A 72,089-nucleotide genomic window follows, 5' to 3' on the forward strand; every position below is an offset into this window, starting at 1 on the left:
AATCTTTCCTCATAGCTGAGCTCCTCCATGCCTTTTATCAGTTTGGTTGCCCTTCTCTGTACTTTCTCCACTTCCCCAATGTTCTTTTTGTGAATTGGTGCCCAAAACTGAACTGCATATTCCAGATGAGGTGTTACTAATGATTTGTACCGGGGTAATATGATATCTCTCTCTCTGGAGTCTATACCTCTTTTAATACAAGAGAGGATTTTGCTCGCTTTAGAAACCGCAGCTTGGCATTGCATGCCATTATTAAGCTTGTGATCTACCAGAACTCCCAGATCCTTCTCCACCATTGATTCCCCCAGTTGTACCCCCCCTAGTATGTATGATGCATGCATATTCTTAGCCCCCAAGTGCATAACCTTACATTTATCAACATTAAACCTCATTTGCTGCATAGTTGCCCAATTAAACAGTGCATTGAGGTTGGCTTGTAAGTTGAAGACATCCTGTAAGGACGTTATTCCACTGCACAGCTTGGTGTCATCTGCAAAGACTGAAATTATATTTTTACTCCCAGACCCTATATCATTTATAAACATATTAACCACTTCCATACTGGACACTTTTACCCCCTTCCTGCCCAGGCCAATTTTCAGGATTCAGCGTTCTCACACTTTGAATGACAATTGCGCGGTCATACAAAACTGTACCCAAACTAAAATTTTATCATTTTCTTCACACAACTAGAACTTTCTTTTGGTGGTATTTAATCACCACTGGTGTTTTTATTTTTTGCTAAATTTACAATAAAAGACTGAAACTTCTGAAAAAAAAACTTCCACGTTTTTCTTAGTTTGTGTAATAAATGTTTGCAAATAAATAATTGTTCTTCATAAATTTAGGCCAAGATGTATTCTGCTACATGTCTTTGGTGAAAATAACCCAAATTAGTATTTATTATTTAGTCTGTAGGAAAGTTATAGAGTTCCCAAACTATGGATATATCTGAAAATTGATCAATCCTGAAGTACTGACAGCCAATCTAACTTTTTGAGGTCCCAGAATGTCAGAACAGTACAGATATCCCCCAAATGACCCCTTTTTCCAATGTAGACAGTCCAACGTATTTCATGGCGAGTTTTTTGAAGTTGTAATTTTTTTGTCGTCATTTTTCAGAAAATGAAGGAATTAAAAAAATTATTTTCACTTTTTTTTTACATACTGTCACCAGTGCAGTACAGCATCATCATATCACTGGCATGGCGGTGATCAGGGACACTGACTGGTGACAATACAAAAAAAAAAATTGATAATTTTTTTTCTCTTTTTTTAAGATTTTTTTTCATATTTCACTATGACCAAAGTAGTATAATGTTACCATAGTTGTACCATTGTACTACTTTGGGGAAGTGATCAGTATTTTTTTTTTTTTACACAATTTGCTTATAGCAAAGAATTACTTAATTAATTAAATTAATTAATAATGCATTTACCTGAATGAAATCGATTCATTCAGGGTTTTTTTTTGTGATTAGCTGTGATTGGGCCATGGCTAATCACTTGACACAGCTGGGCTGTGATTGGCCCAGCTTGTGCATGTGATTGCAGCTAGAAGCACTTGTATACAATGGATGGTATGAAAGAAAGCCATCCATTGAATACAATTGTCATGTAACCTGCTGTGATTGGTCACAGCAGGTCACATTGTACTGGCAACGGGGCCGGTACACAGATCTGTCATCGGCCATGTCCGAGGTACACAGCCAGTGCCAGCGTGGCCCTGCGGGCATGTGCAATTCTGGAAAGGATGCCATATGGCGTCCACCTGGAGGGACGAGCTGTTCGCCAGTCGGCAACTGGTTTAAAAGTAAGGGTCCCAACACTGAACCTTGGGGTACACCACTAACAACCCTAGACCATTCAGAGTATGAATCATTAACCTCTACTCTCTGAATTTGGTCTTTCAGACAGTTTTCTATCCATTTACAAACTGATTTTTCCAAGCCTGTAGACTTTACCTTACACATTAGCTGTGTGTGGGGAACTGTGTCAAAGTTAGTACGAATCAATATGAAGTTTATATTTAGTTTGAACGTAGCTTGATCAAAGAAAACGCAAATAGCATTACCATATGCAACAAAATAATTACTCTTGTCAACTTTAAATAAAAGTAACAGCATCCACAGTAAGATACCAGTAACTGTTAGCAGGCCTGCTTTCAGAAATAATCCACTGAACCAATCTGAGGTGACTGTGGAATCCCCAGCGAGCGAGAACAACTATCAATAAACAGGTAAGCTCACTGTGGGTCCTTAGAACCTGATGGAAAGGATTAGATTTGAAAATAGAGGGAGCACTTATCTATAATCAACCAATGTCCTTTTAAAAACAATATGGAGTCTTCTGCATGCTAGTTGGGGTCCAACTAGTGTAAAGATGATCTAAGGTGTAGATGATAGATAATAGTTACTTCTCCTCATGGTGGTGAACTTGATGTAAGGTCCCCTTTAAGGCACTAAGCAAGGACAGATTTGAAGTGGTAAAGTGTACTAGTTGGCAAAAGTGTCTGTAAGCAAGAACAACTCTCTCTTGGTGACAATGGTCATAGGCAATAGTAGTAGAAATCCTGCTCAACTGGGAAGGGTAAATTGCTGTATTCTAGCCTTTGCTGCGGTCAGCTTGGATGATTATTATTATTATACAGTATTTATATAGCGCCAAAAGGTTTGCTCAGCGCTGTACATTGTAGTGGGGGACAGTACATGAGACAATACAGTAACAAAACAAGACACAAAGGGTTCGAGGGCCCTGCTCTTTCGAGCTTACAATCTAGGAGGGAGGGGATAGAAGTACAGGAGGAAGTGGCTGTGGGGGATGGAGTGGTAGGAGGAGTAGAGGAGATCGGCTGTTAGGTGAGGGTGGGGTAGGCTTCCCTGAAGAGATGGGTTTTCAGGGTGCGCCTGAAGGTGAAGAGGGAAGGTGACAGTCTGATGGATTGGGGTAGAGAGTTCCAGAGGATGGGGGAAGACCTGGAGAAGTCCTGCAGTCAGGCGTGGGAGGTGGAGACCAGGGAGCTAGAGAGTAGGAGGTCTTTTGAGGAGCGAAGAGTACGGGTTGGGTGGTATTTGGGTATCAGGTTGGTGAGGTAGTTTGGGGCAGCATTATGAATGGCTTTGTATGTCAATGTTAGTAGTTTGAATTTAATGCATTGGGCAATCGGAAGCCAGTGGAGGGAATGGCAGAGGGGGGTGGCAGAAGTGGAGCGGTTGGTAGGGTGGATGAGTCTGGCCGCTGAGTTCAGGATAGACTGAAGCAGGGATAGCCTGTGTTGGGGTAGGCCGGTGAGAAGGGAGTTGCAGTAGTCCAGACATGAGATAATAAGGGAGTGAACGAGTTGTTTAGTAGTGTCTGGGGTTAGGAACGTACGTATCTTGGAGATGTTGCGGAGGTGGAGCCTGCATGAAGTTGCCAGCGATTGGACATGAGGTTGGAACGATGGGTTTGAGTCCAGGGTGACACCTAGGACTTTGACTTGCGGGGTGGGATTGATGGTGGCGTTGTTGGTTGGGATGGAGAGGATGGGGGGGGCGCGGGCTGGGGGGAAAACTAGGAGTTCGGTTTTGTAAAGGTTCAATTTGAGGAAATGGAGCAACATCCAGTCTGATATGTCGTTCAGGAGGTGGGTGATATGGGAGGAGACTGAAGGGGTGAGGTGAGGGGTGGAGAGGTAAATTTGCGTGTCATCGGCGTAGAGGTGATAGTTGAAGCCATGGGAGTGTATCAGTTTGCCGAGGGAGGAGGTGTAGATGGAGAAAAGAAGGGGCCTGAGGACAGAGCCTTGGGGGACCTCAACAGAGAGGGGGAGAGAGGGGGAGCTGGTAGCGTTATAGGTAACGCTGAAAGAGCGTTGGGATAGATAGGAGGAAAGCCAGGAGAGAGCAGAGTCTCTGATGCCAAGGGAGTGTAGTTTATTAAGAAGGAGGGGGTGGTCAACTGTGTCAAAGGCTGTGGAGAGATCCAGGAGTAGGAGGACTGAGTAGTGGCCATTAGCTTTAGTGGTTAGCAGGTAGTTAGTGATTTTGAGTAGAGCGGTTTCGGTGGAGTGTAGGGGATGAAAGCCGAACTGTAGTGGATCAAGGAGGTTGTTTTCAGTGAGGTGGGAGCTTAGGCGGTTGTAGACTAAGCGCTCAAGGAGCTTGGATGTGAATGGCAGCAGGGAGATGGGTCTAATGTTGTTCAGGTCGGTGGGGTACAGGGAGGATTTTTTGAGTATGGGGGTGATGTGCGCATGCTTTAGGGGGGAGGGGAATGCACCAGTAGAGAGTGAGAGATTGAAGATGTGGGTGAGGGAGCATAGGATGGAGTAGGGGGGGGAACGGAGGAGTTGTGTGGGGACAGGGTAAAGGGGGCAAGTGGTGAGGTGGGCTTCTGAGAAGACCTTAGTGACCTCCTCAGTGGTAGTAGGGCTAAAGGAGCGGAGTGTTGGGGAGGTTATAGTGGGCGGGATGTTAGGTGTGGTGGGGTGCAGGGCGGTTGCAAGGTCAGAGGAGGGGAGAGTTGATGGGGTGATGGTGGGAGGGAGGCTAGGTGGGGAGGTAGATTGAGTATTGGCAATGTCCTTACGGATTGCGTCAATCTTGTTTTGGAAGTGATTGGCAATCTCATGGGTGGTGAGTGAAGTACTGGGTGGAGGTGGGGGGGAGAGAAAAGGGAGTTGAAAGTGGAGAAGAGCCGGTGAGGACAGATGGAGAGGGTGTTAATGAGGGTTACGAAGTAGGCTTGCTTGGCGGAGTGGAGGGAGGAGATGTAGGTGAGGAAGGTGGATTTGTAGAGGAAGAACGCTCGAGGGGATCTGGTTTTGCGCCATAATCGCTCCATGGATCCAATGGATGATGAGACTGTAATACAATGTGTTTCAATGGTGGTGGCTGGAAGAAATAGGCTGCAAACTAGGATAACTAATAGATATGTGCAAAACAAAAAAATGTGTTTTGTTTTTTTTAGTTTCTTTTCAAAATTCAACAAATTTTATGTAGTTGGTTTTGGTAAATTTGTTCGATTTGTTTTCGGGATTCGTTTCGGTAATTCATACTTGAATTCAATTCAAAAATATTTCGACCAAATTCGAAAAGTCGTTCATATTCAAAATTGGTTCAACCGAATTCGAAAAAAATTATTAAAATATTGGGGAATGGGGGATCAGTCCTTAAAGTGGAAACTCACCTTTTGGGTGGAGCTCCGCTTTAAATTTAAGCTTGGCGAGCTGCCATCTCTGCTTGAAGAGTTTTGCTTTGAGCTTCTGCTTCTGCTTGGTGAGCTGCCATCTCTGCTTGAAGGGTTTTGTTTTGAACTTCTGCCTCTGGCGAGCTCTGCTGTAAGTTTCTGCTTGGTGAGCTAAGCTTGGAGCTTCTGATTCTGCTTGGCGAGCTGCAATCTCTACTTGAAGAGTTTTGCTTTCAGCTTCTGCCTCTGCTTGACAAGCTTTGCTTTGAGCTTCTGCTTGGCAAACTGCCATCTCTGCTTGAAGAGTTTTGCTTTGGGCTTCTGCCTCTGATTTGTGAGCTTTGCTTTGAGCTTCTGCTTGGCAAGCTATGCTTTGAGCTTCTGCTTCTGCTTAGCGAGCTGACATCTCTGCTTGAAAAGTTTTGATTTTAGGTTCTACCTCTGCTTGGCGAGCTTTTCTTTGAGCTTCTGCTTGGCAAGCTATGCTTTGAGTATCTAATTCTGCTTGGTGAGTTGCCATCTCTGCTTGAAGAGCTTTGCTTTGAGCTTCTGCTTCTGCTTGGTGAGCTGCCATTTCTGCTTGAAGAATTTTGTTTTGAGCTTCTGCCTCTGTTTGGCAAGCTCTGCTGTAAGTTTCTGCTTGATGGGTTAAGCTTGGAGTTTCTGATTCTGCTTGGCGAGCTGCCATCTCTACTTGAAGAGTTTTGCTTTGAGCCTCTGCTTGACAAGCTTTGCTTTGAGCTTCTGCTTGGTAAGCTGCCATCTCTACTTGAAGAGTTTTGCTTTGGGTTTCTGCCTCTGATTTGTGAGCTTTGCTTTGAGCTTCTGCTTGGCAAGCTTTGCTTTGAGCTTCTGCTGCTTAGCAAGCTGACATCTCTGCTTGAAAAGTGTTGATTTTAGGTTCTGCCTCTGCTTGGTGAGCTTTTTTTTTGAGCTTCTGCTTGGCAAGCTATGTTTTGAGTATCTAATACTGCTTGGCGAACTGCCATCTCTACTTGAAGAGCTTTGCTTTGAGCTTCTGCTTCTGCTTGGTGAGCTGCCATTTCTGCTTGAAGAGTTTGTTTTGAGCTTCTGCCTCTGTTTGGCAAGCTTTGCTGTAAGTTTCTGCTTGGTGAGCTAAGCTTAGAGCTTCTGATTCTGCTTGGCGAGTTGCCATCTCTACTTGAAGAGTTTTGTTTTGAGCTTCTGCCTCTGCTTGGCGAGCTTTGCTTTGAGCTTTTGCTTGGTGAGCTGCCATCTCTCCTTGAAGAGCTTTGCTTTGAGTTTCTGCTTCTGCTTGGCAAGCTTTGCTTTGGGTTTCTGCTTCTACTTGGCAAGCTGACATCTCTGTTAGGCAAGCCTTGCTCTGAGCCTCTATCTCTGCTTCCTTTCTGGCAAGGGAGCTTCACACTTTACTTGCTTCCAGAGTTTCACGGGCCTCTATTAGCTTGTCACTTAATGTTGAGCTCCTGGAGCAAGATGATTTAGAACGTGCTGTGAGCTTAGTAAATGTGGATTTATGAGATCTGCTCTCCTGCAGTTGAGCAATGCAGAGTTCTGACTTATCTGTAGCATCTTGCAGTAGGAGATCTCTTTGTTGGTTTAGTGCTTCTCTCTTAGTCAGTTCTGCTAAAGAGCCCTCTACATTAAAGTCCTTTAAGAAAGATGTGTATTTTCCAGACGGGCCTGGTAGTGTTCATACGCTGCAGATAGGTAATCTATAGTCACGTAATGTATCTGGTTTATCATTAAAGCATGGCAAAACTAACATGCAGTACGTAGTTCTGTCCCATAGATCTGATAGATTGCTGGAGAACCCATCTGCAGTGGTTTCATAGTTTTCTCTAAGTTTCTGCGTTGGTATTATAGTGTGCGTGGGTCTTGCACTTTACTCTGTGATATCTTCAGAATCTGCTCCCTGTATATCTGTGTGTTCAGAGGTATGATGTATCTGTGTTAATTCTGCGATAATAGAATGCTCAGAACCTTGCCTAGACATTTTTTTAGGTTTTGTAAAAAATTGTTGCTCTCTCTAAGAAGACAACAGCAGCTTAGACAGGTGGGATAACACAGTCCAATGCCGAGAAACAGTTTTCAGCATTCATAGGTGAAGTGCAGTAAGCTTGTGCAACCATGTGCTTTCTCGAGATGGAGGAACTGAGCTTGATTGCAGATTAGACACATACATATAGTCAGCATGTTTTGACTATTCTGACTCCAACTGTTGTATTAGTGACTTATCCCTTGCTGAGACCTCTATGCCTGGCCTGTATAAGCAGATACAATCAATTTTTTCTCATCCATGGATCTTTATTACAATGCAGAAGGTACATTAGACAACAAGATATAGCAGATAAATGAAAAAACAGTATTTGCAGGTCAAAACATGGTAATGTGTTCCCAGATGCAAGCAGATTACATGAGGCCTAGAGACTAGCAGCCATATTCATCCCAAAAAAGATAGTGTATAAGAAGGAAAAAGGAAGTGCATCACAGGTGGGAGTGATGAGGATGACAGACAGAAAAGGAAGGTGTAATAACCAAAATGTACACAAGATAACAGTATATTAACATTAACCATAACTATGCAATGCATTATATTGTTACACAATAAGTGTAACAGTACAAGGGGCATGGTGCTAAAGGAGCAGCTGCAGTGGTAAGTTCTCCAAACAAGCTAGCTGCTGCTGCTTCATCCACTGACAGATCTCAAGGCTACTTGTGTTTACAGTTTTGGCTGCTGGGAGCATGGAACCGACCAGTACAGTTCTTTGCATGAATAGGAGTGCAACAGAGCTTCAATGTAATGGCAGCTGTGTGTCTGCAGCAGGGGCGTCCTTAGGGTTGGTGTCACCCGGTGCGATAACACTTGGTGACAACCCCTCCGACGATCCCCGCAGAATGGATCGGATCTGCGGACTGAGCATAATGGATCGGAGTCCGATCCATTATGCTCCCCAATCCGCAGATCCGATCCATCCTGTGGGGATCGTCAGCATGCAACTATACGAATGACACCAGACCCGCTCCATGAAAAGGTAAGTTGTAGAGAAAGCCGACGATCCCCGCAGGATGGATCGGATACATCCTGTGGGGATTGTCGGCTTGCTTTACAACCTTTTTGTGGAGCGAGTCCGGTGTCACCCCATGTGGTAGGTGTCACCCAGTGTGGAGCGCACCCCCCACACCTGCCTCGGGACGCCACTGGTCTGCAGGTCACCACTGATGTAGCATCCAAGATGCATTCTGAGTATGCTTTCTTAGGAATTATAGGAGATGCTTTCCAAATCATTTTGATGCCTATAACAAAGGTGATGTTTCTTATACATGCAGTGCTGGAGATAAAAATCAGAAGCCAGAGTCTCTTTGAAAAGAGACTATATCAGTATTAGAGTGTTATACCATGTTAGCCATTGATTTATGCAGAAAGTTTGAAGTTTAAGTGATAGACTTTTTTGGCTAACTTAAGTTATTAAATTGGACCTTCCCCCCTTTTACTAAATATCACATCAGCAGACGGTTCTGCATGCGTATAAGAGGTCATCTTGTAATACAGCCCCTGCATAGGTGGCACTGTTTTGGCAGCGGCAATACAGAGAGTAGGGAGGATAAAAAGAACTTCTTTGAGGCCTCTGTAAGTGTTATCTGGGAAGCAGACATCTGATTAGATACTGCTGCACTGGGTGATTTTGGCAGTCATCTTTAATGATGGCAGTGCTAATAAATAGCACTGTCCCACTGCATTTTCAGAGTGGCTAGGGTGAGACTGGAAGCCGCTGATGAGGGACAGTGTGTTTAGCCTACGGAAAGGTTCCAGTGGAGTAGGGACAGAGTATGAACTCTACATCCGGACATCCGCTAGTACCGCTTTCTGCCACTCGGGTGCCTTTTGCTGCCACACCGCCTTCCAGCCACCTCTTTTGCTGGATGCTGCTGGGTACCTTAAGCCTCCTACTAGTTTTCTATAGTACTGTGACTGTGTTATACAAGTCCTGCAGTTGGGTACTGCTGTACCAGTCATGAGTTACAGACCCTATTGCCACCTTGTTGGAACTTTGTGCTGCATACCTCGGCTTCCATGTGCATTGACTCTATTTTAGGTAGGCAGTATTAGAGTATCCTCCTGCGCTCAATATAGGCACAATCCCTATCTGAAACAGCTGCTGTCACTTAAAACTTAACCATTCAGTAACCAATAATATATATCTTAAACAGTGAAGCGCTATATCTATTTTAGGTACCAACCACTCTTACAATCTTATGAACCAAATGAAAAGCAGTACAGCTCACATGCTCCAGTCAGATGTACCAGTCAGTTCAAACTCTGCTGCTAGATACTGGGTCGCTGATAAGAGCACATCAAGCTTGACCATATAGCCCCAAATGTTTCCCAGGAACTCACACTAATATAATGAATCACAATACACATGATTATAAAATATCTTCAGCTGGCTCTCCACCCGTCAAGAAAGCCCCTCTAATCATAGAGGCCTTTGTGCAGGGGTGTATTTACCACAAGGCAAACAAGGCATTTGCCTAGGGCGGCATTTTTCGGGGGGGGGGGGGCAGCAGCCCCTCCCCGGAAGAAGGGATGGACGAAGGCACACACACGGCATGGGGACCAGGTGGGATCTGAGGGAGGCTGTGGGCTGCTTGACGGTGTATGCAGAGCCCGACTCTCATTCCCAGGGATGTCCGGAGCTGTGGAGGTGAATGTCTTCTCTCTCTCGATGGGGGGTGTGGTGGCCAGTGTATGCGGGGGGGCAGTGGTAGCGGAAAGCTCTCTTGGGTGGGGGGGCAGGGCTCAATTTGGTCAATCACAGGCTCTCTCTGCAGGGGGGGGGTGTTGATTGGTGTCAGGCTTCTTCTGCGGAAGGGGGGGGTGTTGGGGGGCCAATTTTGGTGTTGCCTAGGGCAGCACAAAACCTAAATACACCACTGCCTTTGTGGATTTATAAAATCATCTTACAATAATTAAACAAACATTTTTTGCTTTTACTTACAATTACCACTTTTCCACTTCCTGGTTTCTTTGAGGCACTGGTGATGTCACACTGGCCTTGCAGTTGCATCTTAGGAAGTTCCTGCCACATGTCCCAGGGGGCACAGCCAGAGTTCCAGGAAGTAAAGAGAGACAGATTGATTTGCCCTTAGTAAAAATGGTCATTGTGAGATTGATGGGAAAGAAAAGAAACATGACATGACAAGGGGGAAATCCCTTTTTAAAGATGGAAGCTTTTGGGAGAATGTACAGTAAATCTCTTTGTCTTTATATATCCCAGCCAGAAGAAGGAAGCTTTCCTGAAAACTTGCATCTTTTATCATTTAAGTTAGCCAATAAAGAATATCACTTTCTCCATGAAAAATGACCTAAAATGACCAAACGTAGATCTTGGTTCCTTCCAACTTTTTAAACCTGAGGGTCTGTTTGTTTAATTCACCACTCATGTGTTGGTTCATTGGTTTTCCAAATGTCTGTATTGAGATTGAGGACTAAATATAGGTATTTACCTAAGTCAGACTTTGATATTGTCCTAAGTGCAGCATTTACATCCCTCTAGTCCTTTGTTCTAGCCTTCCCCCTGTGCCGCCATCACTGAGCACCTCTGCCCTCCCCCTTGCTCCCCACTGAGCACCAATGTTTCCCTCTATCCCCACTGAGCACCAATGTTCCACCTTTACCTCCAAAGAACACCAATTCTTTTTTTTCCACAGTAGCAGTAATCACCAACACTAGGGAAATTTTTCCTCCCACTGACTACAGATGGTAGAGATTTTATTCCTCCCACTGACCACAGATGTCAGGCATTTTTCCTCCTCTGACCAGCAGTACACAGGACCACTGCACTCTATATATTGTGTTTTACAGTAAACTGTGCTGAATGCTCTACTTAGTCTTGACCAAGCTTGACCTGTTTGACTCAACAGTTGCTGGTTGTTAAGTGGTTTTTGAATATATTAATAAAGTTCTTTAAGGTATGCTCAGACAAAGTTTTAGCTCTGTGCCAAGATTCAATTTTTTTGTAAATTATTCTTTAGGTTTTTATGTGTCTGTCCAACTCTCAGTTGTGGAGCAATAATTTTGTGGATTCAAGGATTGTGTCTATTAGTTGAGTTAAGATATTCAGCTTTGCTAGATGTGATTCAGAATTCTCTGTGTAATGCCTCCTAACTAGTTTTATTACACAGGAGTTTTGCCACCTATTAAAGAACCTTCAAGACATCAGCAGCCACAACAGGTGTGGAAGAACGGCCAGCGTCAAACTACAGGGGTTAAACCAAAAAATTTAAACTACATTATTTGCAAGTGTGAAAGTGCTGACATGTTTCACAATGAAAGCGATGTAGCAAGTGGTGTAACATTCTTTTGCTTCCACTGTGTGATGAGACACCTAGCTAACAGGTGGGAAGCCTCAGTTTTGTCATTCACTGCGTGCGCTGCTAGTAATACGTAGTCATGTCAGAGCTTATTGTGCTTCGTGAGGGCAAATTGTTGGTGCCCACTTAGCTGGTGCCTCTGTAACTGAAGATGCTAATTTATTTTCTGTGTCGTGAGATACAGTATCAAAGGTTATGACAGCATATACAGTTTCTGGGAAAACTTAATCGGATAAGCATTAGCGTGGTCGACATGGTCAACTGACCGAAAGAGACAAAAGGACATTGCACAAGATTGTGAACCAGAATAAGAAAACAACTGCTGCAAAAGTGAATGCAGAGCTCAATCTCAGTTTTTACAGGACTGACAAAAGTGAGGCTTCCCACCTGTTAGCTAGGTGTCTCATCACACAGCGGAAGCAAAAGAATGTTACACCATCACCGTGACAAAATCCACCACCAGATAAAATTAATAAACTCACCTGAGCTATATGCTGATTAAATTATAAACCAGCATAAGCGCTTTTTGCTCTGGGGGCGATGTTGTGCAGGAAATTCGTCAGAATGTTTGATCCGTTTGGGAGCAATACTCTGCAGGAGGCCACTCAGCAAAAGATGGAATCCTCTGATTGGTCACCGCCTCTTCATATAATATAGCAATACTCAGGAATTTAAGAAAAGAGCTTCATGGCGCAATACGTTTAAAACATCTTTATTAAAATAAATATGCCATCACACTCACAAGTAAGGTGTCCCAGCAGACACCAGCAACAACAGCGTTCTTTAGAATGGGGGACAAACCCAGACTGTTACGGCTTGTGTACCAGCCGACAGCCTCGGGAACGTCCTGACGTCACATCCACAAGCCCCTCCCTATGCGTTTCATCACTAGACGTCCTCTCGTCCGCTTCATCTAGTGACGAAACGCGTAGGGCGGGGCACGAGCCGTAACAGGCTGGGTTCGTCCCCCATTCTAAAGAATGCTGTTGTTGCTGGTGTCAGCTTGGACACCTTTCTTGTGAGTGTGATGGCATATTTATTTTAATAAAGATGATGTTTTAAACGTATTGCACCATGAAGCTCTTTTCTTAAATTCCCAAGTACTGCTATATTATATGAAGAGGCGGTGACCAATCAGAGGATTCCATCTTTTGCTGAGTGGCCTCCTGCAGAGTATTGCTCCCAAACCAATCAAACATTCTGACGAATTTCCTGCACAACATCGCCCCCAGAGCAAAAAGCGCTTATGTTGGTTTATAATTTAATCAGCATATAGCTCAGGTGAGTTTATTAATTTTATCTGGTGGTGGATTTTGTCATGGTGGAATTATTTGAACACTGCAAATTGGGATTTGAATTTATTCATTAGTTCTTTTGGACTTTATTTGACACAGTTTTTTTGCACCTTTATATATATTTTTTATGAGATGGACATTTCTGATTTATTTAACACTATAGATGTTATGAGATCTATATAAGCGCATACCTATATTTTCTTGATTTATGCACCTTTTTTGGGTAGGTTGCAGCTGCACATATAGTTTTGCATATTGTATATTATTTTTATTGGCGCTATTCTTATTTGAAATACTGTATCCCTATAATTTCCACCTTTCAAAGCCCACCAGTGATGCCTGTCAGTGCCTATCAGTGCAGGCTATCATTGCCCATCAGTGTCACCTATCAGTGCCCATCAGTGTCCATCAGTGCCGCCTCATTAGTGTCACCTCATCAGTGTCCATCAGTGCCACCTATCAGTGCCCATCAGTGCCGCCTATCAGTGCCACCTATCAGTACTGCCTATTGGTGTTGCCTATCAGTGCCCATCAGTGCTGCCTATCAGTGCCCATCAGTGGTACCTCATCAGTGCCTCCTCATCAGTGTCCATCAGTGCAGCCTATCAGTGACCATCAGTGCCACCTCATCAGTGCCCATCAGTGCTGCCTATCAGTGTTTCCTATCAGTGCTGCCTCATCAGTGCCCATCAGTGCAGCCTATCAGCGACCATCAGTGCTGCCTATCAGTGCCGCCTATCAGTGCCCATTAGTGCCGCATATCAGTGCTTCCTCATCATTGCCCATCAGTGCAGGCTATCGGTGCCCATCAGTGTTTCCTATCAGTGCTGCCTCATCAATGCCCATCAGTGCAGCCTATCAGCAACCATCAGTGCCGCCTATTAGTGCCCATCAGTGCCGCCTATCAGTGCCCATTAGTGCCGCATATCAGTGCCTCCTCGTCATTGCCCATCAGTGCAGGCTATCGGTGCCCATCAGTGCAACCTATCAGTGCTGCCTCATCAGTGTCTATCAGTGCCTATCAGTGCAGCCTCATCAGCGCTTATCAGTGAAGAAACAAAATCACTTATTTACAAAACTTTATAACAGAAACAAAGAAAATATTTTTTCTTCAAAATCTTTGGGTTTTTTTTGTTTGTTTAGCAAAAAATTAAAAACCCCAGTGGTGATTAAATACCATTAAAAGAAAACTCCATTTGTGTGGAAAAAAAATATAAAATATTTAACATGGGTGCAGTGTTGCATGACCGCGCAATTGTCATTCAAAGTGTGACAGCACTGAAAACTGAACATTGGCCTGGGCAGGAGGGGGTGAAAGTGCCCTGTAGGCAAGTGGTTAATAGAATAATGAGAAAAATAATAATAATAAAATAATACTGAGAGGCTGTGTTGGTCTCCTTATTAGGATAAATCTTTGTGTACATACAGTATTTCAAAATGAAATCGTACAATAGGGTAGCAACATTTTATGAAATGTTGGAAACTATGGCCTCTCTCTTCACCGAAACCCATTTTGTGTCAAATGTATTTTTCCCTTCTGCTCGCCCCCCCCCCCCCCCCCCCCACATTCCGAATTCATCACTTTCACTGCTATCTGCATGACATTTCAAGGTGCAGGATCACAACTGCTCTTGGCCCATAACAGTAGCAACAAGTTGGCCTTTCCAGAATGGAAATGGTTAAGGTCACTGTGTTTCCTGCAGCACTACAAATTGGTTGAACACATATCCCTTAGTATCCTGTTGAGGCAGTGTATGTGACAAAACTTTTCAATTACATATGTAGAGGACATCTGCTGTGTGGCTACACAGACACTTTCACTGGCTCCCCTCCCAACTCTGCTCACTGTCCCCTTTTCTCCCCTCTTTTTCTACCCCCCACCCTTTATTTCCCCCCCTGCAGAGTTATTGTTCATTGCCAGAACTTCATGACTTGCTGAATAAGAGGTGGATCAAAGAGACACTGAAGAAAAGAGTAAGCCATGCTGAACTTGTATTAAACCAACACAACCAACCAAATATTAACCAAAAAGTAAAATGAATACAATAGTTCACCATGTATTTGTGTATATATATTTTACGTTGTAATTATGTGAACATTTACTAAAAATAGTAGAAAAGTAAATATATACAAGAATGCTGTAGGTCATTAAAAATCGATTTTCCTTTACAAGGATTTATATCTACAGGTGCCTCTGTACAAGTTTCATAGGACTAGCATGCACAAACACCAAATCCCATGTCAGTCTACACTATTTCATTCGATTTTCTAATCGTTAGTTAGGTCAAATTGACATTTGTTTGCATCCGCAATGATGGGAAAATTAAAAGGAGCAGGATGGAAATTATTCTTTTCGAACAATCAAATTTCTAACAGTATATGCGGTTTTCATTCAATAAATTCCACTCATTCCTTATTCAAATGTTCAAACCAAACAATATTTGCATGAGAATTTGTGAATGAATTTTCGTACAAATGTGCGTTAAAAAATTTACCTGTGTAGGGCCAACTTAAGGCTAATTCCTAAAAGGATCTAAGACTTTTCATTCAATAGGCTGAGATAATATTCACTTTGGTTATCCAATTGTGTGAAAATAAACCCTTGTTAATGTTAAATACCCAGTCATGTGAAGGTGAAATAAGTCATCAGGAATCTGCTTTTCACAGGTTTGGATAACTGAAGATTTCAATTTAGGGAGTGAAGATTTCCAACTCATTTAGTAAATCAGAAGTTGTAAATGTGCTGTACTGACAGCCTCAAATTATAGAATATGTCGACCCAACATTTTATATTCATGATATGTCCCTGCTGTACCATGTACTTGTATGCCAAAGTATCCTGTTCTCTTTGTATTGCTTCCTTTTGTGTGAAATCCGTGGGGTTCCTGCCAACCCCTCTGTTTTCTTATTAAAGACTGGCCACGCTAGGCTTGAGAGCACAGCATGGTTCATTTTCTAGCTGTGCTGGGAACTTATAGGTACTTCTATAGTGCCGTCAATTTACTCAGCACTTTACATATATATTATAAATTCACATCAGTCCCTAACCCTCAAGCAGCATACAATCTAAGGTACCTAACTTAAATTCATACATACACATACTAGAGCCAATTTACACAGGAGCCACTTAACCTACCAGCAAGTCTTCGGAGTGAGTGAGGAAACCTGAGTATCCGGAGGAAACTCATGCAGGCACAGGGAGAACATGCAAACTCCAGGCAGGAGCCAATTAGCCTACCAGCATGTCTTTGGAGTGTGTGAGGAAACCGGAGTATCCGGAGGAAACTCACGCAGGCACAGGGAGAACATGCAAACTCCAGGCAGGTGGTGCCTAGGTTGGGGTTTGAACCGAAGACCCTAGTACTGCAAGGCAGAAGTAGATATGTCCTGACATGCCCCTCCCCCCAGTCTAGCCATTAACTGGAAAGATCAGTGTAATGTTGTTTCTCCTCCTCTTGCAGATTCTTATGCAGCTGAGAGCAAAGTGATTACTTTTAAAAAAAAGAGGTAATTATAATGTTATTATATGTATACACAAATGTTTTTCCTTTTATTTCTATTTTTACCTGAATGGTCTGTTTTACAAGGTGACGGTGTACATATACTTTAAGACTGGTTTCACACTAATGCGGTGCAGGACACCACATGTAATTCGAACAGGTATCACACCGAATTCCTGCACGAATTACATGCGATGTCTGTGCGGTGCAATTTGAGCCATACATCGCATCCGCACCAAAAAGGTGCAAGGCCCTTTTTTTATCCACACCTGAATTGCATTGCATGGGTCTTCTCACCCATGTGATGCAATTTCTGGAAATCGCACTGCGCTTTCCAATCTGCTTCAGGATGTCATTAATTTAACATTGACACCTGCACCAGATCACATGAACGCCATGTGATTGCAATGTGGTGCAGGAAACGCACAGGGTCTGCAGCGTATTATTAAAAAAGGTTTCAATTACTTTAATGTATCCGAAGGCTTTATTTTTTAATTCTGACTGGAGTGTACATTTAAAAAAGTGGTATATAATGGAATCCTAATTGGAAAGGATGTGACAACAGACAAACATTATTTCATTGAACTGAACTTTTAGCTGAAAGAGAGTCCACACATACTGGAGGGCATTTATATATACAGTCACAAGTATGGCAGTGCTAATCAGGAGCAATGAGGCAGATTATGAGACAGATAATAATTCGGCTGCTTGATCCATAAATGCCCCTGCAGCTGCTCAAAGTATTACTGAGACAAAATAAAACCCACACCTGACCACTTCTTTACTATGCTTCTGCTTTTAGTGACATTTTGGGATTATTTAACAAAACTAGAGAGTGCAAAATCTGGTACGGCTCTGCACAGAAACCAATCAGCTTCCAGGCTTGATTGTCAAAGCTTAATTGAACAAGTTGAAGTTAGAAGCTGATTGGCTACCGTGCACAGCTGCACCAGATTTTGCACTCTCCAATTTTACTAAATCAACCCCTCCGCCTCATCCTCATGAAAATCTGTCCTATCTTCAGTGGTAATTCTGCATTTAGCTGTGCAGGACTGCAGGCCAAGCGGTTACATTAACCAAAAAGTTGCTAACCAAAAAGCATCCTGATTTGTTTAGTTTTGTCACTACTTTACTTGATAAGAAAGTTAGAACTGTTTCATTCTGCCAAGATCACTGCTATGTACGACATTAAAAACTCTATCACCAATTATGCCCATACCATGAAGTAATATTAGGGGCAAAACATCTTCCAAATAGATGCCTCACAAAGCTACATTCTTCAAACTATCTTCTCATCCTGAAAAGAAGGTGACACTGGGGGAGGGCTAGGCACTCACTTCACAGGGCAATCAGTCAATTTCATGGAATTCTTGCCTTATTTGTCACAATAAGTGGGAGTTGGAAAATGTAGGAGTGTCTGATTAGTAGCTGACCAACTGTGATGTGCCTGAGAGTTTGGGACAAGAGCTTCAGATAAAGGAAAGGGAGATTAAATATGCCTCAGGGGGAGCGAGGAAGACAAAGAAAGTTCCTGGTACTCTTGTAAGTGGTAGGGAAACATAGCAAAGACAGATAGATTAGGTAGATAGATAGATAGATAGATAGATAGATAGACAGATAGATCATGAGCAACAGAGGTTCTGATAAGTGTGACTTAAATGCCATCCGGCAGTGAGCGATAAGGTGGACAAAAGACAAAGAACCCAAGCCACTGTGAAGGAGCAGTCAGATATCAGGTTCTACACTTGTTCCTTGGAAGCGGTGTTTCCAGTGCTTGAAATGTCACGCAGGAAGCAAAGGAAACCTCAACAGCTTATCTCCGACTGTGACAACTCAACCTCTTCAGAGAATGGTAAGGACAATCCTTGGAGTTGGGGCAAAGCAAAGGCAATCATTGAGAGAGCATGTGTGTGTCTATGCTATGTGCTTTGCAGTCTGTATACCTCAAAGCCACTGTAATCTGTAGCTTCCCTGTTGGGGGAAGATGTTTGCATACAATTTATACAAGAAAAAGAAAAATCCTTCAACTACATGTACTCTAAATTGCTAAGAAAGTATCTTTCTTTTAAAAAAAACACCTTGCATTGTATCCATGTGTGAAGCCTAGTACAAAATGTGTATTATACATACTGAATGCATCACAATCCAAATTCATGATCTGCTAAATGACAATTATATGCATGTCACTGAACTCAGTAAATGTATTTTATATTTGTATACGTTTAGGATGCCTATGTCAAAAGTGTTCCAGGCATTTGTGTATGAGCCATTGTTACCTGTTGTGATATACAGACTAGTTTACCAAAGGAACTGGGAATGTTCACTCAAATTGTGTGAACATCCACTTCAATTATCCAATCATATGGAAAAAAAATCCTGTTTATTTATTCCAACTGCACGTGATTGGGTATTCAAAGCAAACAGAAATTTGCTTTTCATACAATCGGATAATTGAAGTGAATATTCACACAATTTGTTGGGTGAGCATTCTCAACTCTTTTAGTAAGTCAGCCTTATAGTTTCATTGTATTGACTTCAGAAACTCATTTCAAGACAGATAAGTATAAACTACAATACATCAATATATTACTTTCCAGTGACTATACAACATTCAACAATTCATTTTGCAATTGTCCATTATGGTCCATGTTTGGGTGATCACGCTGCCTGTCTCACAGGGCAGGAAGCCACATATATGTTCAGATTAATAATGGTGTTTATGCAAATGCTTCAATTTACTCAAGTTATGGCATCTATCTATCTATCTATCTATCTATCTATCTATTATTGGTACCTGTCTATACCTACTAAACATTGCACACATCCATGCTTCATTGTTTTATTATATTTTTTGGGCACACAAATGGAAAAGTTTTATAGATGCTGAGAACTCCAATATGCATGACTTTCTTTGGGGAGTTCTTTTTTAACAACCCAACAAGTATCCATTTAATATTTATAGTAAAGTTACTCCCAATTGCCTTCTGTGCTTTGAACAGTTTGTGATATCGGCTCATAAACAGTTAACATTTCAAGTTCTTATCCAGTTCAGCAATACAAACACATACACACATGAATACTGGCGTTTGTTGCCCATGGTAGATCATTCCAGCAGGTGCGTATATTTAACTTGAGATCTGTGCCCTGGTCATTCACATGTTTATCTTGTTTCCGCCATTTATCCCAAGATTGTCAAACCATGCATGCTGGCCCCATTTTTAAAGGATGAGCTTTCATTATACTTTTTTAGGAACAGAAACATTTCAGAACTATAGTTGCTTTTATTATTCAACATTTTTTTTCATGAAGCCCTTCATTTTTTAAATTTGGTCAGCTCCTAATTTAGCAAAGGCAGATTCATGCTCTAGGATTGCATTTTCCTGAAATGTATCCTTCCCCATACATATTTACATTTCTCTAAAACAATACATTTTAAGCATTTGCTATAAATACATGTAAATTAAATAATGGGTGAATTATTTGTACCAAGTACAAAATGTGTCTATCTACCAAGATGATAGGACTGGAAAGGGGACTCCATGTATTTATCATGCAAAGATATACATTGCCTCTGGTGTTATCCAATACTAGCAATGCAGTCTGCTTCAAGCTGTACAACTCGATAGGAAGAACTGTTGACTTTTGCCTTCAGATGTGTGTCAATATCGAGGATTATATTCCTAAAGAAGCACAAACCTAAAATGAGTTTTGTTAAAAACATTCACAACTACATGTATTAAAGTATAAAATGTTTGACATTCATGTAACTTTTTGGTACCACTGAATTGCATGGGTGCATGATTAGCGTCATGTGATATATAAGACACCAAATGGTAGTTTTCTGTTATGGAATTATTGGATAGGAAGTTATCTGTTTAATAGAAAATTTAACTGCCCTCCATACCACCTAAATTTTACATTCCTTATATTCTGACAATCTCAGTAAATTTTTCCAAATTAATCCCTGAATGCCTTGAAAAGAATTTAATTAGTGCAGGTTTTATTACATGTACACTTAGCTTAATAGTACACTGTTTCCCTACATACTATTGGTCTGCAGGGACACATGCGTTGATTACTTTTCAAGTTTCTCTTACAGAGAAACAAATAAAACCATTGTATAATTTATGATTTTGCTCTTTGTATCAGGTGGTATGTAAAACTGACTTATCAGCAGGAACCAAAAAATACAATAAGTGGACATGTTTGCCTGCAGATGCATCCCTTTAAGAAAACCTGTACAGATTTAAATACAGGGAACTGCCATTGCTGAACACAGCTGCCTGAGCTGTCTGTGACTTCATTATGAGTATGAAATGAATAAGTATGCAGCAAGGGAAGTCAAAGCGATACAGAATACCTGCATGCAATGTATATCAGATCTGCATGCATATTCCAGGGCAGTTACCCAGAAAGGATCGAATTAGTGTGACAGCCAGGTAACAAGCATTTTACAATCACAATCTACTGATATATCTCGCAGCAGAAGGTTTCCTGGTGGTTGCCTGACTTTCTTTGGCTTAAATACTTTCAGGCAGCAAGTGAAGTCATAGCGAAGTCGGAGACCCTTTAAAAAAAATAGGGGTTGATTTACTAAAACTGGAGAGTGCAAAATCTGGTGCAGCTCTGCACAGAAACCAATCAGCTTCCAGGTTTTATTGTCAAAGCTTAATTGAACAAGCTGAAGTTAGAAGATGATTGGCTACCATGTGCAGCTGCACCAGATTTCGCACTCTCCAGTTTTAGTAAATCAACCCCATTCGTGTTCCAAGTTTAAACAGGCAGCCTGCAGATCCATACATGTTCTTTAAATGTTTTATTGATATACAATTAAAAAAAAGTTGCGTTGAGGTTATCTCATATACACAAAGGCATTTTTTTTATTTTAAATAATAAACAACACAGTTTGACCCCACAAATAATCAAACCGTAAATTGTTTAAACACATATAAAAGTAATTGGGATTAGAGAGACAACACTAGTTGGCTACTACAACTATCAATAGACATGCATTACAAAAGAACAGCATAGGATTTTTTTGGTAGCATAAAAGATTTTATACTTTGAAAATAGAACAGTGTTAGAGTTTCTTAGGACTAAACTTCATGGGTGGTTTTAATTTCACTGTCCTATACAACTGAATCACTTGCTGCCAATAAATGTGTTTACAGCACATCAAAATGAATGTGCTGCAAATAAACTGATGGCCAAAAAGTGAAAATCTCTCACTAACATGAGATTAAAAATATAGTTTAACTGTCAGGTCTTTTAAAAATTAATATATAAAAATGCATACATTAGCATGAACTTGTTAGGAAAATCATAATAAATTAATTTCACTATAACATTTTTCTTGGATTTGCTCTTGTCTAAGTAGTATAGTTATTAGTTCTTTTGCTTCTAATTACAGACCACTGATCTCAGATTTCTCTCTCTATATGAACAGCGAAAGCAACAGTCACAACTGTATCTTACACACCAATCATAACAGCAATGAAGGGATACAAATTAAACCATCCATTACTGAGAGATAACATTGAAATTAAGTAAAAAGATGTTAAAGAACATTGAGCTATACAATATTTTGCAAACCTTCTAACCATTTTATCATTATGTAGTGCAATGCTTTACTTTCAATAACTACACCTTTGTTTGTGCTTTGAGCAGAGTCGTATCCCAGTTTATACCTTATATCACATATCACAATATTTTTTTTAAAGTTCTGCTTAAAAGAACATGTTAATTACACCCTTAACTATTTCTTTCAGTGGTACCTTGGAGACAGGCTTAAAAATGTGGCAATAGGGGATACCTTACAGTGACATTAAACTCTGGTTTAAAAAAAAATATATTCCAGTATGTATTCTGAACTCAAAAAAACACCTTCTATTGAGCTTAGTCTCCTCCAAATATTCAAATTCTTTTTTTGATCATCTGCTATGATCCAATTTCCTGTCAGTGGGTAACTACCTTTATTCTCCATGGTCCTACTGTTTAGAATGTAGCCACTCCCCTTTAACTGCTCATAGAGAAGTGCACATGACCACAACTAACATGCACTGCTTGTTCCTAACAAATGGAAGTGAGGGGGAAAAGGAAATGTTCAGCAGCTAATGGAAGACATCACAAGGAGGCTGAAGGACAGTAAGAAACAATTTCATGAAATATAGATTACAGGGCCACTTGGTAATGAATGTTTATAGATTATTTTTGGAGAATAAGGCTACCATCCAATGTCACTTTAATTTCACATTGCACATTCATACATTTTTAAAACAATGGCATATCTTAGATTGTATATGTGAAAAGGCCCATAAAACAATAACCTGTATAATGTGCCCAACACTGAAATTGTAAGTTGATACTGAATCATAGGCAATTAGGCCAACTTACTAAAAGCTTGAGAATCTTAACTGAAAAAAATGCTGTGAATATATTAATTTCACATTTCCAATCATGGTGTCCGTTTATGAACCAGCAGTAATAGATCGCTGCTCAGTTCTCCGGCATTCTCGGAGAACACAGTTCTCCTGTGAATGCCGTTTATGAAGCATATGTAGATCAGTTCTCCAAACGAAAGGAGAACGGTCTACAAACGCTGGAAAACGGCTGATTGTACTATAATCTCGTGAGATTACAGTAAAAGATCAGTTTACTAAGCAGAGGTAAATTATCTCTGCTTAGTTTGCGGTCCCTCCGATTCTCCAGCTCTGGGCTGGAGAATCTGGAGGGAGAACACAGATCTCCAGTGAAGGGCTGAACATGTTCTCCTGAGTGTTATAAACTGTGAATGACCAGAGAATAGCTGCGATCCTCTGAATCACAACTATTCTCTGTGTCATAAACGGACACCCATGTGTAAAGCATCTACATATAGCTGAGTATTCAAATTGATCAGAAATTTGCTTTCCATGTGACTGGTTAATTTCAATGGAAAAAATATGTGAATATTTTCTGCAGCCTCACAGCTTCTTTAGTAAATCAGCCTCTGTCGATTTGTCTTCTCTTATAATTCGTCTTCTCTTAAAATTCAACCCTTTGAAATACGGTGTATAGTACTTCATTCTCAGATTAGCATGAAAGCCGCATGCAATAACTAGAACTTGTTTTTCTCATCACAACTGCTGGTGGAGACAGAGAGACATGGCCAACAGGCTTTTGTATAGTGCAAAAATGGATATGTCTAGCTTGTAAAATATACCGCTTTATTAAATAAAAATTAAACATTAAATAACACAATTACCTGTTAAAAATATTAAATTATACAAAGTATAGCATTATAAAATAGAAAACACTAACAACAAAGTTTTTAAAAGAATAATACAAAATAAAGCCAAAACCTTAGTGTTAGATGAAGGAAAGGACACAAGAGGAACTAGAGCTGGTATATCTCTGTACTGGAACCTTCAGAACAAATAAAACCATGTTCATGTCACCCCTAATTCTACCATGCATTCATTTTTAGCATCTGCTGCATTTGTCTTTGAAAAGGGAATCTCAAATAAACCCTAATATCAATAAGATTTGTTTTTCTATGAGTTCACCAGATCGATTAATTCATCCAAAGACTTCAATGTTGTTCTGTCTGCTCAACTTCTGTTAGCACCACTGGCAGTGGACAGCATGCTGTCAGGTCAGACATTGAGGGAGGCACGTGCTATGAACAACGCTGTGCTAGTGGGAGTGAGCAGAGCATTGGCAGGCCCTGCTCAAGATTTTGGACCCATGAGGTGTTGTAAATGCTCGACCCCAGATAAGACTAGGATTTTGATTGTTAAAACTGATGATAAACAAAAGATATGTTTTTTTTAAATAGTCTTGAAAACTATGGATTCTCTCTATCTCATCCAATCAAGTAAACACCACCTATAAATTGCCTAATGGTGTCTTATTAGTGCCTTTAAAAGAGGATGATTATTGTCTTATGTTAACAATACATACAAGTTTCTTAATTAAAAAAGAATGATTTCTACTAGCACATGTTCTAGCACTGCTGGGCTCATAAATGTGAAATATTCAAGTATACAAAGAAGAGTTGGGGATTCCATTCTTAATCTCGTCTTGTATGGTACTGTGGAATATGCTGGCACCACACAAATACATAATATTAATGCAAGGCCACACACAGTGTGGATGAGATAAAGTCCCTCTGGCTTGTACAGTCAGCAGCAAGGCTTGGATGGGAATTCAGGGGGTTGGCTCCATTCTCAGCTCATTGGGTTGGGACACTTTCTTTGCATTGTCACTGTGATGAGAAGGGGTCTTTTGTGACTCACAACCTTAGTTCAGCCAGCTGCAAAATCTTTTTCCCAGGATCTGAATAGGAAAAACTGAGGGTAAAGGAGGGGGGAAAGAGCAGAGAGGGAGAGGAGGGGGGCTAAGTAAGAAAGTATCAAGAGATCTTCAACACACAGGCAATAGGACTCCCTTAGTTTATGAGCATCCTGTGAAAGGAGTAGGCCTCCTCACCTGTGTGTGGTTCTATGGAGGAATATTTAGAGTTCTGCTTTTTCTCAGGTATATATCAGGTATACTTTTGTGTTGTTTTTTTTGAATGCACACTGACATCTCTGTTTAAAGTGGTTCTAAAGGCTGAAGGTTTTTATACCTTCATGTATTCTTTGCATAAAGGTAAAAAACTTCAGTGTGCAGCTCTCCTTTCAGCCCCCCTAATACTTACCAGAGCCTGACCGCAATCAAGCACTGTGCACGAGAGCCTCGGCTCTCCCAGGTCTCCCTTTCCTCATTGGTTGAGACACAGCAGTGGGAGCCATTGGCTCCTGCTGCTGTCAAGCACAGCCAATGAGGCGGGGGGCAGAGCCAAGCCACGCTATGTATGTCTTATGAACATACGGGGAGGGCTTGGAGGCAAACATCCATCACTGCATCCAAGCAGCTTGCTCTGGGGGCACTCAGCAGGGAGAAGGAGCTAGGAGTGCCGGTGAGGGACCCAAGAAGAGGAGAATCGGGGCTGCTCTGTGCAAAACCATTGCACAGAGCAGGTAAGTATGACATGTTCGTTATTTAACAACAAAAAATCCCAAAGCTACAGTCAGGTCCATAAATATTGGGACATCGACACAATTCTAACATTTTTGGCTCTATACACCACCACAATGGATTTGAAATGAAATGAACAAGGTGTGCTTTAACTGCAGACTGTCAGCTTTAATTTGAGGGTATTTACATCCAAATCAGGTGAACGGTGTAGGAATTACAACAGTTTGCATATGTGCCTCCCACTTATTAAGGGACCAAAAGTAATGGGACAGAATAATAATCATAAATCAAACTTTCACTTTTTAATACTTGGTTGCAAATCCTTTGCAGTCAATTACAGCCTGAAGTCTGGAATGCATAGACATCACCAGACGCTGGGTTTCATACCTGGTGATGCTCTGCCAGGCCTCTACTGCAACTGTCTTCAGTTCCTGCTTGTTCTTGGGGCATTTTCCCTTCAGTTTTGTCTTCAGCAAGTGAAATGCATGCTCAATCGGATTCAGGTCAGGTGATTGACTTGGCCATTGCATAACATTCCACTTCTTTCCCTTAAAAAACTCTTTGGTTGCTTTTGCAGTCTGCTTTGGGTCATTGTCCATCTGCACTGTGAAGCGGCGTCCAATGAGTTCTGAAGCATTTGGCTGAATATGAGCAGATAATATTGCCCGAAACACTTTAGAATTCATCCAGCAGCTTTTGTCAGCAGTCACATCATCAATAAATACAAGAGAACCAGTTCCATTGGCAGCCATACATGCCCACGCCATGACACTACCACCACCATGCTTCACTGATGAGGTGGTATGCTTAGGATCATGAGCAGTTCCTTTCCTTCTCCATACTCTTCTCTTCCCATCACTCTGGTACAAGGTGATCTTGGTCTCATCTGTCCATAGGATGTTGTTCCAGAACTGTGAAGGCATTTTTAGATGTCGTTTGGCAAACTCTAATCTGGCCTTCCTGTTTTTGAGGCTCACCAATGGTTTACATCTTGTGGTGAACCCTCTGTATTCACTCTGGTGAAGTCTTCTCTTGATTGTTGACTTTGACACACATACACCTACCTCCTGGAGAGTGTTCTTGATCTGGCCAACTGTTGTGAAGGGTGTTTTCTTCACCAGGGAAAGAATTTTTCGGTCATCCACCACAGTTGTTTTCCGTGGTCTTCCGGGTCTTTTGGTGTTGCTGAGCTCACCGGTGCGTTCCTTCTTTTTAAGAATTTTCCAAACAGTTGTTTTGGCCACGCCTAATGTTTTTGCTATCTCTCTGATGAGTTTGTTTTGTTTTTTCAGCCTAATGATGGCTTGCTTCACTGATAGTGACAGCTCTTTGGATCTCATCTTGAGAGTTGACAGCAACAGATTCCAAATGCAAATAGCACACTTGAAATGAACTCTGGACCTTTAATCTGCTCATTGTAATTGGGATAATGAGAGAATAACACACACCTGGCCATGGAACAGCTGGGAAGCCAATTGTCCCATTACTTTTGGTCCCTTAACAAGTGGGAGGCACATATGCAAACTGTTGTAATTCCTACACCGTTCACCTGATTTGGATGTAAATACCCTCCAATTAAAGCTGACAGTCTGCAGTTAAAGCACATCTTGTTCGTTTCATTTCAAATCCATTGTGTTGGTGTATAGAGCCAGAAATGTTAGAATTGTGTTGATGTCCCAATATTTATGGACCTGACTGTATATATATATATATATATATATATATATATATGTATGTATATTTATTTTTATTTATGGGATTGATTTACTAAAGGCAAATAGGCTCTTCACTATGCATGAGAATGTTTTGAAAAAGAAAGAATGTTCTGAATGTGGAGAAAGTTCACTTTGCAAAGAATATGAAAAAAAATCAGAAGAGCTTCATCTCATCCACCAAGCTAAGGGAAAATTCCCTGGCAAACTGCATATTCCCTTGCAAAATTAACAGCCTATTTGTCTTTAGTAAATGAACCCCTTTGTCTTTCTAATCAAGTATACGTGAAACTTTGCATGTCAATATTTCCATTTGCCTTTTACAGCCAGTGATAGCTGACTTACTGCTGAATTCAGCATACAGATCTGAATAGCAGGAACTCCGGTTTTACAGACACAGCTGAATGGGTCAGATGAATGAACCATAGCAGTGATACAACCCCCTCCTGCTTTGTAGTAGAGACTGTTCTGTTCTTCAGTCTGTAGGAGCAGTCAACAAGTGCAAAACTAGCACTGGTCTTTCTCATTAGAAAGCCCAGAATGCACTGCACACCTTAAATCATGGATGCATTGAGTTTTTATTTGTAAAGTAAGACAGTAATAAAAAAACAATAATTATATAAAAGATCATATAAAAACCTTTCACAAAATAATAAAAATGACAAGAACCACTATAGTTTGAGCCCTTCTAAATACATATCACATGTGCGTAGAACTCTAGCAATCTAAAATATTCCTCTATAATATTGGTCCTTCCACGCAGTTGGCATGTATGGAAAATATCCAGATACTACTAGTCATTGCTCGTTGGTCTAGGATCAGAAATGCTGATGTAAGGTCTAGCCCAGTTTTGGCTCACAATATAATCAGTTAGGTCAGTGATGACCACACTTCAGGCTAGGAATGTATCCATATTAGATATAATGCATAGCCAAACATGCTTTTAATCTATTTTCATGTAGTCAACACTATTTGATCTATGACTAAGTGCTACTGATTGCAGGAAACATATCAGAATCTTGTTTGGACATGCATCTTATATCCTGGAGTGCAGTCATCATTGGACTGAACGGTTTGTATGGAAAGAAAGTGAAGACTGCAGATATAGTCCAAATCATGTGAAAGACACGCAAGACAGAGAAAGTCTGGTCTTATCTAAATTCTACAGTTGGGAGGCTGGATTTCGAACTATTATTATTATTATTATACAGTATTTATATAGCGCCAAAACGTTTGCTCAGCGCTGTACATTATAGTGGGGGACAGTACATGAGACAATACAGTAACAAAACAATACACAAGGGGTTCGAGGGCCCTGCTCTAGCTATCAAAGTGTTACATAAGTGAAGTTTCCTTACCCTGTCACTGATGCACAAAAAGCCATACAGATTTCTCACATCATTTGTGTCACACCCATGACAGGGGTTTTGTCAGAATGTTAACTCACTGTCACGTATGTAATAGGGACTGTCTGAGGCTTGCCCTGCACAACAGGAGTTGAACAAGTCAGTCTGTTTCATTCAGCAGTCATAGAGAGACAATTTTGCACTGCATACAAAGGCAAATATGAGAGGGACTTCTAAGATGGTATGAAAACATGAGCAAAAAATTGGGACAAAAATGGATGAGTTGTCCATTGCAACCTGTGCTATACTGGGCTGCCACTGAGCAATCTGTACTCCCACTGAGCAATTACAACAGTCTAAGAAGTTCTAAGTGATAGGAACCATAAACTTTCAGAATGTTCTGTTGCTGCTGGAACTTGCTGGTTTATCCTATACCCTCTCTGTTACATGCAGTTTGTTCTCTTTTCTCCTGAAATTTTCTGTAGGAGCTATACCATAGTTTTAGTGTTTACCATTGCCTAGGCTAACCACATTTCATATACTTTTGGAATGTTTGTCTTTGATATGATACAGCATATATTGAAGAAATAATTGACTTTGGTATGGTATAGTACAGTGGTGGGCAACCTTTTTTTTCAACTGAGCCAAATCTCGCCAAAACCACGATTGAAATTTATTTTGAGAGCCACATTTTTAAAACTGAAAATACATAGGATGGTACACTGTTTTTAGTTTCAATAAGTTTTTATAGTAATTCATCCCCCATATAGTAATTCATCCCCCATAGTAATTCATCCCCCATATAGTAATTCATCCCCCATAGTAATTCATCCCCCATATAGTAATTAATCCCCCATAGTAATTCATCCCCCATAGAGTAATTCATCCCCCATATAGTAATTCATCCCCCATATAGTAATTCATCCCCCATAGTAATTCATCCCCCCTATAGTAATTCATCCCCCCTATAGTAATTAATCCCCCCTATAGTAATTAATCCCCCATATAGTAATTAATCCCCCATATAGTAATTAATCCCCCATAGTAATTCATCCCCCATATAGTAATTTATCCCCCCTATAGTAATTCATCCCCCATATTAATTCATCCCTCATATAGTAGTAGTAAGTAAGTAGCAAGTAGTAAGCCAAGTCCCCCGTGTCAATTCACTTACCTTTGCTCCGTGCGTTCCTCTCGCCGTGTTCCCGCGCCATTCCGGTCTTCAGGGCGGACTGTGAGAGCAGCCTAGCTCCTCTCACGTTCGTCACGCTGCCGCGCCTACACACATCCTGACAGCCAATCACTGGCTATCAGGATGTGAGTGGCAGAGAGACTGGCCAATCATTGCATTTGAGCGCGCTGCCCTGGCTGTTTTTTTTTTGGATCATGCTCTGCGGGCCGGATTAAAAGGTCCGCCGGGCCGTAGTTTGCCCGTTGCTGGGCTAGCTGCAGAGTCCTGACTTTTGGGGCGGCCGCCCGAGAGGAGGGAGGGGAGTGGGCGCCCGGCACACAGAAGAGCCGCATTAAAGTGTGTAAAGAGCCGCATGTGTCTCGCGAGCCGCGGCTTGCCGACCACTGGTATAGTATCAGGTAAATATGGTATCAGAAGTGGTTTGATTCTACAAGCATGGAATGTTAGCCAAAAATATGGGACTCTTTAATAATAAGAACTATTATATACAGATATATAAGTGTGCCTGATATAAATGAAGCAGCATGAACCCCCCAATATCCTTGTATATATTTTGAAAGCATCAATAAAGAACAAAAGATTTGGGAACAAAAATAGAAATACAGTGGGGAAGATGTACTAAAACTGGTGCACTCAAAATCTGGTGCAGCTGTGCACGGTAGCCAATCAGCTTCTAACTAGCTTGTTCAATTAAGCTTTGACAATTAAAAATGGAAGCTGATTGGTTTCTATGTAAAGCTGCACCAGAGTTTGCACTCTCTAGTTTTAGTAAATAACCCCCATTGAAATGCTATTTATTTCAGTTGTATTGCTCTGTAAATATGGTATATGGAATTCCCTAAGCAACTGCCTTATGAGATGAATGCAGGCATTTAGGAATCACTGATATATAAGAAAAACAACTATTTGTTTGCAAGATATCTTTTTTCAGCACACACAATGACAGACACAAAGAGCCTTTAAAGGGAAGGTCTGCCCAGTTGGATACTTATTGATTGCATGTCATTCTCCCATTTTTAGTCATTGGTATGTGGAGTCATAGACAGGCAGAAGTGCTAAGTGGACACCCCTGAAGGTGACTTCTCCAGGGGTGTCTACATGGCACTTCTGCATGTCTATGACTATAGAGTTCCTCCATATTAGTATCTTCAGTCCTATCATGGAAAAGGGGGTGGCAGCAGGAGGACTCCAAACTTTTTACAGTAAAAATCATCCTTTTTGTAAGTGCTAGAGAATTCCATGTTGGAATCTTTCAGTAATGTCAAACACTAAAGCTGTGCCTTTTCTCTTATGTAGTTATTCTGTGAGCCTTGGATTCCTTATCTTTATTGAACTAAAGTAAAGTTATTTATGGCAGAAAAATCCCAACACAACTAGACATAACGTTAGTAAGATATTGTGTATCACGGGGACATGTTAAATGCGGTGAGGACTCTGTGATTTCTAGAGATGGCCTACTGATTGTCTCCACTGTAGTAATGGGGTGGTTGATAGATTGTATAGGTGACAAGGGACTTCGTGTTTAAGGGTCTGGTGATTGGGGTCATCAGTAGAAGCCCTGTGTCTGTTCTTGTTCCTGAAGAAGGCTTCGCTAGTCTAGGGTTTGAAGCTTCCCCTTATGCAGGCCATAGACGGGCCGTTTATCGGCCGAATTGTCGGCCGATAAACAAAAATCGGCCGTTGCCAATGCTGTCACCAATGTCCATGAAAAACGGCTGTTTTTCATGGATTTTCCAGCTTGACCGATAAAAATAAACGAGAAGATCCACGAAAAACAGCCAACGGGCTGGCCCCACTAACGGCATGAATATCGGCCGATTTTTCGTGCGGACGACAATTTGGCCGATAAACGACCCATCTATGGCCTGCATTAGACCATGTCTAGTTCAGGAGGAGAGTCCTTGGTACTAAACTCAGTTTCCAGCTTTTGAGTTTAGTGAATAGTGCTCCATTGAAGACATGTTTACAACATGGTATAGATGTATATCTGACTGAGCTGAAGCTAAACAAAACAGGCTGCATCTTTGAAGACTTTGAAGACCCTGTACTTAGACATACACGTGTCAAATATTGCTTACTCTGCTTTGAAAGCATAGCTAAACTGTATCAGTCTGCAGAATCACAGACTTATCACTACTGACCAAATTGAAGGAAAGGGACTTGGACCAGCCAATAAAGCACTGCATGCTATGCTTTGGTGGAAACAGAGTAAAAAACCTGCAGCAAAAGACTAATATGTAGAGTGTGCAGGCACTTAAAAGTCAACAGTGTCATTAGTTGGTACCGCCTGATTCCATTAGTATGTCCTAAAACACCTTTTTCAATCAGAATATTAGTCAGCAGGGCTTTTTTTCTCAGAGAATAGGTGCAGGATCTCCCCCTTTCTGAATCACCCCTTGTCTTCGCCCCCTGCCCACCTCCGAACACCGCCCCTTGCTTCCACTCCCTACCTACCTCCCAGTACTGCCTATTTTAGAGAACACAGAACCAAATATAATTTTGTGATGCTAAGTAATTTGTATGGAATTTGGTAATGATAACATGAACAACAGTAAAAATAGATTCCCTTCAGCCAGCAAAAATAGACCCCCCAAGCAACAATAGATCCCCCCAATAATAGACCCCACCACAGCAACAATGGATCCCCTACAACAAAATTCGACCCAGCAACAACAGATTTCCAGTAGCAACAACAGATCTGCCAGCAGCCAACATCAATAGACCTCTCCGTCAACAGTAGATCCCTCCCAGCAACAATTAACCCCTCAGCAACAATAGACCTCCCCAGCTACAACAAACCCCCATGCAAAAATAGAACCCCTCCACTGACAATAGATTCCCCAGCAGCCAGCATCAATAGACCCTCCAGCACACCCCTGTACCTCTTTGCCATTTAATAATTCAGTGCTGGAGGTGCCAGAACTGCGTTCCCCTGCATTCCCGCTGAAAAAAAGCCCTGTTAGTCAGTGCCAGTTTGCCAAGGTGGAGGAATAAATCACCTCTAATGGGTGTCTTATATGTGTGGATGCTGCTGCAATATGTAAAACTATTAGTTTAGTTTTTACATTTTAGAATAGGTAGAATAGGGTGCATTGAGATTGTGCATAATTTTATATAATGTCTTGACTGGAAAAGGGTGGAGAGCTGCGGTTTCCAAAGCGAACAAAATCCCTTCTTGTATTAAGAGAGGTTTGGACTGCAGAGAAAAAGATATCATTTTACCCCTGTACAAATCATTAGTAAGACATTATCTGGAATATGCAGTTCAGTTTTGGGCACCAATTCACAAAAAGGATATCTGGGAACTGAAAAAGTGCAGAGAAGGACAACCAAACTGATAAGAGGCATGGAGGAGCTCAGCTATGAGGAAAGATTAGAGGAACTGAATTTATTCTCTCTTGAAAAGAGGAGATTAAAGGGGGATATGATCAACATGTATAAATACATCAGTGGTTCATATAGTGAACTTAGTATAGAGTTATTCACTTCACTTCATCACAGAGGACAAGGGGCACGCTTTATGTTTGGAGGAAAAATTATTTTCAAATATGGAAAGGGTTCTTCACAGTAAGAGCTATGAAAGTGTGGAATAGACTCACTCATGAGCTGGTTCTGGAAAGCTTAGTATATTGATTTAAAAAAGGCCTGGATTCTTTCCTAAATGCACATAATATAACTATATATTAATATTTCTAGATAAAGTTGATCCGTGGTATATCTGATTGCCTCTTGGGGGGTCAGGAAGGAATTTCTTTCCCAATGAAGCAAAGTAGATCATGCTTTATTGTTCTTTTTTTGTCCTTCCTCTGGGAGAAACTATGAGAAACACTGTCCTAGAATTTAAATAACAATGAGATCTTAAAAGTCAACATTATTTATTACTAATGAGAATGCTGCACTTAGTCTAGTTAATGAACGTCTAGAGTTACAGCAGATACAGTGAGCACCGAGCTACATGAAACAAGTGGGTTACTCCTTGCAGTCTACAGAACACAATACAACCTGAGCAGTTACTAAAAGAAGAGGCTCAGAAATTTTTATTTTGATGCCAGTTATAAAATTGCATGGCCTCCATGAAATTAAACAAATGCCTTTCACCTTGAATATGGGTGTAACATGTAACATGTTACAAAAGTTGAACTTATCCTTTAGTCCTCATGCACACTGGACGTTTTGATGATGCTGGTAACATTAGCTGTGTAAAGTCACGTTAAAAACATGAGTTTTTCAGCTTTTTGTAGCGTTTTTGCATTAGTGTTTAGTGGCGTTTTGCCATGTTTAGCTGCGTTTTCCCACATTTTTCCATGTTTGCATTTTTTATATCCATAAACGCAGCATTTTACCGCAATTTGCCGTGTTTTTCAGCATTAGATCATTTTTTACAGCTAAAAAACTCCTCTAGAAACCCACTAGTCCTGGGGTTTTTTTCCAGCCAAAAAAACGTCCCTGCCAATAAATGCTGATTACAGTCTATGTGTGCATGGATACATAGGATAACATGCTGGGGGAGTTTACTGGCTGTAGAAAAAAAATGTCAAAAGCCAAAAACAGCCGCTGTAAAAACATCCAGTGTGCATGAGGGCTTAAGCTTTGACAATAAAATAAGGAAGCTGATTGATTTCTATGCAGAGCTGCAACAATTTATGCACTCTCCAGTTTTAGCAAATCAACCCCATAGTCTCATACAGCGGGCCTTTTCTAGCTACTTCTAACTACTTTATGAACTGGCTGTTGATCTGGTTAGACAGACATAGAAATTTCAGTATCTTCAGAAAGCGGTTTAGCATTCAGGGTTCAAACTGCATGCATAATTTAGGTTTTATCAGGGAAAGCAATCTTGTCGTACATGCACAGTCTTAAAGGATAAGTTCACCTTTTGTAATATGTAGAGCACTGTAGTAGTTCATTGAGTCTTCCTGTGAGAATGTATCTGCTAGCCTGTACAATGTAAGGGCACACGGATACACAAACAGGTCTGCAGGAGACTTGCATGGCACCAGCAATTTGTTGATTGCTGGCACAATACTTTAGAGGCTCCAGAAACAAAAAATAATAAATGCACATTTTTTTTTACCTGCAAAAAGATGTGCATTTAATATTTTTTGTTAAAAGGTGAATGTATCCTTTAATTGAACAAGCTGAAGTTAGAAGCTGATTGGCTACCATGCACAGCTGCACCAGATTTTGCACTCTCCGGTTTTAGTATATCAACCCCTATATGTTGATGTGAGTATGGTTAGACACAACATTTTGAGTTAGGCTACTTTCACACTGAGGAATTTTTCAAGCGTTTTTGCGTAAAAAAAGTGCCTGAAAAGCTTGAGAAAACTGCTTCCTTATGTCTGTGAATGTATATCTATGTATGTTTTCACACTGAGGCATTGCGCTTGTGGTGCGGTGTAAAAACTCCTACTTGCAGCATCTTTGGGGAATGTTAGAGTTAAAAAAAAGCCCCAAAAATGCCCCTTCCCATTGAAAGCAATGGAAAACGCCTGAAAAACGCCTCTGAGCAGCGTTTTTGGTGCAGTTTTAAGTCAAGTGGCCTTTAAAAAATGCAGCAAAACCGCAACAAAAATGCGGTAAAAACGCTTGTGTTTTTTTAAGCATTTTTGCGGTGGATCAGTGTGAAAGTAGCTTTAATGCTATAATATGTCGTTCGTTAATAGAATTCTAATAACATAGTAAAGTAGTAACACTAGTGTTTCTGTGAATGTTGCTACATTCAAGTCATATGGCATGGTTCTGTTGCTGCAAGAGCCTGCTAGTTAGGCCTGTGTTTTTAAGTGCAAAAGTCATCGTGTGTCATATGTTTGCTCAGCTGCGAGGCCTTCAGTAAAGCCATGTTGATAACACAAATTTTGTATCTACCCTTATTCTGTTCCTACCCGAGACTGTAGGAAAGAAAGTCGCATCATTTATGGCCTGCCTTAGTTTCAATTCCCTATTGACAGGGCACCTCCATGCTTTGGAAAACACGGTACAGTTTCCCATGCGTGGAAATGCATGTGGCCAAAGCCTGGTTTACCTGCAGCCGCCTTTTTTGTTATAAAAGGGTGAGGAACAGCAGCCCACTCAAATGAATAGGCTGCTGTGCCCACGCAAATGCGGCCGCAGGAAAACACATATATGTGAACCTAGCCAGGGGGTTGCTGTTCACCTTCAATCACTTTGCATTGAGATTGTTCAATGTTCTAGATCAAAGGCCTGTAAGTTTCTTTTTTTCTGTATCATTTTGAATTTCTCTTTAAACTCTGACCCATGTGAATTGTGACCAGGTCAGAAACAGTGAATTACCCAGCAATAAAATCCTAACATAAGTTCTAACCCTCTCTGCTCTATCCAAAACTAAAAACAAATTAAATGTATTTCTGCCTGGGATCTCAGTAGATAATATCCTGACCAGTTGATAGGGTGTCACAGGGATGTGAAGGATGGGAAATTAATTTAACAAGGCCTGCATGGAAAATTCTTTTGGAGTAGAGTTGTAATGGTATGGAACATCTGTCAGGTTTTCCCCATTCTTTTTAAAAAGGGAAAAAGAAAATATTGGCTGCAGCTGGACTTTAAAGTGGTTATAAAAGGTGAAGTTTTTTTTTTTACCTGAATGCATTTTCTGCATTAAGGTAAAAAACATTTTGTTTCTCAGGATCCTCCCCAGCCCCACCTTATACTTACCTGAATCTGATCTCGATCCACCGCTGTGCCCAAAATCAGCGGTTCTCTGCCTTCTCACAGGGCAGATTGATAGTACTGGGTGCCATTGGCTCCTGTTGCTGTCAATCAAATCCTGTGATGAGGGATCGGGGGGGGAATCAAGCCACACTGTCTGTGTACTTAGATGCAGGCAGAGTGGCTCAGGATTGAGCCCACACAAGTGCCCCTATAGGAAGTGGCTTCCTATAGGGGCACTCGCCGAAGAGGCAGCCATTCTCAACCAGGGTTCTGTGGAATCCTAGAGTTCCTCCTAAATTTGCTAGGTGTTCCTTGATCTAGGTGTTCCTTGACTTCTGATTTGAGGGTACTTGCATAGTTCTGAAGCCAATTCCCCTTTAAAGCTCAACATCAACGATCTCTTCATCTGTTTCTAGGGGTGGCATTCTGACCACCACTGTAAGGGGAGCATGCTTCCCACTAGTCAAACTATTGTTTTTTGCAGGGCTTCCCCTAGATCTGGAAATTATGCCAAGGGTTCCTCTGGGGCAAAGGGTTGAGAAAGGCTGATTTACAGTACATGCTTATACTGTTAGGTTTTATCAATTTATGTAAAACCTTTATCCCAAAATGAATGTAGCGCAGACCCCTAACGGGCCCTGCAGATTTGTCCCGGGTTCTATTCCCAAATGAGTGCAAAGCAGCCAGGCACACTGAAACTCCCACAGCTTCACAACACAATGACCAGACAGTCTCTTTTTTGGATTTATGACCTTGGTTGGCTTTTTTTGGCTCATTGAATTTGGGTGGGGTGCAGTCTCCAAATTTAGTGCACAAAGTAATAAAGGACACTCTCTGACTTAAAAAGACTTTTCAGGGTAACTCCCTTCTGGAGTGGCATAAGGCAGGCAGACAAACAACTCAGGGGATTCCAAGCACAGGAGCAGTCTTAAGTCAGCAACTCTGGAGCAGATGCTCAAAGGGCTAAGCAGCAACACTTACTAGGATCTCTCACTCCAGCCCAGGGCCAGTGCAAGACAATTTTGTGCCCTAGGCAAGACCAGCACTTCTTGCTCCCCACCCCAAAAAAAAAAAATTAAAAACAGTAGAAAATATTAAATCAACAAACATGAAACTGCTAAATTTCTTTTACTTTGCAAAAATAAGTGCCATAAGATATCACCAGAACAAATATTAAAAACAAAATATATATTAACCAAATAAATACATTAACTGTATTAATCAGACAGAGAAACAAACAAAAAAAAGACAGAGTTATAAAACTCCACAGTGATCAGCAGCCAGTAAGGGACTGAGCCTGAGAGGAACACCAGAAGGAGCTTCAGTTCAGCTGCAACACTGGGCCCAGACACCTGGCATTTTCCTCTGTCCTTTCTTCCTCCCCCACTGCCTTACCTCCCCTCAGCTGAAGGATTTTGATGACATGGTGGCATCCCACACGATCAATCAGCATCCCTCACCCCAACCATTGTTGTTCCACCCCCCATCACCTCCAGGACCCACCATCCTAGGCTTGCCTCTGATGGCTCCTGCCAGGGTGCGGAGTCCAGGTTGCGGCTGTCAGTGAGAACAGGTGGCCTACACCGCTTCCCACTCATACACATCGGCCCTGATCATCCCACTCAGATAGTGTTAACCCTGCAACCAGAGCACACTCCTGCCTATTGATTGGCTCTAGCTGTGCAGAAGAAAGCAAACCCAGTACTGGACATGCCCCATTTGGTCACTATCCAGCTCCGTGTTACAGCTGGAGGACCGTGTGTACCGGAGATGTTCAGACTGATCTTCCGATCAGAGACTACTGACTGCCCGGGATTCTGGGCTAATGTCATCACTTCCCATCCTAGGGGGATCCATCACTTCACTGCTACATGGAATACTGTTTTTATATATATATATACTAAATGGTCATGTGTGTGGACAGGCTGTGAGACAGTTGTACAGAGTAAAGACACCATCATACCCTCATCATTCCCTGTGTATGAGGAGAGGGGGACTCTGCAGAGAAATTAAGATATCATACATTAAGTCCGTAGGCCACACAGAGAGAATGCCGGCTTGTGTTGCTCCCAGGTGCCCATAGGTGGCAGTGCGCCCTAGGCGGCTGCCTAGTTTGCCTAGTGAAAGTACCAGCCCTGCTCCAGCCTATAGTCACAATGTCCCCATGTACTTGGATGTCTCCATCCAATACCGGCCAGACACTTCTCCTGTAAGACTCCAGGCCAGATCCTCAGTAAACCCCCTCTGAATTAGCACCAGCTTCTTTCACAAATTAGGTCCCCCAGCTCGTCCTGAGCTGAGACCTGGATTAACTCCTGCAGACTTCAGCTAATCTGCCCAAAAGGGCAGCAGCCCTGCAGGTTGGGTCTTTTCCTCCTGGACAATAATCCTGTTGTTCAAGACCTCAAACTATTTATGCACTCTTTGACCACCAAATGGGCATTCTCCTATCCAGGGATTGGCTGAAACCACATGAATATTCAGACCTAGGGTCTGCCTCTTCCAGCCCACTACATTCTAGAATCCACTAGCAAAGAGAGCAAAGTAGTTGAGCTTGCAGCCAGCAAGACCTAGAACAGCCAAAAATAATCACACACTGCTTCACTGATTAGAGAGGAGCTAATAAAACTAAATTTACCTCAACCTCCCTGTCAAGCTGTTCTCAGAGGGTGCTACAGGAAAAAAAACTGTTGCTGTAACTGCTTAAAAAAGCTGAAGTTCAGCTTTCATTTTTTTGTCCAGTCTGTCTAAATTTGCTAGCCCAGTTAACACTACTCTCTCTCAAGATTGACAATATTGCTGTCCATGGGTGGCTCAGCTGGTTCTCCATAGAGTGGAGCCACCTTAAGATAGAAAGTGTGTTGGACTGGCCAGACCACCAGGTAAAAATAAAGGAAAAAAGCATAAAAAGAAAACTAATGACCACATTTAAGGATTAATAAGCTGGACTATCAAACTGAGTGTGATTTGGGCCACAATTGGCATGGAGTTAGAAAAAAAACACATTTTCAGTATTACTTTGCAGAAAGACATATGAAGAGGATCAGTTTAGCACATGTAGCAGCTCCTTCACACATATATAGAACTGAGATATGAAATGTATGACGGAGATATGAAATCTATACATACTATAGTATTCATTGTGCAGCAATGATGCATATAGGAAACTGCATATTAAAATAAAAAAGTTACAGTCACAAGCCAAGCACTAGCTGCAGAAGGGAGCTATATTTTAAGTGAAATCATGATTATGCATGTCTTCTCTGTGTTTGTTCTAAGTAAGGTGGCTATTACCAAAGTAGACAAGGGCAGGGCTGTGGATAATGCGGTACCACTGGTCCTCCTGTACGGGGTCCAGACCAGCAGGTAGGGCGTAGGAAGCTGGGTGAAATGGATGTGGGTAGGGAGGGTGATAGGCACACCGGGGGGAGCGAGGCAATTACTGGAGATGATCATCTGTATGGCACTCTTTGCAGCACCTCCCGGAGCAACATACATTTCTTCATGCTGCCCAAGCCCCCCCTGTGTGCCCCTGCCCCCTCAATGCTGCCGGCTTCTCTCCTCTCCATCCCTCTCCTTAGGAAGAATAGTAGGGGAAGAGTCCATAAATATGTAACATTTATCAGCCCCTTTCTCTCCTGAATGAACACAATGAGTGATTGGTACTGATCACTCACTGTGTTCAATCATAACTGAAGCTTAGTAAAAGGTGTTTATTTGGGGGCCCTGTCACGTTGGCTGTATGGGGCCCCGTGGTTTCTCACAGCAGCCCTGGGCAAGGGTCAATACATTACAATGACTCATCCTGTATCATAATAGGAAATATTTTAAATTTGACTTGTCAGCCTCACAAAGTTATGTAACACAAATTAGATAATCCGCAATGCAAGAAATACTGTATATATCTTTACTCCTCATTCCCAGCTGCAGCAGGTGTACTAAAACACAAAGAGGTGCGAAAAGGCCCTTATAGTTCCCCCTTAAAAAAACTGTTCATAGATGTGAGCTAGCTTTTCATGCAGTAAATTCATATGTTTTACCACAGGAAAATAAGCAGGTTTAAATAGGCCCTTACACACATTCATTTTTTTTGTATATACATCTGTATTTACAAATGACACAATCCTCTACATACAGAATTTGGGTGAGGGACACGCTAACCAGGAATGCACCTATTAATGAAGCAGAGATCCTCATTTTGTCTTGGTCATTAAGACACAGGTATAGTCTATGTATAGGGTACATGATTTAGTCATATGGCAGATGAAAGCAAATTCCACAAATCATTTCTTTGGTAGTGAATACTCTCTCTTCCCAAGCTGTGTTTCAAAGTCCCCCATACCCCCAGCCAATTCAACAAGTTTAATTAAGCTCGAAGAACCCGGGAGTAAATTAGCCAGAACAAGGGACAGTTACCATGAAAGGATTACCATATCAATGCTTGGAAGTCGGTCCCCTTGGCTCTTGTGTGAATACAAATCAATTACCAGGAGCTGTGAAGCTGGCTTTTCTCTCCAGAGTATTAATGCTTGACAAAAGCTGGGATACAAAGAGAGCCCTGTTAAATGAAGAGAGAGTGTGTGTGTTTGTGTGGGGGTGGAGAAATGGGGGCTTCAAGGAAAAATTAAAGTGGTTGGTGTTCAAGTTTAACTGAATTGTATTTTTAAAAATGTAAACATTATTTAAACATTCTTTAACAAATGCATTTTATTTGTTTTACGGTAGCCCAGCATGTGGCCAAGTCTTTTCACAACAAATTGTTACCCATGCATAGAGTATTGCTACATGTTATGAAATTTCAATGATCTTTTTTTTTTTTTTTTTTTACAGGGGACACAGCAGGTGAAGAAGTTCAAGTGTGTCAGAAATGCTGCGCCCAGTTTGACGAACCCTCTGATTTCACCCGACATAAAGAATGCTGTTCTCTTGACAACCAAATTGTTGTGATTGTGGAGAACCAGGGAGAGTCTAAAAAGAACCAGCAAGAGAGCATTATTGAGGAATCTGCCTCACAACCTAACTCACCAGAAATTGCCGAGTCAGAAAAGAAAACAATGGTGACTGGACAATGTGACCAAGAAACACATTCTCAAATGATGGGATCTGTAAGACCAGAGATGGACAAAAAGGGTGTGGGACCCTCTCAGCGCTTCCTTATTCCTAATGGGGGTTTAGTAATGGATGGTCTGCCAGGACCAAAGGTAGGTCTGGCTCCTATGAGTCAAGAAGCCGTCCCTGGAGGTCAGACTGCTACAGCTCCCATAAACATTCCCATGATTCTGGAAGAACTTAGGGTTTTACAGCAGAGGCAGATACATCAGATGCAAATAACAGAGCAAATATGTCAACAGGTACTAATGCTTGGATCCCTTTCTATGACTCCTTCAAATCCGACAACATCGCAACCAGAAAGGAACACTGCAACAAAACCCTTACCTGTCTTCAGTCCATCAAAACAATCTGAATCTATTCCAGAATCAACAAAGACATTTTGCAGAGATGAGCCCTCCAAGCAGACTTTTTTTCACCTCTACAATCCTATAGGGCAAGCGTTTGGGGCTAGGAGCATTCCAAATATAAAAGACAAATTGATAGGGGGCATCTCTGAAAAACCACTTCTAGGACAATCTTCACTTCCAAGCTCACCAGCAAGCCCACTCATTTCACCACACACAATATTTTCACCAAGTTTACCAAGCTTACCATCTGGATTATTTTTAGGGGCTAGGGTATTAGAAACTACCCCAAGTCATTTAAAGCAGAAGAACAATGAGTCGCTACGTGGTGAAAACCAACTAGAAAGATCATCAGGGAAGCACAAATGTCGCTTCTGTGCAAAGGTTTTTGGCAGTGACAGCGCCCTTCAAATACACCTTCGTTCTCACACTGGGGAACGACCATACAAATGCAATATATGTGGAAACCGTTTTACTACCAGAGGCAACCTTAAAGTACACTTTCATCGACATAGGGAAAAGTACCCTCATATACAAATGAACCCACATCCTGTTCCAGAGCATTTGGATTACGTCTTGACTAGTAATGGACTTCCGTATGGCATGTCAGTACCTCCAGAGAAAGCAGAGGAAGAGACAATAGAAAAGAAACCAGTTGTACCTCCAATAATGTCAACAGAAGGCATAAACTTCTTCTCAAGTTCATCAAACCAAGGATTACCATCACTTAACAAGCTGGTACTTGTGAAAACAAATGATGCTGCTTTGAAAAGTTCTAATGTATGCCCAAAATCAAAGTCTGATGAAAATACCCCTCCCCTTGAAAGGTCATCCACTGGGATAGCTGATGTTAGTAGTAGGATGCAACTTAGCAAGCTGGTTACCTCATTTCCAAGTTGGGCACTGCTAGCCAGCCATTTTAAATCTGGAAGTTTCCCTTTTTCATATACTGTTGAACCACTGGCATACTCAGAGACTTCAAAATTACAACAGTTAGTTGAAAAAATTGACAAGCAGGCAACAGTTCCAAACCAGTGTGTTATCTGCTTACGAGTATTAAGTTGTCCCAGGGCACTTAGGCTCCATTATAACCAACATGGAGGGGAAAGACCATTCAAGTGTAAAATATGTGGGCGGGCATTTTCAACTAAGGGCAATTTAAAAGCCCATTTTGTAGGTCACAAAACCAGTTTATCTTCAAAACCTCAAAATTCATGTCCAATTTGCCAGAAAAAGTTTACCAATGCTGTCACTCTCCAGCAGCATATAAGAATGCATCTTGGTGGGCAGATACCAAATGGAGACATATCACCTGGAGTCAGCAGCAAAACAGAAACCATAGAAGACAAAAGCATTCCAGATTTTTCAGATGAAGTTAGTACTGAAGATGACTCCTTGGATGTAAGTGAATCTGAAAGTGAAAAGGCAGCACTAGTTGAGTCAGAAATATCAAGCTTGGATGATGACTCCACAGCTTCTGTTGTAAAGAACAATGATGACAACAGCGCAGCACCTTCTGCTGCTCTCCAGCCTTTGCCTTTTCCTGCCACAGAATCAACTGTTTCTCCAGATCAACCCCTTAGCACCTCAACTGAACCAGGCTCACATCTAGAGAAAGCTAATAGCACTCATTTAGGTCATGAGGAGGAAGATAAAGCTGAGAAAAACAACAATCCAGAAAATACAGATGAGAAGAGTCTAAATGAAAAAATGTATACAGAACAGAAAGATCAAGACACACAAATAAGTACCACAGCTGAAGGAAGTCCCCATAAAGAGGAAGCCCATGTGTGTGATTTCTGTTCTGAGAAACTACCCAGCACTGAGTCACTGGGGGAGCATGAGAAATGCCACACCAAAGATGGATTGTTCCATTGTTTGGTTTGCAAGCAAAGCTTCCTGGAGGCATCCATTCTGAAGAAGCATGTGCTACAGGCACACCAGGTGAGCCAAACCTTTCCTCCTCAGCCATTGAGCAGCCCCAAACACCCATCTCCAGCCCAAACATTTCTGAAGAGTGAAGCTTTAAGCCCACCCCAGACACTGGCACTGGTTCAGCTTCCAGGGCTACCGCTGACCTCATCCCTCTCCCCTTCTTTGAGACGCAGCCCTAAGCAGCATCTGTGCATAGTTTGTAAGAAGATGTTCTCATCGGCCAGTGCATTGCAGATTCATGAGCGGATTCATACAGGAGAGAAGCCTTTTTCCTGCAATATGTGTGGAAGGGCGTTCACCACAAGGGGGAACCTTAAGGTAGGTTCTCCAGCTAGAAGATCACCTTGTAACAAACACTAAGACACATGATTTGGTAATAAGCACACAACATGCCATCTAAGATTGACCGATTAGATATAATACATAAACACCTGTAAACATAAACTATGACATTTTTGTTATCTTTAAAGCAACCCTGTCACTGGGAAACTTGAAATCAGGCAGAAGCATTCTGCAAAACAAAACAAGGTGACTCATACTTACTTTTTCATTCGGCTGTGACACCAATCTTTTTTCTCTTGCAAAGCTACAGACACGGCTAGAATCTAACACTTTTGGGTATGTTGGATGCTTGGTCCTCCATTGTGCACTGTGGTACTTCCTGTGGTCCCCTATGTTACGAAAAAAAAAATACTAGTGAGATAACGGTGGGTGGGAAGAAAATCAGTGAACACTAGGGGACAGACTACATGACATGCCCAGAAGTGTTGGATTCCAGGAGTGGCTATACCTTTGCAGGAAAGATTGGAGTCTTTGCCTGCCATAAAGGTATAAAGGTTTTTTGCAGGCTTCTTCTGTGTGAGTTTCAAAGTGACAAGGTGGCATTACTATAAATCTAAACATTAGTGTATTATATCCTTTTGAAGGAAGCCTTAAAAATATCATTAACACAGTGCTCAGTGCTGTGTAAATGTCCTTGAGGATCTAGGCAGCGATGTAGCATGAGGAATTTAAGGGTTGAATTGAACATGCCTGGGGAGCATTTTTTGCTAACTCTGTGTTAAATATAACAATATTTTTCACCTTACCTTATGGAGAGTGCAACATAAAGGACAGGCACACATAAAACATTTCTACTATTATAGAAAGTGTAAAAACACCCATTTTTTACCATTAAACCCATTCGACAGCAGAACTCAAATAACAGTTTTGAGTGGAGTGCACAGTTCTCCTTAGAATATAAATTCCCTTAATAGGTCATCAAGTGATAACTGAAACTGTTTACAGTGTAATGTTCTACAGCTTCTTTTTGCTTCTCCAGGTACACATGAGTACTCATGTATGGAATAGTACCTCTTCAAGAAGAGGAAGACGTTTATCTCTGGATAACTTAGGACCTCTGCTCTCAGGAAGCCCAATGAAGCTGCAAGATTTCCTGTCCAGGGATATTCCTACACAGCTTGTTGGAGTTAGCCCATTATCATTTTGGAATCAATACACAGCTTACCTCACTAATGGTCCACCATCAGCAACTGGTAACATAACATCTACAGCTGCGGTCATTTCATCCCCTGCTCTGATTGGATTACGAGCAGCTAAAGTTGGGCACATTCCAGCTGGAGGACTAGTGGAGGTCAAAGAAAAGAGTCCAAGCATTGCAGAGGCTATGCATGAGAGTCCCATAAAAGAAGAAAAGTAGATTGAGCTTTTTGAACATGGAAGCAGATATGACTGAATGATGTATAAACTGAATTGGGATTTTGTGTTTAAAGTCTCACACTTCTTATACAGCTGACAGTTTCCAGAGATGGTTTTACTGTGTCCTGTTAGATTTCAGTCTAGTAAAATACAGTCAGGTCTCAATGAGATAAAAAAAAAACTAGTGAACAGTGCTAGCATATGTCCCAGTTTACCAGGGACAATCCCAGGTTTGAATAGAAAGCTTCCATTGAAAAACTAAAATTTCTCTAGTTTGTAGAAGCATGTTAATGAATAAAGCATGGATAATTCATTGAATCATCCAAGAACATGTCAGATATGCCTTAATTTTGTATTGTATTTGTATATAGACTCTACAATTATTTTTTCAAGAAAAATTCTCAGTACTGCATAAAACTACATGGACATGAGATAAAGGAAAGAAAACCAGAAGTAGCTATAGCTTTTATGTCAACAACATCTGTGAAACCCAGAAAAAGCTTGATCCGTAACATACTATCATATTCAACGTGAAACACTAAAGTAAAAGCATTCCTGCACTTCCTAAAAAGGTGGCCTATTGGACATTGAGCTTATCATAATGCATCATACCATTATCTTTGCAACCAGGAGGTTAGAAAAGCTAAAATTGCTTTCAACACAAAGCACAAGCAGGCTTTTTCAGTGCTGGAAACAAAAAGCAAATGCAATAATCCACAATGACCACCATTCATCTTTCACAGTTCGACCTTTTTTTCAAACTGATTGCTTACGAAGGGCTACTATATATGCAAATGATTACGTTTAGACAAAACATTGGTTTTGGATACAGCAGGTAAAGTTAGAACCTCTGTTCCCCTCCTGGGAAGACCTCTGCCTATTTCTTGTCCCAGGTGGTAGCAGACCAAAAGTGTAAAAAATAAATTCTCTATGGGGACAATGCTTGCAGTAAAACCATTGCAGAAGCTCTGAGCCCTCCCCACATTAAATAAAAAAAGTTTATATTGCTGTGTTTCTGCTAGGACACATTTCCTATAGCTCTCTGTCCCAGGTGTCACCAGACACCAAAAGAGGACGTGGGGGTAAATATGGACCCAGGCAGCAATAAAAACCATACAGAGATCATAGTCCTTCTCTATCCGAAACAAACACAAATCTGTATGGGCCAGACTTCTGTTTTAGTACATAAGCCTGAAAGAGTTAAATATGTTCCAAATTCTGATTATCTGTAACATTTTACAAGTGCACTGCTAAAATGCCTGCTCACAGGCGGTGATTTCACAGTGATTTCCCTTTATATGTGCCTACATATGATAGATTATTTTTGCTAGAGACAATACAGAAATGAAGCACTCCTGCATCTTTTTAATGCAAGAGACAATACAGAGATAAACCACTCATACATGCTTCTCACTATCACCACCAGCCTGCTTATATTTGACATTGACAACTATTTTAATTTTATCAGACATGCTGTACTCACTGCTTCTGACTTACATCTTAATTTGTGCTATACCGTCCTTTATCTGCTCTAGTATTCTTTTAGGATGTGTTACTGGGACGATGCATGTTAAAGTGCTAGTTCTGTTCTATCAAACAGTAGTATGTTTTTGCTAAAATAGTTTACATGCGTGTGCTTAATAAAAGTATTCTCTATTAAATTGAAAAAATTGTTGTTTTTGTTAATATATATATATATATATATATATATACAGTCATGGCCGAAATTGTTGGCACCCTTGATATTTCTCCAGGAAATCATGTATTTCTCACGAAACGTATTGCATTAACACATGTTTTGCTATACACATGTTTATTCCCTTTGTGTGTATTGGGACAAAACAAAAAAAGGGAGGAAAGAAAGCAAATTCGACATAATGTCACACAAACCTCCAAAAATGGGCTGGACAAAAGTATTGGCACCCTTTCACAACTGCGGATAAATAAGAATGTTACAAGCATGTGATGCTCCTGTAAACTCACCTGGGGCAAGTAACAGGTGTGGGCAATATAGAAATCACACCTGAAAGCAGATAAAAAGGAGAGACGTTCACTTAACCTTTGCATTGTGTGTCTGTCTGTGCCACACTAAGCATGGACAACAGAAAGAGGAGACGAGAACTGTCTGAGGACCTGAGAACCAAAATTGTGGCAAAATATCAACAATCTCAAGGTTACAAGTCCATCTCCAGAGAACTAGATTTGCCTTTGTCCACAGTGCGCAACATTATCAAGAAGTTTGCAACCCATGGCACTGTAGGTAATCTCCCTGGTCGTGGACGGATGAGGAAAATTGATGAAAGATTGCAACGCAGAATAGTCCGGATGGTGGATAAGCAGCCCCAAACATGTTCCAAAGACATTCAAGCTGTCCTGCAGGCTCAGGGAGCATCAGTGTCAGCGCGAACTATCCGTCGACATTTAAATGAAATGAAACGCTATGGCAGGAGACCCAGGAGGACCCCACTGCTGACACAGAGACATAAAAAAGCAAGACTACAGTTTGCCAAAATGTACTTGAGTAAGCCAAAAGCCTTCTGGGAAAACGTCTTGTGGACAGATGAGACCAAGATAGAGCTTTTCGGTAAAGCACATCATTCTACTGTTTACCGAAAACGGAATGAGGCCTACAAAGAACAAAACACAGTACCTACGGTAAAATATGGTGGAGGTTCAATGATGTTTTGGGGTTGTTTTGCTGCCTCTGGCACTGGGTGCCTTGACTGTGTGCAAGGCATCATGAAATCTGAGGATTACCAAAGGATTTTGGGTCGCACTGTAGGGCCCAGTGTCAGAAAGCTGGGTTTGCGTCCAAGATCCTGGGTCTTCCAGCAGGACAATGACCCCAAACATACGTCAAAAAGCACTCAGAAATGGATGGCAAAGAAGCGCTGGAGAGTTCTGAAGTGGCCAGCAATGAGCCCAGATCTAAATCCCATTGAACACCTGTGGAGAGATCTTAAAATTGCTGTTGGGAAAAGGTGTCCTTCCAATAAGAGAGACCTGGAGCTGTTTGCAAAGGAAGAGTGGTCCAAAATTCCGGGTGAGAGGTGTCAGAAGCTTATTGATGGTTATAGGAAGCGACTGATTTCAGTTATGTTTTCCAAAGGGTGTGCAACCAAATATTAAGTTAAGGGTGCCAATACTTTTGTCCAGCCCATTTTTGGGGTTTTGTGTGACATTATGTCATATTTGCTTTTCTGCCTCTGTTTTATATTTGTTCCAATACATACAAAGGGAATAAACATGTGTATAGCAAAACATGTGTTAATGCAATACCTTTTTTGTGTGAAATACTTGATTTTCAGGAAAAATATCAAGGGTGCCAACAATTTCGGCCATGACTGTATATACACACACCGGTTACACTGGTGCTGTCAGCAGGAACCAGTCCATTTGTAGCTACAATACCTTTGTTTATGGATCCTCAAAATATAACAATGTTTCTAGAATGACAACATACATGCTACAGTTTTGGGTCCATTCGCTCTACTCTTCCTTAAGCCTATTGTGCAATGTTTATAAACTTGCAACTGTTCCTAATGTACGCTAATGGAAAAAAATATTTTCCATTATTGTATATGTAAACCCTTAACATGCTGTTTTTAAATTCTTTCAAAGTCACAGAGCAGATTCGGAAGATTCTTTCTCATACCGATTACATTTAAATATAAGAACAATAACTATTGAATTTCACAAAAATAAATACAGCCCTGGCCAAATGTTTTGAGAATAATTTTCACTGAGTGTTTTTAGAACTTTTTGTGAGATATTACTATGGTATAATGAAGTATAATTACGAGCATTTCATAAGTGTCAAAGGCTTTTATTGACATTTACATTAAGTTTATGCAAGCAGTCAGTATTTCAGTGTTGACCCTTCTTTTTCAAGACCTATGCAATTTGCCCTGGTATGCTGTCAATTAACTTCTGGGTCACATCTTGACTGATGGCAACTCATTCTTGCATAATCAATGCTTGGAGTTTGTCAGAATTTGTGGGGGGGGGTTTATTGTTCACCTGCCTCTTGAGAATTGACCACAAGTTCTCAATGGTATTAAAGTCTGGGGAGTTTCCTGGCCATGGACCCAAAATTTCAATGTTCTGTTCCTCAAGCCACTTAGTTATTACTTTTGCCTTATAGCAAGGTGTTCCATCATGATTGAAAAGGCATTGTACATCACCAAACTGTTCTTGGATGGTTGGAAGAAGTTGCTCTCGGTCAATGTTTTTGTACCATTCTCTTTTCATGGCTGTGTTCTTAGGGAGTAAACCCACTCCCTTGGATAAGAATCAACCACACACATGAATGGTCTCAGAATGCTATACTGTTGGAATGACACAGGACTGATAGTAGTGCTCAACTTTTCTTCTCCTGACAAGGTTTTTTCCGGATGCTCCAATCGGAAAGGGGATTTATCAGAGAAAATGACTTTACCCCAGTCCTCAGCAGTCCAATCCCTGTACCTTTTGCAAAATATCAGTCTTTCCCTGATAATTTTTCTGGAGAGCCATGGCTTCTTTGCTGCCCTTCATGACAACCAGGCCATCCTCCAAAACTCTTCGCCTCACTGTGCATGCAGATGCACTCACACCTGCCTGCTGCCATTCCTGAGCAAGCTCTGCACTGGTGGTGCCCCAATCCCGAAGCTGAATCAACTTTAGAAGATGGTCCTAGCACTTGCTGGTCTTTCTTGGGTGCCCTGAAGCCTTCTTCACAACAACTGAACTTCTCTCCTTGAAGTTCTTGATCATCTGATAAATGGTTAATTTAGGTACAATCTTAGTAGCAGCAAGATACTTGCCTGGGAATCCCTTTTTGTGCAAAGCAATGATGACTGCTTGTGTTTCCTTGCAGGTAAATAATATTTGTGTCATTCTCAGAACTTTTGGCCAGGGCGGTACTGTGCAAAAGTTTTAGGCAGGTGTGAAAAAATGCTGTAAATTAGCAATGCTTTCATAAATAGAAGTATGCATGGTTTAGTTTCATCAATTAGCAAAATGGAAAGCAAATGAACAGAAGAGAAATCCAAATCAAATCAATGTTTGGTGTGACCACCCTTTGCCTTCAAAACAGCATCAATTCTGCTAGGTACACTTGCGCACAGTTTTTGAAGGAACTCGACAGGTAAGTTGTTCTAAACATCCTGGAGAACTAAATCCTGTCTCTTAATATAATCCGAGACCAACTCAATGATGTTGAGATCATGATACTGCGGGGTCCAAACCATCACTTCCAGGGCTCCTTGTTCTTTTTTACACTGAAGATAGTTCTTAATGACATTAACTGTATGCTTGGGGTCATTGTCCTGCTGCAGAATAAATTTAGGGCCGATCACAAACCTCCCTGATGGTATGGCATGATGGATAGGTACAGTATATGCCTGTATTTCTCAGTATTGAGGACACCATTGATCCTGACCAACTCTCCAACTCCATTTACATAAATACAGCCCCAAACGTGCAATGAGCCTCCACCATGCTTCACTGTTGCCAGCAGATACTCATTATTGTACCGCTCTCCAGCCCTTTAGGCGAACAAACTGTTTCTTGCTTCAGCATAATATTTCAAATTTTGACTGATTAGTCCAGAGCATCTGCTGCCATTTTTTTGCACCCCATTGCCTATGTTTTCATGCATAGTTGAGTCGCTTACCATTGTTTCCACATCAGAGATGTAACTTTTTGGGTACAATTCTTCCATGAAGATCACTTCTGGCCAGATTTCTCCACACAGTAGATGGATGTAGCTGGACCCCACTGGTTTCCACCAATTCTGTGATGATGGTACTGCTGGACATTTTTTTTTAAGTTAAAGGGAAGTAAGCATGATGTGCCTTTCATCTGCTGCATTATGTTTTCTTGGCCAACCATTGCATCTATGATCCTCAACGTTGCCCATTTATTTGTGTTTCTTCAAAAAAGCTTAAACAGCATATGAAACCCCAGTCTGCTTTGAAGTCTTTGCCTGAGAGAGGCCCTGCTGATGCAGTATAACTATCTTGTGTCTTCTTGCTGTGCTCAGTCTTGCCATGGTGAATGACCTGTGACATGAACCTTTCTTCCACAACTTGACCATAGTAGCAGAGTTTGTCTGTTCCTCACCCAGTTTTAAGCTTTCTACACAGCTTTTTGTTTCATTAATTACTGTATTTCAACCAACATAAAAATTGATGATCATTAGCACTTGCTTGGTATAATTGGTTAATCATACACCTGACTCTAATCCTACAAAATCCCTGACTTTATGCAAGTGTACAAAGTGTGCAAGCGCAAGAATTGATGCTAGTTTGAAGCCAAAGGGTAGTCACACAAATATTGATTTTATTTATCTTCTGTTTGCTCATTTTGCATGTTGTAAACTGATAAAAATAAACAATTAAAATATATATTTTTTAAATTATTCTTACTTTACACCATTTCTTCACACCTGCCTAAAACCTTTGCACAGTTCTGTAGGTCAAAGTCCACAGTTAACCCCAATGGTAGTAAAGTATTCAAACCATGTATCCCCTTCTTTTTAGGTATCAATTTTCTGTCTCTACCTCCCCCTAAATTAGGAATATGACCATATACCGTGTCTGAGAAACAGTATGACTTCTTTCCACAAAATAATTTACCAATGGTAATCCCACCTGCTTATCCCAATTGGCAATTTACCTTACAATGCGAGTTTCTGCATGTTCTCCCCAACATAACAGAGACCACATGGACACATAATGATTAATACCACATATGTAGAAGGACAAGAGTTTGGTTGGTCAATATAATTGATGAGAAAATGTGCTCCTATATACGTTTAATGGGTCTGAATATTAGGAGAAACCAGCAAAAACTGCAGACGACCACATAGATCAAAAATCTCAAAATTGTTGGTTTCCCAGTGGACTTCAGGAGAGTGCTTTATTGTTTATTTGAACAAAAGTTGGTGGCTGTATGCCTCTGTCTCATGAACCCCTGGGGTGCCTTGATACTTTCTTTACAAAAAAGGCACAGTATGTTTAGACACTGTGGTTCCTATTCCAGGATGATTTTGTTTTGTGGTCAGATCCACACAGTTCTGACATGCTCATGAAAAGTGGTCACAGAAAGTTTCCATGTTTCCTTTCATTGGGATACTATAACATGTTTCTTACATGTATTATATGTCCATGTTATATATAAATAGTGGAGCTTTTAGATATTGGGTTTGTGTTACTGCATGCCTTTGTTTTTTTCACCATTTTTGGATGATTGCAAACTCGAGATATTGATTTCTGAAGCTGCTGTTCCATCAAGAAATGCCCGCAGCGATAAAAGAAGAAAAGAATTAGCGCAGGGCAAGCATGACTAGGCCCAGAGTGGGAAGGAAGACGTGTAAGGGTTAATGATAGTATTAGGGTTGGTAAACGATAGCTGGGGGATCTGGTTGGTAGAGGAGAGTGTAGGTGGGGTCTCCTGCACTTTAGGGTGGGGTGTCCTGGGGAGGGGCGTCAGTTGGGAGCTGGATGTGGGAGAGAGAGCTTCCCTCCCGCCCTCCCTGTTTGGTGAGTGTTGTGTTCCTCCTGGGGGGGGGGGGAGTTATTTTGGTTCCTGGGCGGTGGTTGGTCTTTGGAGGCAGTTCTTATCTTGGAGGTACAAAATGGTGTGGGACCCATCGTTGGTATGGTGTGCCCGGGAACATTCCCAGTTAACCAAGGTTTAACTGGAAGGTGGTGGTGCTGCACTGCGGACGGTATGGTTGTCTCCGAGCTGGTTGGTTGCGGCTGGAGGCCTAGTGGAATATGGTTGTCCGCAGGTGCATTTCGGATCGTTTTGGGGGTGCCTTCAAAGACCAACGACAACTCTTTATGTTTTCTGGTATAAGGAATGGTTGATGTGTTTAAACTTGATTGGTTAATAAAAGGCCGTGTTGGCCATTTTACTCCAAAATTGGTGTTGTGTTTTCTGTAAGTATAGTAAGTAAAGGGGATTGGTATGGAAGGGTAATGGTGGTGTAGTGGGGTCTGGATGAACCTATCTCGGGTGCACTAGTCATGCTTTCTATGTGCTGTGGACTTGCAGTAGTGAAGGAACACAAAGCTTTCCCACCAGTAAGGAAGATATTTAGTAGGATAAACTGTATCTAACGCCACTTTGCAAACAATACACAATCATGTGCATGAAAATAAAATTTAAAAAAACAGCACGTTTGAATGGACATGATTAAATGATGGTCACCATTTCTTCACCTCATTCACTAAGCTTCCAAAGTGCAACTTCCCTTGCACAGTGGACAGCCTATTTGCCTTTAGTAAATCAACCCTTAAAAGCCCTCATCACATTTAAAAAATTGAATTGTCTCTGCAAATCAGGTTTATTGCCAAATATTAAGACCTCAGACACACAGGATGTTTTTGCAGCCACTTTTAGGGGCATCAGCTTTTTTTCTTTTACTGCTTCCAAATGGCCCTCCATGTTATCCTATTTGTCCATGCACACATAGACTTTTAGAAGCTTTTAGTAGCAGTAGTGTTTACCAACAGGAAAAAAAAATACAGGGCCAGTGCTTCCAGGAGCAGCAGCCTAAATGCCTAAATGCATTTTAACATTAGGCGCGTTTAGTGCTTGCTTGTTAATTCATTGCAATGGCCAGAATAAATTATTATTCTGGCCAATTAAATGAATTAACGTTCGAGCGCTTGATGCTTGTAAACGCACCTAAACGCTTGTAAAAGCTTTAGACACTTTGACAAGTGTCAGGTGTTTCTTCTGCCAAAACACTGCTGCCAAGAGGAGGAACGTTTTAAAAATATCCTTTGTGTATGAGGCCTAAAACAAATGTCATGTTATGAACTGTACATTGCATATTTGAGTTTTTCAAGGACAGTTAACTAGGTTCTTGCCAAACTTACTAGAAAAAATACATTACTGTGAACTGGAAAGCAAATGAAAGTTCCAAAATTGGCAATAACCATTTTAAATGTGTATTTCTCCGGCATATTATATCCCATGGGGGCAAAATGTTAGATTTGTATTTCTATTGTGTTACTCTTCTGTAAGAATTTACATCTTAATGTCCTGAAAGCAGGCAGAGTAGAGAATGTAGGCCTAGCACTGCCTGCATATTAAAGATGCTGTGTTTCCATGGTGCCCGTCTTCTTAATTTTCAGGCATTGCAGCAGCTGAGCCTAGGCCTAACGTTCATTCTTCTCACAGATTGGAAGAAGAGGAGATCAAGAGGTCCTGGTTACAGATAATATTATTTAAGCGATTATGTTTGACTTGCCAGGCTCATGGCGCACATATCCCCCACTGTTAGACCAGCTGGCCTCCCCTTCTCTATTCAGCCAAACTTCCTGCCAACTGAGCCCATCTTTAATCCCTTTAAAGCACTTGGGTGAACATTTCCTCTTTATCTCTGGTTTTATTCCTCTCTTCACTGTCTTCATGGCATTTTCTCTCAATGCCTCAATAATTGTAATAATATGTATAAAGAGCATGTTGGCATGGGCATATGAAGCTCGCATTCTTAAGGCTTGCAAAGTTAAAAAAAAAATCTAAAATATTAATTGTGTCTCAACTGTAACTTTTATAGGCACCTATCCTATTATTAGAAGGGAAAATATTTTTTATAGTCACACCACCTATGCTATTATAACATATTTGAATATGCAGTAAATCTTTTAGGCCTGGTCTAATAATCTGACAACTGTGACGTTTGTCAAAAGACACGTTTGACAGTGTTGGTGAACTGAAGTGTGTTTATAAAGCTTGCTGCTGCATTTCTGCAGTTTTACTTTTAATAAAACAAACAGAGCATGGACACACAGAGCAGGGCTCAGTAGCGAGCATGCACCAGTACCCCCATAGCAAGTGGCTTGTTATGGGGGCACTTGGTGGAAGGGAGGGGCCAGGAGCCCAAGCAGGGGACCCAAGAAAAGGAGAATTGGGGCTGCTCTGTGCCAAATCATTGCACAGAGCAGGTAAGTATGACGGGTTTGTTATTTTAATTAAAAAAGAAACAAAAAAACTTTACAATCACTTTAATACAGTGTGTTGAAGCTTACCAACTCCTAGATGTGATGGCTGCATTCATTTTCTGTTTTAGGCTTACTTATATTTTCACCTGGTGATCCTGCCAGTAAGTCATCTGTTGTTTTTCAAAAAAACAAGCTGTCCATCAGATGTAGCAGTTAGAGGGTTGAGAAAAAAAAACATTTAATTCTGTGCTTACAATGATCAGTTTTTATTTACTTATGTAAAACCAGACTAAGTCTCCCCCTCAGTATATCAAGGTCTCTATTGTATCCCTAAAACAATTATGTGTATATGAGACCCAGCCATGGCTGGGACAAGGGGTGGGCATTAGTGGGGCAACTGCCCTGGGCACTGTGGTATTGTGAAGTGCAGGGGGCGCCATAAGGAGATTGGAGAAAGCGGATTTGTGCTGGGAGGGGAAATTTGGGTGCCAGCAGTGGGGTAAGAATCGTTTTAGGAGGGGAAATTGGGGAGAGTTTAGTGAAAGGTGATTTGGGGGAATATGTTTTAGAAGGGGGGATGGGGGTAGAGGATTTGTGCTAGGAGGGGAAATTTGGGGGGATTTGTGCAAGGTGGGGCATTTGTGCTACTAAGGGAAGATTTTGAGTTTGGGGGAGAGCATTTGTGCTTAGAAGGTAAATTTGGAGGGACAGAGTATTAGTGCTAGGAGGGGGTGATTTTTTTTGGGGGGGGGGGGGATTTGTGCTGGGGGGGATGGGGGAGGCAAAGATTTGCGCTGGAAGTGAGTGTTTCAACAAGGGAGGGCTGATTTGTACTTGGAGGAGGGGGCATGTATGCTTAGGGGGTAAGCATGCAGATTAGTGCTCAATCATTTAGGGGGGGGGGGGATTTTAGCTTTTTTGCTGGCACATAATGCTCATATATCTTGGCGGGGGGTGCAGTTTGGCATGTTTGCACTGGGCTCTAGATTATCTTTTCCCGGTACTGAAATCACTTGACACATGTGGAAATAAAAATTATATCCATTATTAGAAAACCTTGAACATATAAAAAGTTACCGTCTAACTTAGAAAACCATAATTGGCCAATTATTACAAAAACCCAAAACCTAGCAGCTGCAAGAAAAAATATATTGTAAGCTTAATCCCCATGAAAAAGGACACGATACATATAGTCTGGCAGATATTTCAGATGAAAGGATCTCTCCTCCTTATTAGTGTCCAACAATAGACCAGTTCATGAGGCCAGATGACCTCTTAGAGTCCATAAGGGGTTCATATGATAGATTATGCTATAGACCCACAACCACACATAGGCAATATAGAGCCAGAGCAACATATGGCAAATATTTCAAAGATCACTGGAAGACTCCAAGGGAAAGGGTGTCCATATCAGAACATGTGTCCTTGTATGTAGCTTATAGTATAGACATTGTAGGAAGCAGGATCGAGGGACAGGTGAGTGGCTGTTTTTTAAAAGTCAGCAGCTACAGTTTTTGTATCTGCTGACTTTTATTTTTTTACAGAGTGAGTGGAACTCCGCTTTAAGCCCTGGTTCACATTGAAAACAACTTTGAAATTTCAAAGCTGTTGATCAGTGCAATTTATGCCTCCAATTTCACTGCAGCTTGCGACTTTATTTAACAGAAGTCAATGCAAGTCGCAATGAAATCGGAAAAAGTAGTGCATGAAATATTTTTGAAGTCGCGCTACTGCACACTGATTAGATGCGACTTCAATTTGTAAATAAATCATATGTCGCACCTGAAGTTGCAGCGCTGTGAACCAGGGCTTAAGGTTTGTTTTTAATTTATTAAAATAACAAACATGTTATACTTACCTGCTCTGTGCGGTGGTTTTGCAAAGAGCAGCCATGATCATTCTCACCTCAGGTCCCCCACCGGCGCGTCTGGCTCCTCCTCCCTAAGCATTCCCCCTGTTGCAAGTCACCTTCTATGCGGGCACTGGTGCGTGCTCGCTGCTGAGCTCCACTCTTTACGTCCATAAGACACAGCAGAGCGGGGCTCGGGCCCACCCCAACTCCCTCCACACTGGCTGTGATTGACGGCAGGATGAACCAATGGCTCCTGCTGCTGTGTCTGAGCCAATGAGGAAGCAGAGCCCCAGGGAAGCTGCTGCTCTCTTGCACATTGCTGGACCAAGACTGGGCTCAGGAGAGTATTAGGGATGCTGGAGGGGGAAGCTGCACACAGAAGGTTTTTTAACTTCATGCATAGAATGCATGAAGGTAAAAAAAACTTCAGCCTTTAGAATCTTTTTAAAATACTGTGCAGTAGCCTAATGACTTCACTTACTGCACTGCCTTGACTATAAAGCATGTCCCACTATGGGGAGATTTACTAAAACTGGTGCACACAGAATCTGGTGCAGCTGTGCATAGTAACCAATCAGCTTCTAACTTTGGCTTTTTCACTGACGCTTTGACAATAAAACCTTTCAGCTGATTGGTTACTATGCACAGCTGCACCAAATTCTGTGTGTACCAGTTTTAGTAAATCACCCCCCATGTGTTCCTTTCCTGACATTAATCTAAGTCAGTTAACAGCAAGACAGTTATCTCAACTCCCAAGCATCTGAGTCAGAATGCATTTCACTAACTTTAAAATAGGCTAGCCAGAGATAAATTAAAGCAATTGGGAATATAATACTACTGTCTGTGGAAAAAATATCAAACACATAACAACTGGTATATATACCATTAAAGTGTAACGGAAGGCAACGCTTTTTGGATAAAGTGGAGATTTATTAGAACACTCGTCAGTTTTTATTGCTGTCTGTGCCCCCATCAGGGAGCTTCAACCTCCCCATTTGTCCTGTTTACCATTATCATCGAAAGTGAAAGTAAAAGAAATCCCAAATTTTGGGTTGTCCTGAGAAAACTAACAGAGGTGAACATTTCCAATGGGGACACTAGTTCTGGTAACCTGGGGGTTCCCAAGGAATTACCTTAATTTGCAGAGATTGTCTCACTTCTTGTTTTGGCTGAGGGACAGGAAGTGAAGGTAAATCTCCCCAATTGGACACAGTCTGCACCAAAATAAACTGACAGGAGTCATAACCTTTCTTTTACTCTATCCAAAATGAAAAAAATGTTTTGCCTACAGTTCTACTTTAAGGGGTGGACAAAACATTTTTGACTGAATATAAGGAGATAAAATATAGTGTTAAAACTAAGATTTGTTGCTTATGCATCCTTTCTGAATTGACCCTAATATATATTTTCACTGTATATAAGAACTACGTAATTCTGCAGTTAGTTCTTTTGTCCAAAACAGTCTTATCTCCAGAATAGTTCTTGTGGAATTAACTACATTGTCTTCACAATACAGGTTGTACTAATGTATCAGGGCAACAGAGAATAAGTGACAACACCGGACATAATCAGGCTCTATTCTGTGAGCCAGAACATAAAATCCAACACATTCTATTCCCTTGAGCTCCTCTGGCCACTGAGCAATCTGAGATTAATAGAGAGGGGGTAGACATTAGCAGACAGCGGGTGCAGAGGGAATTAGTGGAGTAGAAAAAGAGAAACAAAAGAAAGAAGGAAAAACATGTAAAGAAAGAAAATCCTTGGGGGTTTGGACAATATAACAGTCTTGGATGACCAAGGAATGAATGCAAATTTTGTGTAAACCTCTCCAAAGGAATTCGTGGGAATGGAAAAGAGAACATTGTGGACTGAAAAAAGCAGGTCACCTGTTTGAAATAAAGTGCCTGAATGAAAAGGAAGCTGGTTAGATACTGTGTGTGAGAGAATTAAAGACAATGAAGAAGTAGAAATCTAACATGAAACTGAGCAAGATTACATTAAGGTGGAATATTTATGTACCAGCTGCAATATATGGATTGGTTGGTAAAACTGGTTAAAACATTTAGCTACTGTCAAACACAAGTATGTACTTGGTAAAGTAGGTGCAGCTTGTATGTAAATGCTCCACCTTCTCCGGTGTATTCTGTTAACTGCTATACCTTAAATAATAACTACTTTTTATGATAATTTTGACCAGGAACATTTTTAAGTAGTTGTCTCAAGGTTAGAATTTTTTGGCCACATAGGAAATAACTTAGGGCAGAGAAGGTGCCTGACATTTGGACACACATACAAGCACGTTGGAAAGCCTAACTCCAGAAAAGAGATAAAATAAATAAAACCCCCTCTCCAGTTGATTCAGAATATAACGTTTATTTTGTTTAGAGATGATCTAAAAGAGAGGATTACTTTCCTTACTCCATGGTCCCACAGTTTTTTTCCCTCAATGGTACCAGTTGTGAAGTTACTCTTCTTGCCGGCCTCCAACATCATCATGAACAATGCCGAAGCATTGACCACCACTGGTCCTGCATTGTATGTGAGGATGTCAACGCCTGCATTCTGGAACTGAAAGTGGAGAAAAGAACTGACAGCTCTTTGAGTAAGGTAAGTAGCCTTCTGTTTCAGATAATCCATTGGACAAAACAAGTATTATTATCCTATATCAGCTAGAATAGGGGTGTGAGGGAGATTTTAATTGTTTTATCCTTTGCTTGGAGTTCTGCTTTAAAGCAAACATGTGGTTTTCCCAAACAGGGTACAGTAACAGTTTTTCCTTTACCAGTGTTGCTGGGTGTAGTTTCTATTCCATCCAGCAGGTGGCACCTTACCACCTGAGGGATGGAGTGGAGTCTTAGGGGGATGATGTTCCTCTGCATCTTCCATAGGTGTCACCTGGGAAGCAGCTATCCTATTGGATTCTGCAAACCTCAGTGACCTTCTGCAGCCATCTTGATTGAGGCAGTGCTTATAAATAGCCATGATCTGCTCAGTTTGGCAAGTGCATAGTGTAGGGAATGGAACCCTGTCTGACAGGGACAGAGAATTAGCATTATGAAGAGGTGCTAGTGTGAGGAGCAAAAGAATAGGAGATACCACTGCACGCATCACATAGCACTGATGTCCAAAGCTGGTGCCCCTACCTTCTCCAGTCTGCCAGAGCTGCTGCCGCTACCTATCCCGAGCCCAAAGTGCTACTACCTGTGTCAGTTAACCTGACAGTAAGCCACCCCTCCTGCCAATGCTGCCCCAGGAATGAAGGCCTTGCCTGTACTGTGCTGAATACATACCACTGCATACCTGTGTTCAAGGGCTGCTATTCTATGGTGCTAGTAGGTCCAGCAATGTTGCCTTCTCCTCCCTGGACTAGAGACTGTTGGAGCAGTTACTACAAGTGTTAGTTACTACAAGTGTTAGTTACTACAAGTGTTACTGAGCCTGTTACTTCCATGTTTGCTGAGTCTGTTACTGCAAGTGTTACTGAACCTGCTACTATAAGTGTAGCTGGAACTGTTACTCCAAGTGTCCTACCTAAGTCATTGACAGCAATAATACTAGTGCTAGTGGTTGTAGTCTGTCAACATCCTTGTTGTCTTTTATGCCTGCAACTTACTAACTACAGTAACTGTTCAACCTTGCTTGGATTTTTCCTTAACTTGGGCATCATACTCCTGTTCTGCCTACAACTGCTCTTTAAGCTCTATGTTGCTGTAATTGGAGCTTACACAGAGCTGAGGACTTTATTCCTGCCCCAGTGTGACAGAGCTGAGCCAATCAACAAGTACCAATGCTGTCACACGAGAGGAGGGGTCTGCCACTCTTTGCTTGAACCTTTCTCAATTTAATTTTTTTTCAATATTTCACAAAGAAACAAAAATCTATAGTGAGGAACAGATAATAAAAATATTAACCTGAACCTTTGATCTGACAACTATATGTGGCAGTATTCTAATATCTTGAACATTTTCTTTAAATAAAGTACAAGAATAGTTTAGAAAAGTACTGATTGAGTTCTAAAGAAACACCTATGGTAGCTGCTCCATATCTGGAATCTCAAGCAGCAGTGCATGGCAACCAATTAGCTTCCATCTTCAGCTTGCTCAGTTAAACATGTATTATATTGCAGCTTACCAATTCTTAGTTGTGATGGCTGCATTAGGCTGGCCATACACTATTCAATTTTCTGTTCAATTTCTGCCCAATTTCCTTTAGATTTACCTTCAACTATGTAGTGCAAGAGCCTACCTAATTGGATACAATTGAAAGTGTTGTTAGGTTTGACCTCCTATTATATGGTTTTTGGTAAATCTAAACCAAAAATCTCAAGAGAATTGTATAATGTATGGCCAGCCTAAGTTTCTATTTTTTGGATTTCTTTCTTCTATCTGGTGATTCGGCCACAAACTCTGCTGTCTTTCAAAAGCTGAAGCTGTCCAGCAGCATGTGTCAGCTTACATGGATGAGACCATTCATTTACCACTGGCATGGGTGATTAAAATAATCAGCTTTTATTTATTCATGTAAAACCTTATCCTAAAAGAAAAACACTGTTTGCTGCAACAAATTATAAAGTGTAAAATGGAGTTTGGTTTCAATTTGTTATTTGCATTCAAATCTGCTCTCTGCTGTGCCCTGTGCTCATTCCTCCAGAGTGGTGTCTCATTTAATATAGGAGCTATGTTACTTGCCAGATCACAAAGTGAAAACAGAGGGAAAAAGCCAAAGAAAAGAAAACTGAGGCAGCCATCACATCTAATGATTGGTAAGCTGCAATATAATACGTTTTTGGTTTTTGGGTTTAATGCTGCTTTAAGCTTTGAAAATCAACGATAGAAACTGATTGGATGCCGTCTCAGATATTGGCTCTAGCTTAGATACATTTCCCTTGTGCTTTCTATATGTGAACAAACGCAATGCAGGAAGAGCTTTAAAATTACTATTAATTTTTTTTAACCAAATAAAATAGGGGAACAAATAGTGCAAATAAATGCTATATACCAATAATATTTCAAAGCAGAGCAAATTAAAATCATAAATCACAAAACGTTCATAAAATAATGTGTCCATAAAGAAGTTCAAAATAGGAGAAAAATGTAATCCACTTCCTTCTCATAGAAGAGACATTCCACCACCAAGTGCTTGTGCAGTCCCTTTCCCTTCAGGACATCACTCACCAGACTAAAATGCCACCCACTCTCATGACTGGCATAATGCACTTATAATGGAATCTCAGCTCTGCCTCGGAAACTCAAAAAGCTCACTACTCCTCTCCTCGGCACATCAATGACCATAAACTTGTGGAAGAAAGAGAAACACCTCCAATGGTATGGTACATCAAATCACATCCTTTTATTTATAAAAAAAGCCACTCACATATTAAAATATAAAACAAGCTCATCAATAAAAATGGCGTGAAGTAGAGTCTAAGCAGTAAATCCTCTGGAATTCTCACTCTGAATAGATCTGAACGTCTCTTCCGGTTCCAGTCCCAACATCACTTCCGGTTAGCATGTAACCACTCCTAGATTGTAAGCTCCAAGGATCAGGCCCTCCTATCCCTCTTGTATTGAACTGTATTGTTGCCGTATTGTCTCCCGTAATATTGTAAAGCACTGAGCAAACTGTTGGCGCTATATAAATCCTGTATAATAATAACCACAGCCCGATGAGTTTAGTCTTTGTCACAGGGGTGAGTTACATAGCCCGGCAACATGGCTTAAAAAATCCTCCTCTTCATCCCTAACCAATTCAGTTCTGTCATAGACAGCAATAAAAAATGTGCACAGCATCAAACCATCCGCTAGAGAGGTTTTTTATTTTTGTTTTTTTTATTGCATGCGATTAGCACAGGGCCAATCAGCACTGTCCAGACAGAGGTGAGGGGTCCTGCATCCCCCTAGAGCAAAATGAAAACTCCTCCTACAAGCTTTAATATGTGCTCGGCTGGACACTGATAGAAGTCACAAGACTGCTCTAACTGCTGATGACAAAAATGTATTTAGCAGTTTATATTTTCTAAAATAATTGCATTTCTATGTTCTGTGTACTGTGGGAGACCAGATATAGTGAATGCAGGGTCCTGGGTTTAGTATCACTTTAATTTATTATTTTAAAAAACAAACAGAAGGCATTTTCTTTCCTCAAATATGCATACTAAGGAGGTACTGACAGCACATTTTACAAAATTACACCTTCCGTTTCCTAAATACGATTCATTAGCCATTCTGAGTTAAATTTAACAAACAAGGATTATTCCTTAACTAGTTGCCGACTGCAGATAGCCGAATGACGGCTTCACTGCGGCCGGCCAGTTCGCGCTCTCCTGCGCGCCCCAGGGGGCGCGCACCCGGCGATCTCCGTGATCACTGTGTTTTACGGACACAGCTGATCACGAGATGTGGTAAAAGGCCAATCATACCGGCCTTTTACCACGTGATCAGCGGTGTCCAATGACACGCTGATCACAGGGAAATGCAAGTGCCGGTTCTCGGCTGCACTTTCCTCACGCTGTCAGATCGTGAGGAAAGTACTGCCGAGAACCGGCAGTTGTCAGAGCGAGGATCGGCACCGATCATCAGGGCACTGATGATCAGTGCCCTGATGATCGGTGCCCAGCAGTGCCACCCACAAGTTCCGCCCACCTGTGCCCAGCAGTGCGCCCACTAGCTCCGCCCACCTGTGCCCAGCAGTGCACCCACCTGTGCCCAGCAGTGCACCCACCTGTGCCACTCTGCAATGTCACACACCTGTGCCCAGAAGTGCCACCTACCTGTGCCCAGCAGTGCCACCCACCTGTGCCCACCCACCTGTGCCCACCAGTGCCACCCACCTGTGCCCACCCACCAGTGATGCCCACCAGTGCCACCCACCAGTGCAGCCCAGCAGTGCTGCCAGTCAGTGCCACCAGTCAGTGCCCAGCGGTTGTGCCAGTCAGTGCCGCCAGTCAGTGCCCAGCAGTGATGCCAGTCAGTGCCATCTATCAGTACCCATCATCAGTGTCACCTATCAGTGCCGCCTATCAGTGCTGCATATTAGTGCCGCCTATCCGTGACACCTCATTAGTGCTGCCTATCAGTGCCGCCTATCCGTGCCACCTCATTAGTACTGCCTATCAGTGCCCTTTAGTGCTGCCTATCAGTGCCCATCAGTGCCGCCTATCAGTGCCCATCAGTGCTGCCTCATCAACGCACATCAGTGAAGGAGAAAAATTGCCTGTTTGAAAAATTTTATAATATTAACAAAGAAACTTTTTTTTTTTTCAAATTTTTTGCACTTTTTTAATTTATAGCGCAAAAAGTAAAGCGCCCAGTGGTGATTAAATACCACCAAAAGAAAGCTCTATTTGTGAGAAAAAAATGATCAAAATTTCATATGGGTACAATGTTGCATGACCGCGCAATTGTCAATCAAAGTCCGGCAGCGCTGAAAGCTGAAAATTGGCCTGGTAAATAAGGGGGTATAAGTGCCTGGTAGGCAAGTGGTTAAACTCTGGATTGTTAACTGTGTTCCTTGTATGGCACACTCCTTTTCTTATCATTGATTTGTTTCCTTATTTGTCACATGGCTTGTCACTCTGTCTTTGATTGACCCCATGATAATTTTTCTACTAACACTTATTTTTACAACTCTTGTGCTAAATAAGGCCTCACAGTAAATGGTTTATCTGACTCTATAAATTGTATTGACCTTTTACTTTTTGACCTCAGAGTTTTTCAAATGACTTTTACATTTTAGATCATTTATAGTAAATTCCTATTGCTGTGATCATTTTACTATAAGTAAAAGTCTAGATGTCTTGTGTTTGCATTGGGAATTGTTCAGTTTTTTGGCCCAAATACCCTATGTGCTTAAACTTTATTTAATTTGCACAAATAAGCCATTACAAGAGAGCACTTGGCTCTGATATCCACCAAGCAAAAAGCTCAAAGTACACAACCTTAATATCCACTTTTGCTGCATTGTTCAAAATACTGCCTATGGCATCTAAGCTTTGCTTCACCTTGCAGAGACCACCATGCTTTGCTTATGAATATAAAAATTGTAGCAAGTAATGAATAAACCTCCCAGTAATGCTATTACTAGGCTACAGCTAGAGGGAGCTCTAATAGTTTGTAGTGTGACGTCAGGAGACTAATACCTACAAGCTCACATTACACAGTTATTAAACCCACAGTAAAATCAGCCTGCATATGCAGTAAAGCATGCTTGTTATACTCATTGTGGAACCTAAGGGGTTAGTCCTCTGCATTGAATAAAAATTCTGTTTGATCCTCACTTCTCTGATTCTCCCCTTCTTTCACTGTCTACCTCTTATCTCCTGAGAAGACATATCGTGTGGAGTCACTCTGCACATGCTCAATGTGCTGTATATTGCTACAGAAGTTTTTTTTTGTTCTTGGGAGAGTGCATGTGATTAGCACAGGGCCAATCAGCACTGCCCAGACAGAGGTCAGAAGTTCTGCATCCTCCTACAGCAGAATGAAAACTCCTCCTACAAGATTAACCAGTGCTCTGCTGGACACTGATAGAAGTCACAAGACTGCTCTAACTGCTAATGAGAAACGGTATTTAGCAGTCCATATTTACTAAAATAATTGTTTTTCCATGTTCTGTGTACTGTGGGAGACCCGATATAGTGAATCCTGAGTTTAGTAACATGTTAAACCCGGAATGAGCAAATAAGCAATATGTGTTTTTGTGCTCTGCTCTTGATACAGGTTAGTCACACTTTGTTTATGCTATCTTTGTTCAGTTTTGAGTTTGTTCTGACATTCACTTTTTCTGTTTAACCATTAGCCGCCCGGCCAATGGCCGTTTGGCGGCTTCAAATGTGTCTCTGCACTCCGGGTGCACGCCATTTGGCGTGCTCCCGCACATGCGCAGTTTGCGCTAATGCAGAGCGGCGCAGCAGTGCGATCTGTCACCAGCCGTGCACCCCGGACACGGCCGATGACAGATCCGAGTACCGGCTCCCGTTGCCGGTACCATGTGACCTGCTGTGACCAATCACAGCAGGTCACATGACAGTTGTATACAATGGATGGCTTCATTCATGATGCCATCCATTGTATACTAGTGCCTAGCTGTGAATGGTCACAGCTAATCACATGCACATGTCATGTGATTAGCTGTGACCAAATCACAGCTAAGCACAAAAAAAAAAAAAGCTGAATGAATCGATTTCATTCAGGTAAATGCTTGCTTATAGCAAAGTAATTCTTTGCTATAAGCAAATTGTGTAAAAAAAAAAAAAAAAATACTGATCACTTCCCCAAAGTAGTACAATGTTACTATGGTAACATTGTACTACTTTGGTCATAGTAAAATATGAAAAAAAAATCTTAAAAAAAATAAAAAAAATGTAATAAAAAATTAAATATAATAAAAAATTAAAAAAAATTAAAAAAATATATATTTTTTTTTTTTCATATGGTCACCAGTCAGTGTCCCTGTTCACCACCATGACAGTTATATGATGACGCTGTACTGCACTGGTGACAGTATGTAAAAAAAAAAAATAGTGAAAATAATTTTTTTAATTTTTTCATTTTCCGAAAAATTATGACAAAAAAAATACAACTTCAAAAAACTCGCCATGCCTCTTATGAAGTACGTCAGACTGTCTACTCTGCAAAAAGGGGTAATTTGAGGGGATATCTGTACTGTTCTGACATTCTTAGACCTCAAGAAATTAGATTGGCTGTCAGTACTTCAGGATTGATCAATATTCAGATCTATACCATAGTTTGTGAACTCTATAACTTTCCTACAAACTAAAAAATACATCCTAATTTGGGTTATTTTCACCAAAGACATGTAGCAGAATACATCTCCGCCTAAATTTATAAAGAACAATTATTTATTTGTAAACATTTATAACAGAAACAAAGAAAAATGTGTTTTTTTTTCAAACTTTTTGGTATTTTTTGTTAATTTAGCAAAAAATAAAAACCCCAGCGGTGATTAAATACCACCAAAAGAAAGCTCTAGTTGTGTGAAGAAAATGATAAAATTTTAGTTTGGGTACAATGTTGTATGACCGCGCAATTGTCATTCAAAGTGTGAGAGCGCTGAAACCTGAAAAATGGCCTGGGCAGAAAGGTGTAAAATTGCACGGTATTGAAACGGTTAATATCCTATATGTTAGTAATGGTAACTCTCTATTGTAAATTGAAGTGCTTTTCCATATGGCCTGTGCTGCCGCTATAAAGAAAGTACCGTAGTTATCTGTATAACGTGATCCATTTCTGTTGAACTGATGAAACTCAGAATGAGCAAGTGAGCAACATGTTTTTGAGCTCTCTTCTTCTCCACTCAGTAGATACAGTAATTGTATTATAACAGGATTAGTAATCAGCCGAATAATCAGTTTGAGAGGAACTGAAACTTGCAATTTACTAAACAAGTGCAAAGTTAGAAGTAACCACTTCCAGTCCGCCCATTGTACATAGACGGCAGTTGGGAAACAGTGCCGATGCAGGCTAACATTCCTGTATGTCAGCCCGCATTGATGGATCGCGCGCGGCTCACAGAGCATGCACCCCAGAGCCCAGTAATCGGTGTGTCACCCATGGTGTTTTACCATGTGACTGCTGTGACTAATCACAGAACTCACATAGTAAACTCTGGAAACTGAAAGTAAAAATTGCTTCTCTCTGCTCTCAGTGTGAGAGCAGAGAGAAGCATTCCTGCAGTGTGTGTGTATAGAAGCCTGTCAGTCTGCTTGTACACTAACACACTGCAGTGCCAGCCACCCCAGTGCCCCAGTTTAGTGCCCCAGTGTCCCTGATCACTGCCCCACAATAACAATAATAAATAATGCCACCTGTCCTAGTGCACACAAAACACCCCTATACACCATACCAATGTCCTGATCACCGCCATACCCCAAACCACCACCCTGATCACTGCCATATGCCATACAAGCACCCTGATCACCTCCATACACCATACCAACATTCTGATCACCACCATACCCCATACCAGCATCCTGATCACCAACATGCTCCATACCATCATCCTGATCACCCCATATGCCATACCAGTATCCTGATCACTGCCATACCCCATACCAGCGTCCTGATCACTGCCATACCCCATACCATCACCCTGATCACCATTAGACCCCATGCCAGCATCCTGATCACTGCCATACCTCATACCATCACCCTGATCACCACCATACCCCATGCCAGCGTTTTGATCACTGCCATACTCCAAACCAGCATTTCGATCACTGCCATAGCCTATACCAGCATCCTGATCAACCCCATAACAGCATCCTGGCTACTGCCATACCAGCATCCTGATCCCCGCCATACCCCATGCCAGCGTCCTGATCACTGCCATATGCCATTCCAGTGTCCGGAATTTTAGGATCTCAACTGATCAATTCTAAAATATATATCCCATAGTTTGTAGACTCTATAGCAGTGATGGCGAACCTTTTAGAGACCAAGTTCCCAAACTGCAACCCAAAACCCACTTATTTATTGCAAAGTGCAAACACTGCAATTAAACTTGAATACTGAGGTTTTAGTTTAGAAAAAACAACCCACTGACCACCAATACAAGGGGGCAAAGTTCCACTGACCACCAGCACAAGGGGGCAAAGTTCCACTAACCATCAGCACAAGCTAAAATCTTGTGTTAATAAAAATGAATGTATTAAAGCTCTCAGCTAGTCCAAATATATATATCCTTGGCAGTGCACTGACTGGCCATGCGAAAGCTCAGATGAGTCTCGGCTAATGAGTTACGCCTTGTGACATCATCGCCTGGCGCAGCTACTCCTTTCTGAGCATGCGCATGGCCCCCATGTGCGCTGTTATCCGATGCTCGGCTGCTGAGCTGATGCTGGGGTGACTTGGCTCGTGTGCCGACAGAGAGGGCCTGCTACGGTACGTGTGCCATAGGTTCGCCACCACTGCTCTATAGCTTTCACACAAACTAAATAATATAAACTGTTTTGGGTTATTTATGCCCCAAAAATGTAGCAGAATACATTATGGCCTAAATTTATGAAGAAAAATTATCTATTTGCAAAATTTTATAACAAAAACTAATCATAATTTTTTTTTTCAAAATTTTCGGTATTTTTTCATTTATATAGTAAAAAATTAAGAACCCAGTGGTGATCAAATACCACAAAAGAAAGCTCTATCTGTCTCAAAAGAGGATAAAAATGGATAAAAATTCCATATGGGTACAGTGTTCCATGGCTGAGTAATTTGTCACTCAAACCAGGGTCAGAATGGCAAAGGGAATGTATACACTGCAGAATAATGCAAAACACTTTATGAATGATGATGTCACATATGACGAGATGCATAAAGGAAGGGATGGAGACCTAAGGTGAAGTACCAGAAGTTACTTTGCCATAGATCGGGGTGATGTGGAGTGCCTGGGAAACCGTCAAGCTCTCAATCAGCTCTCATATCTCTCCTCACTGAGCTCTGCAGTGTGTACTTTCAGATCTCTGCTACCTGTTTTCTGAAAGCTCAGACAAGCTGAATACATTGTGCACTTTGAATGTCTGTAGAGAAGAGGAGAATTCAGATAGACAGGTACAAATACAGTAATGTAGGAAGATTTGCTTCATCTCTGTATATTACCTAAGGCCAGTCACTTCACTGGGTATATGTAAGGGTTTACTACCACTTTAAGTTAAAATGTTCACGGACTTCATGCTGGACAAAGCCAGGGAAGGCTTTGAATATGACACAGACTCCAGGAGCATAAAACGGGAAGATTGCAGGCTGAAGATGTTGACCTCATCAGTAGGTAACCTGCAGGCGGCACCGAAGCCACTAGTTGATAGCGAGCTGAGGAATGGGAGCATGGAGTGTATGCATTCTTTACCCCCCCCCCCCCCCAACGGATGATGCAGCTCTCAATCCCCTTCTGTTGTAAGAACTAGGGGAAAGTAGGTGTTTGAAGGCACCCAGCAAACTAAATCATGAGGTCGCTCCAGGTGCTCAGTCTTATCAGGCAAGAACGGATGTAATGCAAACAGCTCTTGACCTGGAAAGAACTCCATACCTAACTTGTTTCTAGAATAGAGTTTGGAAAGCATCTTACGCGGAAACCAGTTGTCAGGGTCCTGTCCACGGCAGAAGTTCTGGAAGATCTGGCATTTCTGCCAGTACCCTGCATGGCCGCAGAAGCACACATTGGCCTCAGTTTGGTGCCAGGCGGCCTTTATAAGGAGGCTCAGCATTTCCTCAAGTTGCTGGATGATCTCTAGCTCCCCATGCCTTGTTCCTGTTTCCTGTGTTATTGTAATGTACTGGTGCCGACTCGGCTTGCTCTTGGACCTGTCTACTCTGCTTGACCCCTGATCTGACCTCGGCTGGGCTTACGGATACTCTCTCTCTTGCTCCTCTGTGTATGACCTATCCCATCTGACTATGTCTGCTCTGATTCCCACCTGGTACCTGACCTTGGCTTGAACTGGCTATCCAGTAAATCTCTAAATCCCGGAAGGGCTTGCATACCTCGCACAGGCACCACCTGTCTGCAGACCTATCTCCGTACATCAGCTGTGCTTCTGGGTGGACCACCAACCAGCACTCCTACAGGCGACCTATGCCACTTTGGGCCTGACTCCCGCTGTCCCACTCTCAGGGGAGTCTGGAACTTAGCCGCAAGGGAAGCCCTCTCTCCATTGGCCTCCATCACCAGGTACGTGATACCAGTGCCCGAAGGTCAGTTCCAGGCTAGCACTGCAACATCCAGTGCAACCAGATCTGGGTACAGCACTCCAAAGCTAAGCTGCGGAAAGGCAGAACTGGATAGCTCATATTGAAAAGACCAGCTCAAGTAGTGATGTAGTGAATATCTTGACTGAAGTGTAGCACTAACCACTAAGGAGCAGCTGGATTTTTGGTCCCCATTTGACTGCACAGCCAGGCAACACACATTTTTCCAACTTTCTCATGGAGTCAGTAATCATTCCATGGGCTTGTTTTTGTTGTTTTATTGAGAGTAAACAACTTGGATGGGGATAAGGGACTATGGGATGCCCAAGTTGACTTGCCAGAACAATTTGGGAATAGACGTCCTTCTCTATATACACAAAAATGCAGATCCTGGATTTTGCTCCCTCTGGATTAACATCAGTCTCCAAAAGATCAATAGCAATTTTCCTGTTTTAGGAGCTCTATGTCCCCTGGGTGAAACTTACAAAAATTCCTGGCTGCCTTGTAAAGTGTTCTAGACCAAGGGATTTAGGTTAGCTGTGACACTTTCCCAATGAAAGCATGCTGGATATTGCATCTGGCAGCCTTCTACCTTGTAGGCCATGGTGGTATAGATGTACTCACACTGTCCCTTGTATCCTGCTGCTTTGGATAAGACTGCTGTTTAGACATTCTGCTGTGCTAATCTTCCTGGATAAGTCTGTAGGGTAGTAAAGATCCTTTCCTTCCACAGCTCCAGCCTGGAGGCTGAACCCCTCTTCCCTGGGGTCCCCTCCTTATGACCTTATGTTCGCCTTAAGACCCTCAGGGCTCTATTTTTCACCCAACCACACACTACACTCACTGGCCAGGCTCCTCAATATTTATGGGCCCATCTTACCACCCTGCCAAGCCTCCTGCCTGGGGATTGGTCAAACTCCCACAAATATACAGATCCTTGCCTCTACAGCTCCCTCCACTAGTTTCTAGACGTTTGCATGGACCTCCAGAACCAGAGAGAGGCGACAGAGGACTTATCTGCAGAGCCTTCCAGCCTGATCTACACCTGAACCCACAATAATCACCCAGACTCACATGACTACGGTCAGCATAAATTTATCTAACCTAACTGTATACTAGAGGTAAGTAACAAAGTAACAAATGAAGTGAAAAGAATGTTGGTAAAAACTGTTAGATTTTTTTTCTAGCTGAGCTGAAGAAAAGAAATCTTGCTAGAAATTTAGCATTCCAGGAGTACGAGGCAGCATTTTGGACTGGCCTACAG

At 41.5% G+C, this 72,089-nt stretch overlaps 1 protein-coding gene across 2 annotated transcripts; it reads left to right on the forward strand.

Annotated features, from left to right (window-relative positions):
• Positions 1 to 17,714: 17,714 nt before the first annotated feature.
• SALL2 (spalt like transcription factor 2) lies at positions 17,715 to 47,002 on the forward strand. Of its 2 annotated transcripts, none has more exons than XM_089687035.1 (3): positions 17,715 to 18,173; positions 41,074 to 43,952; positions 44,956 to 47,002. In XM_089687035.1, the coding sequence occupies exons 1-3, from the start codon at positions 18,101 to 18,103 to the stop codon at positions 45,331 to 45,333; spliced, it is 3,330 nt and encodes a 1,109-aa protein (XP_089543161.1). In that variant the 5' UTR covers positions 17,715 to 18,100; the 3' UTR covers positions 45,334 to 47,002. The 2 variants fall into 2 exon arrangements, with proteins under 2 accessions (XP_089543161.1, XP_089543163.1); XM_089687037.1 differs by having other exon boundaries at positions 17,733 to 18,173; positions 41,074 to 43,643.
• The last annotated feature ends 25,087 nt before the right edge of the window (positions 47,003 to 72,089 follow it).

This window comes from Staurois parvus, unplaced genomic scaffold (assembly GCF_062004578.1).
Source record: "Staurois parvus isolate SC_StPar_1 unplaced genomic scaffold, SC_StPar_1.0 ptg000415l, whole genome shotgun sequence".
Taxonomy (NCBI): Eukaryota; Metazoa; Chordata; class Amphibia; order Anura; family Ranidae; genus Staurois; species Staurois parvus.

Coding starts and splice junctions, on each gene's coding strand:
- SALL2 (XM_089687035.1), top strand. CDS start 18,101: ATGTCACGCAGGAAGCAAAGGAAACCTCAACAGCTTATCTCCGACTGT. Junction 18,174..41,073: donor CTCAACCTCTTCAGAGAATG/GTAAGGACAATC, acceptor TTTTTTTTACAG/GGGACACAGCAGGTGAAGAA. Junction 43,953..44,955: donor CCACAAGGGGGAACCTTAAG/GTAGGTTCTCCA, acceptor TTGCTTCTCCAG/GTACACATGAGTACTCATGT.